Source organism: Balaenoptera physalus (assembly GCF_965194825.1).
Source record: "Balaenoptera physalus genome assembly, chromosome: 1".
In the NCBI taxonomy this organism is placed as follows: domain Eukaryota; kingdom Metazoa; phylum Chordata; class Mammalia; order Artiodactyla; family Balaenopteridae; genus Balaenoptera; species Balaenoptera physalus.
Genome location: NC_138882.1, coordinates 175,972,729 through 176,044,563, shown reverse-complemented (window position 1 = coordinate 176,044,563; position 71,835 = coordinate 175,972,729). Strand labels below are relative to the sequence as shown.

Sequence of the window (71,835 nt, the reverse complement as noted above, 5' to 3'; positions counted from 1 at the left end):
TAGCCTAGGCTTATACCCTGGGCTCTAGACATTTATCCAACTCCTACTCTCTATCTTCATTTGGATGTCTCTTAGGTATTTCAAACTAAGTGTGTCCAGAACTGAACTCCTGATCTTCCCCCACCTTCCAACCTGTTCCTCCCATTGTCCTGTATATTCCCTCCCTCTTATCACAAATAGGCAAATTATATTCTTATTTATTTCTGTCTCTCCCCCACCACCAACTTGAATGTAAGATACGTGAGAATCGGGGCTGTGTCCGTTTTCGTTATTACTATAGAACAGTGCCTGACACATAGTAGGCTCTCAGTACGTATTTGGTTCATGAACAAATTGAGGCATTTGGGGCTTAAAGTATAGTGGCTAAGAGTGTGGGCTCTGGGGCCATAGTCTCTGGGTTCAAATCCTGGTTCTGCCCTTTACCTTAAGCAAGTGGAACCCCCAGAGTTTCAGAGTCTCTAGAATGAATACCAGGAAACAGCCCAAGAAGAGTTTGCTGCTTTTGATCCTAATTGTCCATTCATTTACCAGATAGTCACTAAGGAACTCTGAGGTGGCAGCCCTGCGCTAGGCCCTGGGAGTACAGTAATGAGGAAGGCAAGTCCCTGGCCCCAAGAGCTCACAGTAAATGGCAATCAGCTCAGAGTACTGAGAGGGTACAGGGAGCAGCGGCTAACCTAGGCAGGGGAGGGACAGCAGGGAAGGCCTGCTAGGGGAAGGGGCAGCTGAGCTACGGAGACCTGAAGGAAGTCTGCAGGCTGAGAGGAAGGGAACAGGGTGCCAGGAAGAGGAAAGAGCACAGATAAGTGCCCAGAAGAGAGAGTGAGTCTAGCACAGTTGTGAACTGCAAGTGGCCTGCCCTGGCTGGAGCCCTCCGGCTTCAACTGGTGAGACTGCACCCAGGACTGCGGAGTGGGTGGAGGCTGGAGCACCAGGGCCCTTGAAAGCCCTTCAGGGTAGCGCTAGGACTTTAAGGATGATGACTAGGATAACAGGATCGCAGGCTCTTGAGCTGAGGATTTGATGGGTCACACAGTCACTCCTGAACCCCTTCCCTGCTTTTTTTTTTTAGGTAGACAAGTCACCATTTATTTTTCTGAGATGGTTTGCAAACACAATCTGTTCAAAAAACAAAGGACAGGTGTGCTACAGTTAAAAACCAATCTGAACTTTGCAGGTGGATTTTAAAAGGTGATCATTTAGTGTATAAACTGCTTACCATATTCTACTGAAGCTAAGATGCACTTAAAAAATTACCATCTTTGGAATGGGATGTCTTTTAATTGGTTGATATCAGAGTTTAACTGGTACCAGTTTTTCTTTCTTGGTATTACATGAAATAATGGTGCATTCTACAGTTGACAACATCTTAGATTTGATGATGTATTCTACTAGATTGATGGAATGGCTGATAGCAGGATTTTGTTAAATAGCTATGTCTTCTACTGAATTTTTTTTTACAAATTTTTTTTTTTTTAATTCTGTTAAAGTACACATAGGGACTTCCCTGGTGGTCCAGTGGTTAAGACTCCACGCTCCCAATGCAGGGGGAGTGGGTTCGATCCCTGGCCTGGAACTAAGATCCCTCAAGCCATGCGGCACAGCCAAAAATAAATAAATAAATAAATACACGTACATTGTTGTGCAGCCATCACCACCATCCATTCCCATAACTCTTGTAGATCTGAAACTCTATCCCTATTAAACAATAACTCCCCCTCTCCTCTCCCCCCAACCCCTGGCAACCATCATTCTACTTTCTGTCTCTATGATTTTGACTACTCAGTACCTCATATAAGCAAAATCATACAGTCTTTGTTTTTTTGTGGCTGGATAATTTCACTTAGCATAATGCCCTCAAGGTTCATCCATGTTGTAGCATATGTCAGAGTTTACTTCCTTTTTAAGGCTGAGTAATATTCTTTCACAACATTTTGTTTATCCATTAGTCCTTCAATGGACATTTGGGTTGTTTCCACCTTTTGGCTATTGTGAATAATGATGTTATGAACACTGGTGTACAAATATTCCTGCATTCTTTTTCCTTATAAAATAGCATTAGATCTCTCTTTTTTTAAAAATTTATTTTATTTACTTATTTTTGGCTGCATTGGGTCATTGTTGCTATGTGCTGGCTTTCTCTAGTTGTCGGGAGTGGGGGCTACTCTTCCTTGATGCGCTCTGCCTTCTAACTGCGGTGGCTTCTCTTGTTGCGGAGCACCGGCTCTAGGCGCACAGGCTTCAGTAGTCGTGGCTCGCGGGCTCTAGAGCAGAGGCTCAGTAGTTGTGGCGCACGGGCTTCGTTGCTCCGTGGCATGTGGGATCTTCCCGGACCAGGACTCGAAGCCGTGTCCCCTGCATTGGCAGGTGGATTCTTACCCACTGTGCCACCAGGGAAGCCCTATCCCCGCATTTTTAAAAACTAAAACAAACCCCAAAAAGTACAAAGAAGAAAATAACACATATTTCCCATCACCTGGAATAAACCATTGTTTACATTTTGACATTTGTTTCCAGTGTCTTCTTTATGAATACGCAGTTTAAAATTCCTTAATATAGGAACGCACTGTCATTTTTTTAAAGAAAAAAGTTAGAATTTACAAAGAAAGCTGAGGTTCCTGTTCACCTCCACTCACTATCCCAACTCCCTGCCCCTCTCCCCAGAGAAAGCCACTTTTCAGTCCTTTCATTAAAAAAAAAAATTCTTTTATTACATATGTTTGAAGATATAGAAAATCCACAGTTCTGTTTGATATGTTGCAAAAACCGTATTATGTTGTATGCATTATTCTACAACTGTTTTTACTTAATAGATTTTGAACTCTATGCACATCTCTGCATATATAGATCTAATTTATTCCTTCTAACAGCAATATAGTGACTCATTATGAATACGGGCCTTATTTTATTTATACTTTCCCTATTCATGGCCAGTGAGCTGTTTTCAAGGGTTTGTTATTAGATATGGACAGCCTTCTTGAATTTCTCCAGGGTAGAAACCAAGAAAGAGAATTGTCAGGGCACAGGGTATGAATATTTTCGGTTTTACTAGATAAGGACAAATCGAGAGAATCCGTTTCCCCACAACTTCACCAATCCTTGACATGGTCTGATATTATTCCTTCCCTACATTTTTTTAAATGAGACGAATGAGGCCTGGGGCTGTACTGCTTTCTCACAGTCACGGAACAGGTTAAGTTCAGGGCCAAGGCTAGACCCCTCCTCAACTGGTACCCGAGGCACAATTTTGCACCACGCCGTATTGCCCCTGTTAGCTCTCCCTGGAAAATCCAGGAAAGACCCCAGTGTAAGGGGGGTGGGCGGGGACGCCATGGCTAAAATTCTCCAGTATGGTGATTATACTGTGAGTAGAAATGATTGCAAATCCTCCCAGAAAATGGCTTCGCCCCGCAGATCTTTTCTCCCACCCGAGGCAGTTTCTACCTGCAGTTTTCAGAGCTGCACACAAGGATGGTGATTGGCTCTTCCTCGGCCGACACAGGGTGGGACCAGAAATGGCGTCTCCAGCAGCCTGTTTTTTCAGGGCAGCAGCTCCTCTGGGAGGAGGGGGCGGCCAAGCCTCGCTGGGCTTGTGGAGCCCACAGTGGCCGCCCTGAATCCGGGCAGACCCTCGCCAAGCCGGACCGCAGCATACAGCACCAAGCCCTGGCGACACCCCTCTGCCACTTGCAGCACCTCGGAGAGGGTGGGCTGCCTCTGGCGGGGCCTGCAGCCGGCGGCCGAGGGGCTGGAAGGGGGCGAGAGCCGCAGAGAACGGCACAGAGATTTCACCAGGACCTCCCAGCCGCGGCCACCGAAGCACAGGCAGCGGCCGTCTGCCGTTCACATTGAGGGAGCGATGGAAGGCTGGGCCGGCACTTCTCTCTCCCCAGCCTCCGATCAGGGTGTCAGCTCCGCGAGAGGGACCTCCAGGGAGGGCGACGACTAAACTCTGCTTGGGCTCCTCCGAGAGGCATCCGGTGAAGCTGGGTGAGGTCCCGGACCCCAGCCCCTCTTAAGAGCCCGTCCTGGCGTGGGGTGTTTCTCCCCAGGAGCTGGTGGCCAGATTTCCTTTTTCCTCCCCAAGGCAGGAAAGATCAGTGGGATAATTTGAGGGAAAGAACAAAGCTGGCACCGCCCAGGCCACTTAAAGAGCCTGGAAGGCTCCCTTCCCCTCACAGTCGGGATTACTTGGAGGGCTGGAATTTTTTAATTTTCCTTAACAAAATTTTCTTCTTAGCTACCACCTTTTGAGCCCTTGCTATGTGCCAAGCACTGTACTAGGTGTATTATCTCATTTCTTCCTCATGACACCTCTAAGACATTACAGGTTCAGAGAGGATGAATAATTTCCCAGGGTCACGCACACAGAGTGGCAAAACTGGGATTAGGAATTTCTCCCAGATCCTATTTTTTTAATTTATTTTATTTAAAAAAGTATTAAAAAGTAACTATTTGCTTACTTTTGGTAATCCTTTTGAAAAAATAACACTGCAAACATCACCATACTATTTTTACTCAGTGGGAGGAGTGAACAGGATACTGTATTGCTGGTGAGAGTGTAAATAGGTAACACTTTTCTGGAAAGCAGTTTGGCCATTTGAATCAAGAGCTTAAAAAACTGTCCACACCCTTTAGTGAGGAAATGGTCACCCTCTGCAGAGATAGCAATAGCTATCAATATGTAAAATGCATATTCCCTAGGACCCAGCAATTCCGCTTAAAGGAATCTATTCTACAGATGGATGCACTAACACATGGAGAACATGGTATATATGGAAGGACATTCATTACTGCACTGCTTGAATAGCAACAGATGGGAAACAACCTAAAAATGTACCAATGTACCAATTGATTAACCATTTCCATTTAAGGAAATTCTATGTAGTATTTCTAGAAAATAAGGCAGTTCTCTATTTTACATATGGAACAATCATCAAGAAATATTAAGTGAAAAGAGAAAAAAGTATGTATATGATGTGCTACAAGTTTTATATGGAAAGAGGAATATATATATATATATATATATATTTTATATATATATATATATATATATATATATATATATATATATATATATACACACACATATATTGTTGCCTTTAAGTGTTGCCTTTAAGAAGGAAAACCACAGCCGAGGGACCAATTAGGAGAAAGACATTTTTTTCATTGTGTAATCTTTAGTACCTTTGGAACTTTTACCATGTGTACATATTAGCAATTCAAAATTCAACTTAAAAAAATAGATTCACTAAAATTCCTACCTCTAGACCCAGTAATTCTCCTTTCGGGAATCTAGCTTAAGAAAATTATTAGATTTCAGACAAAGATTTATGCAAAAAGATATTCACTGAGGTGTGATCATAGTGAGAAAAATGTAGGCAACTTAAAAGTCCAACAACGGGGGACTTTCCTGGTGGCGCAGTGGTTAAGAATCCGCCTGCCAATGCAGGAGACACGGGTTTGAGACCTGGTCCGGGAAGATCCCACATGCCGCGGAGCAACCAAGCCCGAGCACCACAGCTACTGAGCCTGCGCTCTAGAGCCTGCGAGCCACAACTACTGAGCCTGTGTGCCACAACTACTGAGCCTGCATGCCTAGAGCCTGTGCTCCGCAACAAGAGAAGCCACCACAAAGAGAAGCCCACGCACTGCAACGAGGAGTAGTCCCCGCTCGCCGCAACTAGAGAAAGCCCGTGAGTAGCAACCAAGACCCAATGCAGCCAAAAATAAATAGATAAATAGATTTATTTTTTTAAAAAAGTCCAACAACAGAGAAAAGAAAATTATGGTATGTACATATAATACTGTCATAAAATCACAGAAAGGGTGTTTACAAAAATATTTTAGTGACATAGGAGAATGCTTATAGCATTACGTTTTAAAAAAAAGCCAGGTAGAAAATTATCTATGCAATATGCTCTGATCACTGTAACAATAGCAGGCATAGACAATAATTGCCAAAAAGTAGACAGTCATGACTGCTGGGTGGAGAGACTGTGAGTGACTTTGTTCCCCCCTATATAGCTCTGTATACTTACCCACTTTTTTGCAATGGGCATCTATGTCTTAGATAATCTTTAAAAAACAAAATTTAGGAATAAATCCCCACAGTATTTAGAGAAATGAAAGATATACAGACATATTAACCCAACAATTCTACTTCTAGAAATAAACCCTGCATAAATAGATGCACAAGTTTGCAAAGTTGTTATTATTAATAACAAAAGATCATAAACAACTCAAGCATCTATCGAAGGAGACCACTTCAATAAGTACAGAACATCCATAATGCAGAATATTCAGCAGTTATGGAGAATGGGGTAGGTAAACCAACATTAAAAAAAATCTGCAGAGTAACGTATTATTGTGGCAGGGAAAGCAACTTGGAGAACAATATGGATGTTATGACTGCATTTATGCTAAAGAAAGGAAAGCTGAAACTCTGTGTTTGGACATAAATATATGGAGGACATTAAATTGTTAACAATAACTGCCTCTGGCGAAGGGAATACACTAAAAGAACACTTTTTCTTTTGACTCTACATTTATCTGTGGTGTTTGCATCTTTTGTAAAATGTGTTCTCATATCATTCGTGTGATTTAAAAAATAATAATAACAGGGGGAAAAGTATAAGCATAGAGAAAGATCTGAAAAGATACACAACAAAATTATCAGTAGTTTCCAGCAGGGATGAGGGATTGGGAGGGACTTAAGGTGATGGGTCATTTTCTCAATTTACTTTATATACCTTGGCACTGGTATATAATTATGCCCACCCATGAACTACCTCCATAATTAAAACTGCAATATCAAAAGCCCTCCTGGTAGGCAGTAGCCTCTGCATTTCCCCAGCTCTCTGCTGTCCCTCCACACTAGGGCTCTATTCTCAGGTGACCACCCTGCTCACGTGCAATGCCCAGGAGCGCAAAGCCCCAGATGACACCAGGACACCAGCCTCGTTTCTCCTCTGAGGGAAACCGAGACGCTGAGACACGACCTCCTGGCAGCTCTGCAGGGAAAGTGGACTCGGGCGATCTGGATCCCAGGCCCCCTCTCTCCTACCTTCAATTTCCAGAAATAACCCGTAGGAGGGGAGAGCCAGGACTCTTTCCTCCTGGTTAGGGAGGACAGGGCTTGAAGCCACAAATTAATGATTTCAGTGTAGTGTCAAATGAGGGAACAATAAACCCCATCATTTACAGAGTTCCCTTTGGGCTCAGGTTCAAGCTCCTTTCCCAGACAATGGCTGGTCACAGCCCCTGCCAGGTTTTCCAGAGAGACAGCAACAGAGCATGGGGCCAAATTGGCCTCTGGTGGCGAACACTCTGGGATTCACCTCCAATGACTTATCCCCTCCAAAGAGGGAGCTTGGGGACCCTCCCGGGGCCCAGGAGCTCAGCGCTGGAAGATCTGTTTGCTCCAAAAGCTGAGCAGGAGGCAACTGTGGGGCAGCAGGAGGGCACTGGCCTGGAAGCAGAAAACCAGGGCTTCAGGAGCCAGCGCTGCCATGTCTCCTTTTGTGACCCTGGCAACTCACCAGATCCTGCGAGTCGGGATGTTGGGGGGCAGACAGGAACCTCTGTATCTGGGGGAGAAAGGGCGGTGCCGAGCCCCTCCCCCACCGTGGCTGTCTCAATCCTGGATGTTGGTGAAGCTGATGGTCCCTCTTCCCGCGCAGCTGCTGCCTGTCTGTCTCCATGGCAACCAGGCCAAAAGACTAATTTGCCAGGGTCCAGGCTCCGGAGCTTACCTTGGAGCTGGGTTTTAGTTTGTCTTTCTGGAAACCAGTCAATTGCCACTCCCAGGAGCCTCTGACAGCATCCTCTAGCCATTGCATGGGAGGCACCCTGAGCCAGCTAGAAAAAAACACACTACTTATCCTTTATAAACCTTATCCCCTTGGAGAGAGGAAAGACAGCCTTAAGCCCAATGGCCTTGTAATCACCGGTGATCTGTGTTTCAAAGACCCCATCCCTCTCCCTAGTTGCTCTGGGCTGCTAGTAGGGATTTGCAAAAAGAGATGGCTTAAGGGACAGGTCACTTGCACCCAGGTCCCCAATCTTACCCCTTTCCATTCCCTCAGGCTCTTCACTGCTCTTTGCTGGCCTGTGGCTGGGTCCAGGAGGCCTCCTGTCGCCTGTCTGGTTCTAACAAGCCTGAAACATAAAAAATCTTGATGATCACCTTTCTCAGAATGTCACGCAGGGTCAGGCAGGTATTCGGAGGTTTACAGACCTCTCCCTTGGACATAGTAAAATTTGCCTAACTTCCTAATTTGCCTGGCTTCCTCCAGGGCCATTTTTAATTGGACAGCTATCTTTTTCTATTTGTGCTCCGACACCCTGGCTATAAGCTTCCTAGAGGACAGGGATTATACGGCTGCCTCTTCCCAGGATCCAGCACACGGCCTCGTACACAGCAGGTGGGTTCCTGAACACCTCAATAGCACAGAAGTACCTTTACGTACTAACCAAAAAATCTGACTTGAGTCAAGGGACTTGTTCTAGGCCTAGCCCTGCAGTTAACTTGCTGCGCAGCTTTGAGCAAGTCTGTTGCCTTTTCTGGGCCTCACTCTCCCCATCGGTGAAGTAAGTTGGACTTGTGATCACTGAAGTTTCCTCTTTAGCTCCCACTCTCTCTGTCTCAGGGAGAAATCCACAAAGCTCTCATAGGGGAAATTGGATCAAAATCAAGATAAATTAAGGAAGAGAAAAAGTCATGAAATGGCAGCTACAGACTGTAATGTCACAACTGAAAAGGGCTCGGAGAGTAGACAATGCAGTCTGTGCAGACTAAATGCCATCCAGGAGGTGAGTTCTGGAAAGCTGAGTACCTGCCCCACTCACAGTACCCATGAGGAAGGTGTCCTGAGGAGTTCTTTCTGCATAAGGTTGTAGTGGATTATGATTAAAACCAATTCTGCTTGGACCAAGGATGGGATGACCTGATGTATGCTGGGCCCAATGGAAACCAACTCGTACCATGGTGGCTGGGCTCAAAACTCTGCCTGATGGGGCGTTACATCGGTCAGCAGCAAACCAACACAACTGGACCCTCTTTCTCTCAGGAACCACCAACAACAAACACGAGGTGCTCATGGAGAGGGTGGGACCCTGGAGCTCAGGTTGTAATCTGAATAGCACTTCACTGACTTGGAAGGTTAGGGATCCAGAGCACGTCCAGCTAATAGCTGAGATAGTTTCCTAAAAATCTCTCCTCTCCCTGTGGAATCTCATAACAAAGTTCCATCACTGAATTTTATTTACGTGGGCTTCTTCCTGCAGCCAATACACACAGACATACACACCTAAGAGAACTCCAAGGTGATCACCAGGCTCCATCCGAACAATGAGAAACAGCCACCACACTTCCCTCCAATACCCTGTGCTCCAGCTACACTAAACTATACTCCCCCATGCCATGGGCACATGGTTTCCTCTGCCCTTCCCCCTCCATCCCCACCCCTAGAACCCTCCTTCTCATTCTCCTTTTGTGGAACCTTCTCTGGCTCTAATTGTTGCTCACAGTACCACTCTCTAAATTTCATAGCACCTCTGGACACCTCAGTAAAATGTCTCCCCAATTGTAGACATCTTTTTAAAATCCCTCACGTCTATGTGCCAATTATTTGTTTAGATCTGTCTCTCCTCCCTTTGAATTCCTCATAGCCTGGGGATTTTCTTGGGTCCCCAGTACTTAACACAGTATCTGGCACAGGGGAAGTATTCAATAAACACTTTACCAGCATTGAGTGAATGAATGAAAGAAACAATCTGAGGGCCGCCAGCCCTCATTTTTGTGTGAAGATGTTCAGGATCATGCCTTGCATTTGTTAGCATGTTTTTAATGCTCTCAAAGCATTTCTGACATTGTTTGTTACTTTGATTCTCATCATACCCAAGAGGTAGGCAGGGAGAGGAATATGACTCCCTTTGGTAGACAAGGACTCCAAGATGCTGAGAGGTACAGTGACCTGCTCAAGGTCACAGGAGAGATGGCACAGAGTCATAGGAGAGTTCTGACCTCCTGACTCTGGAGCTGGGGCTCATTCCACTGCCACCACTGGCTTCCTCATGTCCCACATGAGAAAGGATGTCAGGAAAAGGAAGAGAGCTTGAGGCTAAGGATCCTTTGGTCCTTTGGGGGGAACCTTTCCTTCTTAGCAAAAGCCCAAATCCACAGCCCAAGGAAGAAGGCATCTGAAATTGTGGAAGCACTGGGACCAGAGCCAGCAGAGCTGGGCTCCAGTCTTGGGGTTTCCACTTTCTAGCTATTTGATCTTGGGTATGTCATTTACTTTCTCTGAGCCTCAGTTCCTAAGAAGTGGCATGTGTCTGCTTCACAGGGCGATTATAGAATCTGTGGCCATCCAGGGCGTAAAAGAATTTATTCTCTGTTAAAGTATCATACGCGTATGAGGGGAAAGATAAAAATGACATGGCAAATACAAGGCAAGGTGGACAAGGCCTCAAGTTCAGACCTGTGCCAGGACACGGCCTCGGAGCTCTATGTTTAAGCAGAAGTCACTGGCACAAGCTGCCCTCTGTTATATCATTCCTGCCTTTCCTGTCACTGCCCTATAGCTAGCTGGGGAAAGGGCAGGGTAAAGGGTTTCACTTCAATCTAAACCTGCAAAAAGGCATTTTCCTAAATTCCTTGACCTCATAAAAATGATCTACTTACTGGTAGGTAATAGATTGACCAGATTCTGGCCAGCAGCCTCTTCCCAGATTACCCTTTGGCCATTTTGCTACTTATTTTCCCCTCTAAGAGGTGGGTGGGAGGTCTGTAACATACCAGTCCCGACCCTGCTGGTCTTTATTGGGGTAGGGGTTGGTATGCACAGGGCCTTAGGGACAATTACTTTTATTAAGGCTCCAGAAGAGCCACACTCACCTCTTCGGTTATTCAAATATTATAAGGCCTTGCAGAGCATAAAGTGCAATGGCTGACTACTGTGACATTTTAAACCCTCTCCCTGGAAATAGCCAGTTGCTATCTGCTATTATTATTATTTTTTATGTTCCCATTATTAAGGTCATGAGTTCAGTCTTTGTTCCCACACAATTAACTTCACCTAGAGACAGGGAGATCTATTCCAAAGCTATAGACAGTGCCGCTCCTATTGCACTGTTTGGTAAATATTTACTTGCCTGTCCTATCCACAAAATAAACTCCTCAGAGGTGAGGAATCTGCTTTATTCAAGTATTTCCAGTAACTGGCACAGTGCCTAGCACACAGTAGACATTTAATAATTATAGCTACCGTTTATTGTATACTGTGCTAGGCACTTTCTTACGTATCATCTCATGTATTCCTTACAACAACTCTACAAGGTAGAAATATTATCATTCCCATTTTACAGATGTGGAAACTGAGGCTCAGAAAGGCAAAGTAACTTGTCTAGGACAACACAGCTAGGAAATAGCAGAATCAGGATTGCATAGAGGCTGACTAGCTTCAGAGTCTGTTTTCTTGCCATTTTTGTAGTTGGCTCAATGCCATCCACCTCCACTGCTGGAAACCCTTTCCTTCATAGTGCCACTTCTCCAGCTGAGAGGCAGAGGCTGCCTCTGATCCTCTCTCCTGTATTCCTGACTCTCTCTGGGGCCCTTACCCTTGGCTTTCCCAGTTACCTTCAGTTCTCTCAAAGCAGAATGGGCCACTTATCCTTTTTCCTTTCCTTATACCTGATGTCTGCAATGGTGGGGCAAGGATTTCTTGATACAAGTGCATGGAGGCTGACTGAAAAGGAAAAATTCACAATGATTAAAGTGATGAGGCAGTCAAGGGACACTTAGGATCCTGTCTGTCCTCAGGGAAGCCTCACATCCTAATCTGGACCAAGTCACTGACTCCCTCCCCAGTGGGGCTGATGTGATTGTCTGTTAAAATGATGAGAATAATGCTGACCCTTCTCATGGGAAGGAGGAGGAGAGGAAGTATGTGGGAGGAGTTAAAGCTCAGACGAGAGAAGATTAGAGATGAAAAAGTATGAGTTTCAGGCTGAATTTAGAGTATGACATCATTCTTTTTATAAGTCGTGTCTCTTTTAATTCATGTTTATGAAACTGCTTTTTGGAGTTCCTTGAATTCCTCATTTTGCTAATTTTCTATCTCCTATAACAAGAGTCAAAAAAAGGGGAGACTTGAGTCCAGCGGGTGCTTAGATTCAAGCCTTTGCAGGAGAAACTAGAGACTCAAAGGCTCACAAAGCCCTCTTACCCTCACCAAGGAATGAGATGGTGACAGCAGGAGGAACTGGTGACAGCTTGGAAGGTGGCTTTGGCTAGCTGCAGGTATAGGAGGATTTTCAGTGGGAGACAAACAGGTCTTGGGAGGGGGTCTCACTCTGAGCTAAGGAGGGGTCCTGCAACACCCGTGTATTCCCTCAGGCCCACGTGTGGGCCGCTAAAGCAGACACTGTCATCTGAGGGCTTGTGGGCTCAGCACAGATGAAAATGGTATTTCACAGAAGAGAGAAAAATGTATTCAACACCCAACCTAGTTATGATTTAGATGCAGCCGTGGGCAGAATAGCAATGAGCTCTTATTTTAAGCAAGTGGGAGAGAGATGAAAAGAGATCAAGTGTGTTGAATCAACCCAGGTTTTTGCAATCAGTGAACTATATTGGAGACCACACCCTTCTCAGAGAGAGAGAGAAGAGAGAAATATGAGGAGTCTTTCTTACAAATGAAGAGCTTCTCTTTTCAGAGAGGAGTGTTCATATTGCTGCAGAGTGACTTTCATCTAAATCATCCCTGGAGAAAATTTAGACCCCATCTTGGTGCAGGACTCAGGAAGGGAAGGAGACTCCAGCCCCACTCCTTGGTCCTTCAGACCCAAGTGAGACCCTCCAAAAATAAGAGAATCCTGGACTGAATGGACTTTCATTGTCATCTAGCAAAGGCTATGACAGTGGTTCCCATGTATAGTTTTGGTGCCAGATCCTTTATATATATTATTTCATTCCAACATCGTCATAAAGTAGGTACTTTTACTTGCATTGCTGTAATGGAGAAACTAAAGCTCAGGCTAAGTGTATAGCCCAAGGTCACACAATAAAAAGGACAAAGCCAAGATCTGAACTTAGGCCTGTCTGACCCCCCAAACCCACATTTTCTCTGCTACACCACAGAGATCTTTGCTCAACTGCCACTTCTCAGTGAGGCCTTCTCTGACCACCCAGAGTAAACATGCACTGCCTCCTTCCTGGGGCTCTCTATGCCCTGTCCCTATTTTCTTTCTTTCTTTCAAGGTGGTTTTTTTTTTTTTGATGTGGACCTTTTTTTTTTTTTGTAAGTCTTTATTGAATCTGTTACAATATTGCTTCTGTTTTATGTTTTCTTGGTTTTTTTGCCCACAAGGCATGTGGGATCTTAGCTCCCCGACCAGGATGGAACCCACACCCCCTGCATTGGGAGGCGAAGTCTTAACCACTGGACCACCAGGGAAGTCCCCCTATTTTCTTTCTCTTCTCAGCACTTAAAAGCATCTGGCCTACTGTATCTTTCTTGTTTATTTGCTTATTGTCTGTTTCCTTCCCATACAACCTACACTCTATGAAGGCAAAGATTTTTATCCATATCCCTAGCGCCTAGGAACAGTGTCTGGAAAATGAGTGAATTATTCAGTGAATAAGTGAATGTTGAATAACCTCTTGCCTGACTTTCTATTGGAAAGTGGGCAGAAATGCATTCCACTTTTGATAAAAAGCAACCCAATGGTCCTTTAGAAAACCTTAAGGTTCTAGACTCCGACAGAATAAACAGACAGCGGGCCTGCTTTTTGGAAGAAAAGGCATTTGTAGGAGAAATTGGCATCCAAGCTGTCAAAGTGGGTGAGATGCAGATATGAGGTGCTAGTTCACAAGTTAATTTGAGTGCACACAGGGATCTGTGTATAAGAAAATAAAACAGGTAACTAGAGATGCTGGGCGGACAATGGAGCTCAGTCTCTGGGAAGAATCAACAAAGTCATTCCACAGCTTTGTTTGGCATGGATCGTGCGTACGCTTGTTGCCAATAACTTTTTTTTTCATTTAGGAGGATAAGGGGGGGTGGTGTGCACATAAGACTTCCCTGCAGCACAGACCCTGACTGTACCAGAGAAGAGATTTATGAAGTCACTTTTCTTTTTTTTTTTTTTGGCCATGCCACGAGGCTTGCAGGATCTTAGTTCCCCAACCAGGAATCCAGCCCAGGCCCCAGCGGTGAAAGCGCCGAGTCCTAACCACCGGACTGTCAGGGAATTCCCACGAAGTCACTTTAAAGCAGTAGTTCTTTAACTTGCCCAAACTGATAACTTGGGGAAGTTCCTTAACCTCAGGGGGGATTAAATGAGATAATGTATGTAAAACCCTCAGTACCAGGCCTGGAACCTGGGGACCACATGACATTCACTATTAAATTAATATCCTTTTCTGAAAATCCGATAAACACAACAAACTCTCTCTCCAGAAAAATGCACGTTTGACCATACACTCAAAATTTTGCATACAATTTCAGAGGGGATGGGAGCCTTCCAGAGGGCCACTGAGCCAGGGGTTAAGGACAAGTGCCTTAAAGAAACAGATGGTTTCCCAGGCCAACAAGATTTGACTATAACTCGCTAGAATATATTCACACAACTAAAGAGACAATGTAGTGTATAGAACAGGGCTTAGTAAACCTTGGGAGCACAGAAGTGGAGAGTTACAGAGGCAAACATAGGATGTCCCCACTCGAGCACTACATACTAAGTGAAGGGTGCCCTGGCCCAGCAACCCATTTGTGTGTCTCTGGTGGCAGTGGTTTAGCCCTACTATGGAGACGTGTGTAGCAGGCCTTGGCCTGATATCTTGAACATTTGGGTCATGTCACCTAATTCCCCTGGCTCTGACTGCACCCATATCACCAATCAATCTTCTGATTATAACATGGCTCTGCCAGTGGAGGGTCTACGGGGAGAGAAAGGAGAGTCTAGTCCCCTCCACTTACATTTCTCATTGTAAATTAGTGCACTGGCATTCAGGGTTTGTAGAACAGTCTGTGAGTATGGCTAATCCCTCCTCCTCTGCTGACATACAGATCAGTTTTCCATGCCCATGAAGCTTCTTGGGTGATAGTCAATAAACCTCAATGTGCTGTGATTGAGAGCTCTTATTTCTACTCAGTTTTCTTTTGAGTAATTTCTCTCTTAGGAATCTACCCTAAGGAAATAATTAGGAGTTGAGATGTACACATGTACATACAAAAGATGTCGACCATAGTGGATTTTCAAAAACGTTTTATTTTGAGTTAATTTTTAGATTAACATGCAGTTTTACGAAATAATATTGAGAGATTCCATATACCCTTCCCCAGTTTAACCCAGTGGTAACTGTCTTAGTCTGTTTGGGCTGCTAGAACAAAAATACCATAGACTTGGTGGTTTAAAAAACAAACCCTTACTTCTCAGAGTTCTGGAGACTGGGAAGTCCAAGATCAAGGCACCAGCAGATTACATGTCTAATGAGAGCCCCTTTCCTGGCTCATAGATGGTTGTCTTCTCACTGTGTCCTCACATAGTAGAAGGGGAGGAGGAACTCTCCGGTGTCCTTTTTATAAGGGCACTAATCCCATTCATGAGGGCTCTACCCTCCTGAATATCCTCCTAATCATCTCCAAAAGGGCCCACCTCCAAACACCATCACAATGGGGATTAGGTTCAACATATGAATTCTGAGGAGACAAAAACATTCAGTCTAAGGCAATAATATCTTGTATAATCATAATCAAGGAATTACCATTCAAACAATAGACAGATTTCACTATTTTGTGTGCATTCATTTGTGTTTATTTAGTTCTATGCAATTTTATCACATGTAGATTTGTGGGATCACCACCATAGTCAAGACATAGAATAGTTCCATCACAAGAAATAACGTTAATTTTTACAGTAAAAAAGTAAAAACAACTTCAGCACCCAGCATTAGGAGATTGCTTACATAAATTATAGTACAGTTATAGAGTAAAATATTATTCAGTCATTTAAAATGGTGAATACATAAATATTATAAAAGGTAAAGATTGTTTAATATGGGAAAATGCTTATAAGACACAAAGTTTTATGTATAATATATATATTTTAAAGTAAGTGTTGGGACTTCCCTGGTGGTCTAGTGCAGGGGTCCACAACCCCCAGGCCTCGGACTGGTACAGGTCCGAGGCCTGTTAAGAACCGCGCCACACAGCAGGAGGTGAGTGGCAGTCGAGCTAGCGAAGCTTCATCTGCCGCTCCCCACTGCTCCCCATCACTCCCCATAGCTCGCATTACTGCCTGAACCACCCCACCCCACCACCCATCCATGGAAAAATTGTCTTCCACAGAACTGGTCCCTGGTGCCAAAAAGGTTGGGGACTGCTGGTCTAGTGAGTAAGAGTCTGCACTCCCAATGCAGGGGGCCCAGTTTCGATCCCTGGTCAGGGAACTAGATCCCACATGCGTGCTGCAATTAAGAAGTCCACATGCCACAGCTAAGAAGTCCACATGCCACAACTAAAAGATCTTGCGTGCCTCAATTAAAGATCCAGAATGCCACAACTAAGACCCAGTGCAGCCAAAATAAATACATAAAATAAATTAAATAAATATTTTTTAAATATAAATTTATTTTTTATTTTATATATTTATTTTTGGTTGCGTTGGGTATTCATTGCTGCACGCGGGCATTCTCTAGTTGCAGCGAGCAGGGGCTACTCTTCGTTGCGGTGTGTGTGCTTCTCATTGCAGTGGCTCCTCTTGTTGTGGAGCACGGGCTCTAGGTGCACGGGCTTCAGTAGTTGTGGCATGCGGGCTCAGTAGTTGTGGCTTGCGGGCTCTAGAGCTCAGGCTCAGTAGTTGCGGCACACAGGCTTAGTCGCTCCGCGGCATGTGGGATCTTCCCTGACCAGGGCACGAACCCGTGTCCCCTGCATTGGCAGGCAGATTCTTAACCACTGTGCCACCAGGGAAGCCAATAAATAGTTTTTAAAAAGAAAGTGGAATCAAACAGTATTTGTCGGGGCTTCCCTGGTGGCGCAGTGGTTGAGAGTCTGCCTGCCAATGCAGGGGACACGGGTTCGAGCCCTGGTCTGGGAAGATCCCACATGCCGCGGAGTGACTAGGCCCGTGAGCCACAACTACTGAGCCTGCGCGTCTGGAGCTTGTGCTCCGCAACAAGAGAGGCCGCTACAGTGAGAGGCCCGCGCACCGCGATGAAGAGTGGCCCCCACTTGCCACAACTAGAGAAAGCCCTTGCACAGAAACGAAGACCCAACACAGCCAAAAATAAATATAAAAATAAATAAATGTATTTTTTTAAAAAAAGAGAGCATCATTTAAAAAATAAAAAATAATGTAAATGTTGAGGAATACTTGAAGGAAATATGCTAAAAGTTTCTAAAACTATCTTTTGACGGTAGAGTATGTTGTGCTTTTCCTCTGTTTTATTTTTGTGTATTTTTCAAAATTTTCTATAATAAGCATCTATTATGGACTGAGTGTTTGTATCTTCCCCTCAAATGTTGAAGCCCTAACTCCCAATGTGATAGTATTTGGAAGTGGTGCCTTTGGGAGGATAATCAGGTATAGATGGGATCATGAGTGTGGAGTCCTCACGATAGAATTAATGATTTTTTTAAAAATTTTATTTATTTATTTATTTATGGCTGTGTTGGATCTTCGTTTCTGTGCGAGGGCTTTCTCCAGTTGCGGCAAGTGGGGGCCACTCTTCATCGCGGTGCGTGGGCCTCTCACTATCGCGGCCTCTCTTGTTGGGGAGCACAGGCTCCAGACGCGTAGGCTCAGTAGTTGTGGCTCACGGGCCTAGTCGCTCCGCGGCATGTGGGATCTTCCCAGACCAGGGCTCGAACCCGTGTCCCCTGCATTGGCAGGCAGACTCCCAACCAGCGCGCCACCAGGGAAGCCAAGAATTAATGATTTTATAGGAAGAGGAAGAGAGGGAGAGAGATCGCTCTCTCTCTCTGCCATGTGAGGACACAGAGAGAAGGCAGCTGTCTGCAGGCCAGGAAGGGGCCCTCACCCAGAACCAAATCAGCTGGCACCTTCATCTTGGACTTCCAGCCTCCACACTGTGAGAAATAAATGTCTGTTGTTTAAGCCTCTCACCCTATAGTACTTTGTTATGGCGGCCTGAACTGACTAAGACAGCATCTTTTAATCAAGAATGGGGGTGCTGGGCAGGGGGAGGTGTGGGAAAATACATGGGGGGGGAAACAAAGGGAAATCAAAACAGAAAACATAACTAAATAAAAATAGCGACTCAAGGCTGAAACCCTAAAGTGAAGAGGGACTGCTCTCTGGGCAGGCAATTGTTCTGTTTACACCTGGGCTCCAGCCTCGGGATCCAGGGGCTGTGGCCTCTTTTCCCAGCCACCCAAAGCAGTTTAGAGGAAGTCTTACAGGCTCTGCAGCTCCCAAGCTTAAACTGGGTGCAGCAGGAAAGTGAGGGCATCCTCTGGACTTCAGCTTTATTTATCAAAGACAAGGAGGCTAGAGAGACTGAGTGGCAGGGGCTGGGGACGGGGGCTGGGAGTGGAAGCAGCCAGCTAGCTCACCCTTGCCTGTTCCACACTCACCTTCCAGATCTGCAACCCAGGAGGGAGAGGAAGGGGGTGTGGGGAGTGAGACAAAGGATGGGTGGAGCATCTGCTCAGGCCAACTGCTCAGGCAGTGACCTATGGGAGACAAATGAGGGCAGAATCTGGGCCTGGAATCTGTCCTGCCCCGGCCTAAGCCCAATCTGCCAGGAGACCGTGCCCTATCTGATAAGAGTATTGGCCTGAGAGTCAGCCATCTGAGTTTCAGTCCAACTGTGCTTCAAAGCAGGGCAGTGTGGCTAAGCCAATTTGATATGGGGGACATTTTGACATGGGAGACATTTTGATAGAATTGAGTCAAAATATAAAATTACCATTTAAATACTATCAAGTCTCTTATAAAAGACATATCCAACCCTTACTTTCCATCTGATGCTCACCCTACCCCTGACTTTCATTCCATCATTAACCTTGACTCCATTCCTGACTTCTACCATGTCTCTGAGCCCCTCTCCATCCTTGATTTCCAGAGGTGAGAGCTGGCATTGCCTGGGGCTCAGAGTGGAATTGAGGATGTCTGCTTAGCATGTGCCACTTGATAGTAAAAAATATATACAAATTTAATGATTTGGTTTTTACGGTAAATTTCCTCAGATGAATAGTGCTACTTCAGTGCATCCATGGTTGAATGGCTGCTTTAAAATCTGCTAAAGGTATTGGAAGTACTTTCTTTTTTTTTTTTTTTTAATTATTTTATTTCATTTTCATTTTTGGCTGCATTGGGTCTTCGTTGCTGTGTGCGGGCTTTCTCTAGTTGTTGTGAGCGGGGGCTACTCTTCGTTGTGGTGCGCAGGCTGCTCATTGCAGTGGCTTCTCTTGTTGTGGAGCACGGGCTCTAGGCACGCGGGCTTCAGTAGTTGTGGCACGTGGGCTCAGTAGTTGTGGCACACGGGCTTAGTTGCTCCGCGGCATGTGGGATCTTCCGGGACCAGGGTTTGAACCCGTGTCCCCTGCATTGGCAGGCGGATTCTTAACCACTGCGCCACCAGGGAAGTCCTGGATGTACTTTCTAAACAAAGTGAGAGATCTTAGGGAGGATTCCCAAGTGAAAAAGTCAGAGGTCCCAGAAGAGAAAGAAACAACTCCATCTGGGAATGAAACACCCTAGAATCCCTATGAGGATATGGGTGGTCCGTCTGCCTGGAATTCTGCCCTTTGGGAGGCTGCCTGCCCTTTTGCCATCCCATGGTTCTGTGAACAGTCAGTCACAGTGCCACGCCTGCCCCAGGCATCAGAGGTGGACCACGGCTCAGGCCTGGCCAATTTCAGTACCTAACTCCAGTCTACAGTGACTGGTCCAAGAGGAGGGTACAGAATCCAAGCAGAGTCAGCCTCCTTCCATGGGGTCTAACAATATGATCCCTGGAGAGAACAGCTTCAGGATCTTCCTCCAGGAACATGGACTGTAAGGATGAAGGGAATCTGGGGCTGCTGGCAGCCATGTTGCCACCATGCACTCAGCAACCCCACTTCAAACTTCCTAAGCCGATAAATTCTTTTTGCTTAAACTGGATCAAGTCTGTTTTCTGTCAGTTGCAACGAACAGACCCCTAACACATTATTCCACTCTTTATTTTGGCACTTATGGAGACCCCAAGACTGCCTAAAGAGAAGCCTGTTTATTGACAGGCCCTGCCCACTTGTCAGAGCCCACGGTCAGACCTCCCACTCAGGAAAGAGATCCTCTGTGAAAGGAAAACTTACATGCTTCAGAGGAAACCTAAACCAGCTATCTGTTTATACCAATCAACCAAGTCCTTTATTCATAAATGTCTTTCGATCGAAAAGAGATGCATAACTAGGCACATATTGGTGAAGTTTCTGACCTTTGAGGATAAAGGTCAGCCTCCAAAGTTTCTGGAAATAAAGGACCAAGACTTAGATTGGCATCAGATCTCTTACCCACAATACTGTATGCTGGAAGACAAAAAAGTGAGGTCTTCAAAGTTCTGAGGGAAACAATGAATTTGAACCTAGAATTCTTTCCACAGCCAAATTAGCATACACAAGATTGAGGTCCTACAAGTCTCCCTCTCATGCTTCATTTCAAAAAAGTATGCATACTCTAGCAAAATGGAAAAGGAATCCCAGCACGAAATGGACCTGAATGGGAGACAAGAAAGAGAGAAACTAACCTTAGAGACTTATGAAGGTGGCATTCCATAAACTGAAGAAGAATAAGAAGAGCCTCCATATTATTAAACTCAGGTGGTGCATTTAAAGGTGTTCCTTGTATTTTTATTTTAGCTTTTCTCTGTTTGAATTTTTTCATAATTTAAAGTTGGAAAAAATAGAAGCACAAGGATTAGAAAGAAAAAAAATAACACATATCTATTATGTCAACAGTAAAAAAGAGGCAGTTGAATGCTAAGATGAATGAAAACATTGGCTATTTAATGTTTTGTTAATAACATAGGTATTTCCTAATTTACTAGGTTCTACCATCTAGATATTTAAACATATATGCATTAAAAAACATGATTTTGGGGTTGCACAACAACCTGAATGTACTTAATATCACAAAACTGTACACTTAAAAATGGTTAAAATGGTAAATTTTATGTTATATATATTTTACCACAACAAAACATTTAATGAAGTGTGATTTTTAAAAATTCAGTATTTTCATTATCTTTAAAAACTCTAGCTGGAGCTTTCTGGGAAATAATAACTTTTGTTATGAAGAAACATTTATATGCTGCAAGAACCATTTTTGTATCTGTTTCCTTGTACACGGGTATGTGTGAGCAAGGATTTCTTTAGACATATGCCACTTGCTGATTGGAGGATATGAGCATCTTCAACTCTATATTTCCAAGGTGGCTGTCCCACCAGAAGGGTATGAGTGGTCCAATGCTCTACATTTTTGCCAGCACTCATGTTTTCAGACTTGCACATTTTGGGTGTGAAATCTGAGTCTGCTTTTGTGGAGCAGGGGTAAGCGGTATGTGATTTGTCAGCCTGGCTTAAAGGGTCAGGACAGCACCCAGCACCTGGTCCAGCAGTGACACAAGCAGGTATGATGTTGGTTGCATTGCACTGGCCAGGGACATTTGTCCCTTGTGAAGTGCTTTGTGTTAAGGGGGAACCAGGGTGCACCACGAGGACCTGGGTAGGAGATACATACCAAGAAAAGTAAAACTAACAAACCTGAGGAATAGATCCACAGCTGGCAGCAGACAGGAGAGAGAAGATGCTGGGGCAGCTGGTATGAGGCTTACAGGGTAGGATTCTTAGAGGAGGAGAGTTAGCAGCAATGCTGGAAAGAGTAGAGGAAAAGAACTCGGTGAAGAGAAGGGGGTGAGGGGGCATTTAAGAGACTATAGCCTGGGGACTTCCCTGGTGGCACAGTGGTTACGAATCCGCCTGCCAAGCAGGCGACACGGGTTTGATCCCTGGTCTGGGAAGATCCCACATGCCACGGAGCAACTAAGCCCGTGTGCCACAACTACTGAAGCCCGTGCACCGTAGAGCCCACGTGCCGCAACTACCGAGCCTTCGTGCTGCAATTACTGAAGCCCACGTGCCTAGAGCCTTGCTCCGCAACAATGAGAAGTCCGCACACTGCAACGAAGAGTAGCCCCCGCTTGCCGCAACTAGAGCAACGAAGACCCAACGCAGCCTAAAGTAAATAAAATTAAAAAAAAAAAGAGAGAGAGAGCGAGAGAGACTATAGCCTGTTCCAAAGCTCAAAGGCAGGAGAAAATTCTTAGGCACTGAGGGAGAGAAGAGGGGTGTGTTTGGCAGAAAATAATTCAAAACTAGAGATTAATCAGAAAATAAATTGATTCATGCCTCAGTATCTTCATTCATAATATCAGAATATCGATGTTACCTATCTCAAAAAATTGTTGGGAAAGTTTCATGAGATAATATCTCTAAGGCACTTGGCATAACGCCTGGAACAAGGAAATTCAGTAAGTACTAGCTCTTGTTAAAGCAAGATCTCATTAAACCAAGTCGTCCAGGACCACATAGCTGATAAGTGGGTGTCTAGGATTTGAATAGTTTCTCTGATTCCAAAGCCCAAGCTCTAAGTCCTAATACCTAATACCTACCATTTGCTGAGCACAGTGCCCCATTCTCTACATTCCTTACCTCATTTAACCCTTGTAGCATCCTCAAGCTGGGTATTGCCATTTTACAGAAAAGGAACTTGAGCATCATTTAACTCACTTGCCCAAGTTCACACGGTTGGGACTCACACCCCGCCTGCCTGGCTCCAGTGCCCTCTCCCCAACACCACACTGGAAGTCAGGAGGCTCGGGTCCCAGTCCCAGATCTGCTACTGATCAACCTGTATCACTGAGCCTCAGTTTCTTCACTTTTTAAAATAACAGGGGCTGGGATAGAGAATGGTCTCTCTGGTCCCTTTAAACTCTACTGTTCTGAGAAGGTGGGTTTGATGAAGTCAGACAGCAGTCCAGGTAGGAGGGAGGGGTATGTCTGAATCAGACAGGATCCCCGTCCCCGTCTGACGACACAACATCAACCAACAGAGGTCCAGAGGCGCCGAGAGATGAGTCCGGGTCTCCAAAGCATTAGTCGTCGTCTGCTCCCACTCCCCAGGGGACAAGCAGAGATGCTGCTCCAATTATACTGGGATGATGAGGGACCTCTAGGATGATGAAAGGGTAGGAGAGGAGGTGTCAGAGGATACAATGGGAGATCTGACTCATTCAGCCTGGAGAAGAGAAGGCAAGAAGGGCCAGTCTTCAATGGGGGCTGGGTGGCAGGGTAGAAAGAACAAATGGTTAAGACTCAGGGTGTCTGGGCTGGTCCCTAATCCTAGCTCTGCCACTAACAAGCAGTATGACCTTTGTTTGACAAGTTACTTTACCTCTCCAATCTTCAGATTCCACACCTAATAAGTTAGGGAAATAACTTTTAAAAAAACACCCCACCAATTTCTACAAAGACATGTATAATATTATAGCTAAAAACAACTAGAAATGGCTCAAATACCCTGGCAACGGAGAGAACTGCTAAGCAGACTCGGGGAGGGGGAGGGGAGGCGGGGAAGAGTTGATGCAACAGAATGTTAAAATGCCATTTGGAATGCTGAATAATAACAAACATTTATTAAACACTAACTACATACCAGGGACTAGGCAGAGGTCTTGACACACATGATCTCACTTAACATCCTCAAGTATCTTTTGACGTAGGCGTTATCACCATCTTTCAGATGCGTTAACTGAAGCCTGGAGAGGTTAAATCACCCAACAAGTTGATAAGTGATGTCCTCAGGACTCAAATCCAGAGGTCCATCTGACTCGGAGGGCCGTGCCCCTAACCTTTACACTCTACTGCCTCAGACTGTTGGATGTGAGGACCACGCAGAAATGCATATATGACACAGTGTTAAGTGGGGAGGAAAAAAAACCCTCTAGAGTGCTTATGTTTATCTAAGAACATTGGCATCAACATTAGGTTTGGAAATTTATAAATAACAGGCAATTTAGGATGCTGAGAACTTACTCGGGGCTGCTAAAGTTTAGATATTTCTGCTTACTTGTTGGTAGAGATGATGAAACGTATAAATACCTGAGTGAGGGGGTGAGTACTGGTGATAGGGCCTTTCTAGTTCTAATATTTCTTTTCCTAGGTGAGCAGAGGTTGCACTGCTTCTCAACCTTGGCTGCATATTGGAATCAAGTGAGAAACTTTGAAAACTGCTGGTGTCCAGGTCCACTCCCAGAGATTCTTACTTAATTGATACAGGTGCAGCTTTGGCATTGGAAGTTTTAAAATTTCCTCATGTGATTCCAATATGCAGAAACATTTGAAAACCACTGGTCTACCTGATAAAGGCCTAACTCCTTCACTTGGCATAGAAGGCATTCTCTGATTTCTTCAGTAATAGCCCCTATATCCCTATTTCTCACCTGTTTTCTCCAAGCCAGTTACAATGTCCTGACCATGATCTGCTCTAATGTTTACATTTATGTGCCTTTACATGTTATTTCCTCTGCCTGGAAGGCCTTTCTTCTCCCTCATCTATCTGGAAAACTCCATTCATCTTCAACAACAAGGCAGCCAGCCTCCAAGATGGCCCCCAATAATCCCCACCTCATTGTATTCATGCCCTTGTGTGGTCCCCTCCCACACTGAATAGGCCTGACCTGTGTGGATATGATGGCGTATGACTTCCAAAGATAGGTCATAAAAGACATTGCAGCTTCCACCTTACCCTCTCTTGGATCACTTGCTTTGGGAGACGCCAGCTGCCATGTCTTCGGCAGCCCTATGGAGAGCTCCACGTGGTAAGGAACTGAGGCCTCCTGCCAACAGCCGTGTGAGTGAGACGGCTTGGAAGTGGATCCTCCAATCCTAGTCAAGCCTTCAGATGACAGAAATCCCAGCTGACATCTTGACTGCAACCTCATGAGAGATCTTAAGCCAGAAGCACTCAGCTAAGCCATTCCAGAATTCCTGAGCCATAAAGTGTGAGATAATGTTTGCTGTTCTAAGCTGCTAAATTTGGGGGTGATTTATTATACAGCAATAGATAACTAATACAAATGACAAGTTCAAGTATATGATACTCTGTGAAGACTTTTTAGCCTCTCCTCTGCTGAAGTTGAATCGAACACCGTGTGCCACTTCTGAGCTTGATACACTCCCTATTATAGCACTCATCACATGGGGCCCTCCTGTGACTTGCCTTTCTTGCCCTCTAGATTCAGTTCCAGGAGGATAGGGCCAGCCATGACGCAGGCTTCAGTAAGCACTTATAGAATGAGTGAACACATATGAGAACGGCCATTTGAGTTTGGTCCCGGCTCCTTCCCTACAAAAACTCCAAAGTATGGTGGCTGGAAATCATGGATGTCATGGTGAATGGGTCCTGAGGATTTTCTTAATAATTCGACAAAACCCTGTTACCCATGGATGTATATAAAGCACTAGACTGGAAGTCAAAAGATCTGGATTTTAAAGTCTGGCAACTACCTGATGAATTTTTCTGAGATTTGGTTTCCTCTTGGACCAAAAGATGTAAGGGCTCTTCCAATTCTAAAATTTAATGATTCTATATTTCCAGCTAGCAATTACTCCTGATCCATAAAGGAAGGTAAAATAGGCTAATAGTGTTAAAGCATAGCGAGGGTTTTCAAAACCCTTGCGTATCAGGAATACCCCTGGAGTTTTTCTCACACACACACACACCGCTAGTCCCCACATTATTCTTTCTGAATGAGCTTCTCTGAGTCTCTGGAGACATGGCCAGGGCATCTGTATTTTTATATAGTTCCAAAGTGATTCTGATGTGCATCTAGGGCTGAAAATCATGAATCTACAATATGTGGGTTAGAGACTTGAAAATGTTTTTCTGCCAGCTGGTTGGCCCCATTGTTTATAGAGTACAGTACTAATAGATATGTTCCCTGAACTGTTAACTTTATATGAGTAGATGGATGGATGGATGAATGGAACCAGGCTACCTCTACTGCTAGAAAAGCAACTCAAGTTATACTGTTAGGACTCAGTCAGGTCTTCAACAGGAATGACTCTTTGCATGACCCAACTGCTTAGGACATTTACTGGAGATCAAACTGTGGGGTATTTTAGCTTCCACAGGGTAAAGAACTGCTTTCTTTTTGTTAGATAGGAATGAACAGGAATTAAGAGCACTGCCTTTGGAACCCAAAAGTTTCGGTTCCTGGCTCCAGCACTTACATACATGCCCAGTGACTATGGCTGGACTAGCAAATCTTTGTGAACCTCACTCTCCTGATCTGTTGTATGGGCAACATGCACTTCCTTCCAGGAATGTTGTTAGGGTTAAATGCCACAAGGTAGGTAAAACACTTAGCACAGTATCTGGCACAGAACAAGTGCTCATTAAGTAGTAGCACGCTATGGCAAAAACAAAATATGGCCCTTTTATTATTAACAGCAACATATACTTGTCTAGTGCTTTGTAAATTACAAAGTGCTCTTACATTTTATATTGAAACCCTCTCCCCCCAAAAAATCCCGAGGTGGGCAAGGCAGACCCTAGTGACCCCATTTTACAGAAGAAGAAAGAAAGGCTCAGAAGGGTTCACTGGCTCTAGATCAAATGGCAAAAGAAAGTGTCAGTGTCTGAATTCAGACCTGGGTGTGATTCCATGAAAATGAATAATTATACATGCACACTTGGCAGGCTGAGCATCTAGGGACCATCTGGTTTAGCAGGCTGAGGACTGTATTTCTGAGCAGCTTCTTTTTTTAGACGAAAGCAAGATGGGAAAAATAAGCTGGCAAACTACTTTCCCTCATTCAACACTGGTGGGATTTGTGCTCAGTTTTGCCTGCTTTTTAACTCTCAAATGCTACATGTCCATGGATCTCAGTTTACTCCACCTGCCCTTGGCCGCTCTGTCACTGGCTCTGCCCTGGGCCCCACAGCTGGGATCTGGGAAAACCAAAAAAAAAAAGGAATCAGGAGCAGCTGGAGACATCTGAGGGCTGGACGAACACCAGCTGCTCCCAAGTCTGGCTGGGGAACAAGAAGCCTGCTGATGGGGGCATGTGGGGAGGGGACAGCCATCTCTGCTCCCCATGTCAGTCAACAAGAGGATGCTTTTCCCATCCAACAGATGGGTCCTGCTCCTGGAATAATGTAATAAAGTGAAATACTAAATATGGCACAGAATCTATGTCTCTTGGGGAGCAGGAGGCCAAGAGATCAAATGTTAGCTGAATCTAATCAAGAAGGCTCTCGTAGACGAGGTGGAACTCGAAATGGGCCTAAACGAATCGCGGTGTTTAGATGTACAGAAAGGAGGTTGGGAGGCCCTGCAAGCACAAAAACATCACGAGAAAGGGCATGCATGTTTGTTTGGGGGATGGGTGGGCATATTAAGGGGAAAAAGAAGAATGCGTGGTAAAGAAGCAGAGGACAGGAGAGGTAAGGCAAGAACAGACAGCAAGGGGCACAGATGCAATTCTACAGAGGAAAGGGAATCTTGTAGATTCTTGACAACTCGGTGACAGAGACTCGACCCCACCCCACATCCCAGCTGGCAGATAGGGAAGCTGAAATCATGAGAGGAAAGCATACACACAGGTCACAGAGTGAGGGACAGTGAGAGAGTCAAGACAAGAACCTGGGGCTCCAGACAATTAGTTTGGTCATCTTTCTGTTAGACCATACTTCCAGGCTGGTATTTTGTTATAAAAGTGGTATGTCAGGCAGATCTGGTGGCAGAATGCAAGGAAAAAGAGAGGTTCGAGTACAGGAGGCTGTAAAAATTATTCCAGGGTGAGTTGATGGAGGGACTAAACTCAAGTGAAATGGAAAGGATGGGCTGGGCGTGAGCACCATGGCGAGGGAAGAAACAAGAGGACTTCACAGGAATCGGATATGGCAGCGAGGGAGAGAGCTGTGCAGAGGTCATTCACAGGCCATTCTCAGGCCTGGGAGTTTCTCCTGAGGAGGTCACGGGGCACTTTAACCCCCTGACCTCAGACTCAAAGGCAGCAGACAAAAATTCATAAACTAGCCTCTACAACAAACTCCCTATCCCCAGGTCCTCGTCCCTTTGGCCAACTTCTACACAGACCTTCTCTGAGTCTCCCACTCAACATTTCAGGACCTTCAGTTTACATCTGGTGCTTAGATGTGTGTGTTTGGATGACTGGGTGTGAAATTAAAACCCAAACCAGAACCTAGGAGTGTAGCCTCGCCCTGGTGGTGAAGAGAACTTGCACAGGTAGAACTGTGGTGTGGATTTTGATTTTTGATGTGAGGAGCAGGGAGATCAGAGTGAAAAGAATGGAAAAACTGTCTCTCTCCATCTAGCTCCACCTTCCCACGACAGTAGTAGCTGAGGGGCAGTTAGCAGGCTTCATGTGAGGAAGCTCACTGAAACTGGAGAAGCTGGAATAAGAATTAGACCAAGACCATTTGGGGCCATTCAGCACAAGGGCAGATTATACCTAACCTTATGGGTATGTAAGGAGGACCAAATAAAACAATACTAGTGATGGCTAATGTTTATTAAGCCCATAATACAGACACTGTGCTAAGCGCTTAACATGCATTATTTCATTCAATTATTACAACAACCCTAAGAGGTAAATACTATCAGAATTCCCATTTTACAAATGAGGAAGTTGAAGCTCATAAAAGTTAACAAATTAGCATAGAGTCACAGGGCTAATAGCGTTGGAGTTGTCTGATTTCTGACCATGTTCTTCGTCCCTGAACTGTTTTCCTCATCTGGCAAATCAGCAGAGCACCTGGCCCACAGTCCTCGGCAAAGCTCAGTTCTCTCCCCCAAACCCACCTCTCAGTAGCACTAAGGATATTGCTGAATCTCAATACAAGTCATACAGAAAGTGCTGGAGAGTTTGACCTTCTTGATTCAATCTCATGAAATTACATTCCTCAGAACTTGACAGTTTATTTTTTCTGTAAATTTATTTATTTCTATTTATTTTTGGCTGCGTTGGGTCTTCGTTGCTGCACGCAGGCTTTCTCTAGTTGCGGCGAGTGGGGGCTACTCTTCGTTGCGGTGCGCGGGCTTCTCATTGCAGTGGCTTCTCTTGTTGCGGAGCACGGGCTCTAGGCGCGCGGGCTTCAGTAGTTGTGGCACGCAGCCTCGGTAGCTGTGGCTCGCCGGCTCTAGAGCGCAGGCTCAGTAATTGTGGCGCACGGGCTTAGTTGCTCCGCGGCATGCAGGATCTTCCCGGACCAGGGCTCAAACCCGGCTCCCTTGCATTGGCAGGCAGATTCTTAACCACTGCGCCACCATGGAAGTCCAGAACCTGACAGTTTAAAGAGATGGAGAAGGTGCAAAACCAAGTGTATCTATTATGCCGTATGGCCCAGTGATTAAGAGCTTGGATTTTGATGCCTAAATTCCAGTTTTGCCAAATTCTTTCTGGTGAGAGCTTGATCAAATCACTTCTCTATGGCTCTGTTTCCTCATACATAAAATGAGGCTAATACCACCTGACCTCATGGGCTTACTGTGAACAGCAAATGAGATGATGCATGTAAAGCTCTGAGCACGGTCTGGGACACACAGTAAGGGCCCAATAAATGTTGGCTATTACGATGATGATAATACCATTTTCCATGCAGCTATGGCCAGGGACATTTCGCCTCTGCATCTGGCTGTGATGAGACAGAAGTGAGCTTCCTACTGACTTCCTAGGTCCCAAGTACAGAGTATGGGCCTCTCCTGTCCCTCTGTCACTTTGCAGGCCCAGAGGTAAGTGGTGCCCCAGAAGAAAAAGGGGGCAGACGAAGGTCCCCACAAGGCCAAGACATAGAGTTGGAATCCATCAATGACATTCCAAGAGCCCAGTAGTCTTCTTGAAGAAGGGCAAGCAGGGGAGCTGTATCAGGACACATGCTGGCAAGTGGCTTGGGGACTGCTGAGAGCATAACAAGAACCCAATCAGTCTTAGCCTGACACGTCCAGGAAGTGGGAGGGATGAGGAATTTCATTCCATCCTGTATTTACTTACCATCCTTCCTAACGGACACACCATTCTGTGCACAGAAACTTCACAATATACCTATACCACTAGGATGCCTCCACAGGTACGGTCCTATAGCGGGATGGGGAACAAGAAGATGCAAAAGAAACCCAAGACATCTTCTTTGCTTTTGGAAAGGATTCACTAGAATGCAATTTATCAGCACATGTCAATTAATATGCAGGATTACCTTGCTTATTTAAAAGGCCATTTAACTGGTGCCAGTTGATTCCCCGGGAGCTAACAAAAAACCGGGACAAAAGACCAAAGGCTGAGCAGTCAAAGGAAGGATTACAAAGTCTAAGCACTAAAGGTAGTGCATTCTAGTTGCAGGAACGTCCCTAAAGCCCTCTCTCAGTGACTGTTTAGTTTTACTTGAGACAGTTGTAAATAACATGGGTGATCAGAAGTTATAAATTTGAAGTGAACAGGGAGAGCTGCTGGGGGGGTGGCACAGTCAAGGTAGTGAAGAGTAATGGCTGGCAGGCTGACCACAAGGAAGACAACACAAACTATGAAAAGCAATGAAAAGAACTAAGAGGCCAGCAGCTGGGAGCCATGTAGTGTAGGTGCAAACAGCTCTCCACATCTTCACAGACCAGAGGGCGCCACTGCGCTGGCATTAGACCTGGTCACAGGTGTTTTTGTTCTCTGGGGATGGTATGGAATGTTAGGTACGGCCAGATGACTAGCTTTGGTCAATGAAATGTGAATGGAAATAATGAGGGTCACTTCTGGGCAGGAGTTTTAAGGGCTAAGTGGGTGCTTCACCATGTTCTCTTCTTGCTCCACCATGGCCAATGGCAACATTTCCAGATAATGGCAGCTCTGCCAGCCTGGTTCCCCAAGTGAGGATAAAAATGATGCAGAGGAGAGTCTCGAGCTGACCCACAGAGGACAAGAAGCATAGGCAAGAAATAAACATTTATTGTTTTTGGGGATTGTTTGTCACTACTGTAAAATTGAATCTATCCTGATTGAAACATTCTAAAAAGTTAAGTGAGGTCAGATCACATTAAGAAGTGTGTGCATTAACTTTTTGGTAAATTACCCTTCAATATTATAGTCAATATAATATTGTGTGACTTAAAGGATAATTTTCAGTGAGGAAAATTCACCTACTCCAATGACATCAGATAAATGAGTCATTACCAGAACATGAACTGAATAGAGGAGATGGATCCAGTTTCCGAACAACTTCTTTCTCTCGGAAGGGTCCAGGTCTTTACAAAATATACCTGCATTATTTATGGGTCTAAGGCAGAAGTTGGGTCTCATGCTCTAATGCTGTCAGAACTGACTTCTCAGCGTCTGCAGAACCAGCCCCAGGCACAAGGGATGGCTTCTACTGGTTCTGTGAGTGCTGAGGGGCTCTGGTCCCTGTCTAGGGGTTAAAAGGCCCTACAATATATCTGTATGTGTTCTCATAGAAGGAAATCCATAATGTGTGCTTGAGTAAAAAGAGCGAGCCAACAACTTCAGAATGTACAGTCTTATTAAGTATACATGGAACATTTACAAAATTGACCTCACACTGAGGCAACAAGCAAGTCTCAGGATGAAAACCACATGGGTCATTTTCTCTGACCAAAAGCAATTAAGCTAGAAAACAACAGCCATAGGGTAACTAGAAAAATCTCACATGTTTGGAAAGTAGGAAACATACTTTTAAATAATCCATGGGTTATACATCTTTTCACTTAATCCTCCTAACTATTCATAATGCAGATCCTCATTTTAGAAATGCAGGAACTGAGACTAAAAAGAGAACATAATTTGCTCAAATTTACCCAGCTAGCAGTGGTGGAGCCTGGACTCAAAACCACGCTATAGAACTCTAGAGCCAGGGCTTTAACGATATTCTCCTTATGCTATGTCTCACTGGAATCCACAGATCCTCCCCAGGTAGGTCCACAGCCTCAATGGATCTGGTGTTTCACCTCTGAGAAAGAATAGATGTTGAGAGATGGGAGAAAGTGTCAGCTTGCTTTGGTGACACTGACCTTGGCCCTGTTGCGTAGAGACGCATTTCCCTCTTGCTCTTGCTTCCTCTGGGGTCCCCTACTTGGACCGAGGTGAGAGGTCTAGAGTAGTGGAGAGGGGTGTTTCAGGTTGATGTTCCCAGACAGCTTTGAACTAGATCACTAGGAAGACTTCCTTTCCTTTTAAAGTTTTTTTCCACATGGGTACAAGTGGTAAGCAATCAAAGAAAGACAGAAGGAAAAGTTACTTCCAGATGGCTCCCCATCTTGCTGTAATGCAGTTTAAATACAGAAAATATTCTAGGCAAACATATCATTAGGCAAACATGAGTATTAATATCATTCATATTATAAATGGAACAGAATGGAAATTCAACCTATATCTTGACTTAAATTTGAGACTAGGGCCTCAGAGCCAGAAGACAACTACAGCACCCTGATTCTGAGCAAGCTGGAGGCTCACGATATCTGAGGTAAGAGGCAAGACCGAAGTGTTCCTAAGACTTCTCTCTAGGGGTGGCTTCATGAATTCGAACCGACCAAACTCCCTCCCTTTTGTGGTGAGGGCCTGATCAAATGGCTTCTTAACACTGTTATTCTCCCTTCTCCACCCCAACCTACTTGTGTTGTTTCCTGTCAAGCTACATTTTCAGCAAAACTCTAAGACATCCAGAGCTTCTGAGGTACCCGCTGTCCCTCAGCCTCTCTCCTTATGCTATCAGGACAATGCTGTCTGCCCCTCCCACTGGCTCACAAGTATAACTTCATCCTGACTAAATGCCTGGGACTATGTTTCATGTAGCGAGAAGGCTTGAAAATAAACACAAAATCTGATGGTGGTCCATATCCTAGAAAGCTACCTAAAGTGTTTAGAACTCCCCAAGCAGCCCTGGGGAGGGAGAAGGTGGAGGGGGAAGAAGAGATAGCACCAGGTTGGGCTAGAGGTCCGGACAGTGGGAATTTTCCCTCCATCCTTTGGCTCCATTTCTCCCACTGCAGAAGCCACACTGGCCCAAGATGAGGGAGTCAGCTGGCTGGGTTAATAGCGTTCACAGTGCTCAGCTTGGGGCTTGGGTCCTCCCTCGCCCCATCCCACTGCTTGTTCCCCACACCATCAGGGCTCAGTCCCCAGAAAGTCAGTTTGCCAATCAGTGAGTGACCCAAGTCCCAACGTGAGTTTACAATCAACAAGTCCAAGATCCAAGTATCCGGTTATCCAATCAGCAGTGTGATTACATCCTCTCAGTCTGTGCAGAAGGGTCATGATGACCACTTCCTGATAGGAGGACGTGGGTGTCCCTGGGCAGGCCCCAAATGGGAACTCAGCTCAGTGACCTTTCACAAATGACCCGCTTTGCCTACAGGCTGGACAGATGGTGTGGGGCCCCTGGGGTTAGTGATGGTCCAATGCCTTCAATGAGGTTGTTCCATTGGTCATAGTCCTCTTTCAGGTCTGAATGAGAAAAAAAACCAGGTTAGGTAAACGGTAGTAAGGTTACATCAAAGAGTAGCTACCATGGATTTAGTGGGTCATACTAGAGAGAGGAGCACCTGGGATACTAAAAGGACTGGTTACAGTGATTGTGATGGTGGAAGAAATAATGATAACTACTATTCATACATGTGCTTCATAAATGCCTTGCTTAACCCATAACAACTCAGTAACAATAATAATAACAGAAGGTAGCATTTATTGAAGGATAACTCATTCCAGGAACTTTGCTAAACATGCATTGTTTCATTTAATTTTCATAATATCCCTATGTGTTAAGTACCATATTGGCCCTATTTCATAGTTGAGGAAACTGAGCCTCAGTGAAGCTACCTGATTTGTCCAAAGCCTTTACAGCTGGTGAATGGTAGAGACAGAATTCAAACCCCAGTCAGAAAGGGTGAGAAAGTGGAAAGCCCACTTCCAAGCCCATGGATATTGCTGACCAAGAACAGATCCTTCACACGCCAACCAGTGAATGTGGAAGCAGGGCCACGTCAGTGAAGGGCAGAAGGCATAGGACAGCAACATCATGAAGCAGCATAACACCGGGTACAATTCAAGAGAGGGTCCTGGGACCACGGGCAGATGGATCTAATGACTTGGCGAGAAGAGTCAGAAAGGGTCCAAGGCCGCAGGCTGAGGGAGTAGGACACAGCTGAGCAGGCAAATGGTGTTTTTGTTCAAAACAAACAAAAAAGCTGGGACAGAAGGCAGCGACCACTCTCCTTCATCTTCAGATCCCCAGGGCCCTGCCAAGAACCTGGCATGGAACAGGTCCTCAACAAACAGAGCGACATATTCATTAATTCAAAATTTACTGAGCACACCACTATGTGCCACAGTTTGTTCTTGATGCCAAAAATACAGCCACAGACAAATAGAAACCCTCATCCTACCAGAGTTCACAATCTAGGAGGCAGAGATAACAACAAACAAAACAAACTACATAGGATATGAAAAGGTGAGCTGCGCTGTGGCAAAAATGAGAGCCAGACAGAAGCAGTGCTGGTGGCCGGGCGATGGGGGTGACAGGAGGAAGGGACAGTACAATGGTTTTTTGGTTTGTTTTTTGTTTTTTTAATAAATTTGTTTATTTATTTATTTATTTTTGGCTGCGTTGGGTCTTTGTTGCTGTGCACGGGCTTTCTCTAGTTGCGGCGAGCGGGGGCTACTCTTCGTTGCGGTGCGTGGGCTTCTAATTGCAGTGGCTTCTCTTGTTGCAGAGCATGGGCTCTAGGCGTGTGGGCTTCAGTAGTTGCGGCACGCGGGCTCAGTAGTTGTGGCTCGCGGGCTCTAGAGCGCAGGCTCAGTAGTTGTGGCGCACGGGCTTAGTTGCTCCGCGGCATGTGGGATCTTCCCGGACCAGGGCTCGAACCCGTGTCCTCTGCATTGGCAGGCGGATTCTTAACCACTGCGCCACCAGGGAAGTCCCAGTACAATATTTTAAAGATGGTTGTCAACATGAGTCTCACTAGGAAGGTGAGATTTGAGCAAAAATGTGGAGGTGGGAGTGAGCCATGAGACTACACGGGAAGAACACTTGAGGCAGCAGGAACAACAGTGCAAAGGTGTGAAGCAGGAGTGTGCATGGGGTGTGGAGGCTTGTGCAGCGACAGTGAAGTAGGTCCGGGGAGCAGCCGCAGCAGGGACTCTGGGTGTTGGCTTTGTCTCTCAGAGAAATGGGAGCCACTGGAGGATCCTGAACAGCGGAGTGACAAGATCTGGCTTCCTTTCTGAAACGATCACTCTGGCTGCTTGATTGAGAAAGGACTGTGTAGGGTGGCGGTAGGGAGATCAGTTAGGAAACTTAGAGTAATTTAAGTGAGAGAAGAGTTGGACAGGATGGTAGTTGTGGGGGTGGTGACCAGTGATTACTTTCTTTTTTTTTAATAAATTTATTTATTCATTTATTTATTTTTGGCTGCGTTGGGTCTTTGTTGCTGTGCGTGGGCTTTCTCTAGTTGCGGCGAGCGGGGGCTACTCTTCGTTGCGGTGTGCGGGCTTCGCATTGTGGTGGCTTCTTTTGTTGTGGAGCACGGGCTCTAGGCATGCAGGCTTCAGTAGTTGTGGCACGCAGGCTCAGTAGTTGTGGCGCATGGGCTTAGTTGCTCCGCGGCATGTGGGATCTTCCCGGACCAGGGCTCAAACCCATGTCCCCTGCATTGGCAGGCGGATTCTTAACCACTGCGCCACCAGGGAAGCCCCAAGTGATTACTTTCCATTTGTATTTTGAAGGTAGAGCCAATAGGATTCTCTGAGGGATTAGATGGGAGGTGTAAGAGAAAAGAATGGGGACTTTGGTTTGAGTAACTAGAAGGATGGAGTTACTATTAACTGATGAGGGAAAGACTGCAGTTGAAAGCCGTTCTTGTGTGTGATGTCCCTAAGACGTCCAAGTAGAGATGTTGAGTAGTGGGTTATATAAATCTGATGTTCATGGGCGAGATCAAACTGGAGACATAAACTGGAGAGTTGTCAGCACAGACATGGCATTTAAAGCCATGAGACTAGATGACATGAGGGGATACAGGTAGAGAAGCGGTCCAAGCACTGAGTCCTGGAAGCAGCAAAGCAGATGGAGGAGAAGCAGACACTGAGAGGGGAGGAGATCCGCAGGGGGACGTCTTGGAAGTAAAGACAGGGCTTCACAGAGGAGGGCGTCACCAGCTCTGTCAGCAGCTGCTGAGAGTCCCAGTGAGATGAGGAATGAGAAGTGACCGCTGGATTTAGTGCCGTGAAGGTCACCGGTGACCTTGACAAGGGCAGTTTTCATGGAGGACTGGGATGCAAAAGGCTGACTGGAGTAGGTTCAAGAGAGAATGGGAAGAGAAGAATCAGAGAAAGTGAAGACATTCTTGTGAGGAGTTCGCTATCATGAGGAACAGGGAAACAGGGTGGTAATTGGGGGCAAAGTGTGGGTCAAGACAGATTCTTTTCAAGAGAAATTTCAGCATGAAATAAACCAGCAGAGGGGGAAAAATTGATGATCTAAGGTAAAGAGGAAAAAATTGCTGGCACAATCATCCTGAGCAGACCAAAGAGGGTGACATCCACCGTGCAGGTGGAGGGGTTGGCCCAGTTAGACAACTTGAGTAGGAACCAGACGGAAAGCTGAGTATGTGCAAGAAGGTAGGTAGATGCAGTGTTGGGATTTTGAGGAGGTACTGACTGCTTCCATTTTCTTAGTGAAGTGGGAGACAAAGTTAAGCAGCTGAGAGACAGGATGGGGGGGAAGGTGTTAGAGCTTTGAAGAGAAAGAAGAAGGTGTGAAATGGTCTTCCAGGAGAGTGGGAGGGAGAATGAGTAGCTGGAGACAGGAGCTGCATGTAGTTCATATGAAAGAAACACCAATCTTCTTAACAGAAGGTAACACAATCCTGTGTCAGCGGAACATGTGCTCTCAGAGGTATTTTTTAGGATCACGGGTATTTTTTAGGAGTGGTGAGAAGTTCACCTGAGCCACCTACAACCTATTGTAGTTTCCCACGTGACAATGTACTGTGGGAAATGGCCACCAGAAAGCTTTTCTCTTTGCAAAACTAATTACCCCAAGCTGAGAGCCTTTGCCTTTTTTCACTGTCTTTTCTCTTAATCACTTGGATACTGCAAGAGCCTCCTAGCTGGGCTCTTTGCTGGGCAGGCTCTCAACCTGCCCCATTTCACCCATCCTCCATGATGCAGCCAGACTACAAACACAAGTCTAATCATGACAATCCCTTGCTTAGAACCCACCAAGGACACTCACAGCCCAATTCAAACTTATGGGACTTCCCTGGTGGTGCAGTGGTTAAGAATCCGCCTGCCAATGTAGGGGACATGGGTTCGATCCCTGGTCTGGGAAGATCCCACATGCTGTGGAGCAACTAAGCCTGTGCACCACAACTACTGAGCCTGCACTCTAGAGCTCACGAGCCACAACTACTGAAGCCCGTGCACCTAGATCCCGTGCTCCACAACAAGAAAAGCCACCGCAATGAGAAGCACGTGCACTGTAACGAAGAGTAGCTCCCGCTTGCCACAACTAGAGGAAGCCCGCACGCAGCAACGAAGACCCAACGCAGCCAAAAATAAATAAAAAATAAATTTAGGGTGGGAGGGAGGGAGATGCAAGAGGGAAGAGATATGGGAACATATTGTATATGTATAACTGATTCACTTTGTTATAAAGCAGAAGCTAACACACCATTGTAAGGCAATTATACTTCAATAAAGATGTTTAAAAAAAATAAATTTAAAAAATTTTTTTAAAAATTCAAACTTATTTCAGCAAATACATGGGCTTCTAGATCTGGTTTCTGCCCACTTCTCTACCTTTATCTTCCAACAATTCACTATCCTGAACTCCAGATACACTAAACACAGCTTCTCAAAACTGACCAAGCCCACACCAGTCTTTGTGCCTCTGTCTAGAAGACCCTTGGCCCCTCCCTGCCTAGCGAGCGTTACTCATCTCTAACATTAAAGACAAGCATCATTTTGTCTAGGGAGCCTCCTTTCCTAGCTGTCCTTTCCATTCCGTCAGAGTTAGGGCCTGTCCTCTGTGTCTCCCGAAGACTCAGTGCATCCCTGGGTCAGCAGAGCCACTGCCAGAACAGTGCAGCAATGAAGCACCTGCGCTTTCGAATCAGACAGCCGAGGGGGCATTCTGGTTTTGCCACTTACTAACCAGATAACCTTGGATGAATTACTCAAATTTTCTAAGCTTTAGTATCCTCGTCTGTAAAATGGAGTTAATAATAAAAGCACCCATTGGAAAGGGCCATCTGCAGGATTATACATGCTAATGTAACTAAAGTACTTAGCAGAAGGCCTGGCATAAAGCACGTCCTCAACAATCTTCCTACAATCTAAGACTCTCCTAATCTTCTGCTGGTCTCCAATAGTGAGTATCTTAGCTCAACGGACATTGCTACTCAAGGGAGAGCAATCATGCCATGGTGGGCTCCCCTGTCATCTTTAGCTCTTCCCTAATGATATGATGCCTAAGAGGAAACAGGGAAAGTGGGCTGAGGACCGTGTAATCAGGCCCCATTAAAGTCTTGAGACATGGACCCATTCCTCTCCTACCAAGTGATAAGAATGATGCTCTAAGGTCTCTATTAACCCTAAAGGCTCTAAACCCATGCTGGCACAATGGCTCATGATGAGCAAGATGAAGTGAACAGGCATAAATATTAAAATGTAAATTTAGGTTCAAAAAGTCAATACATTCAAAATAGGACAGATACATTTTAAAAGCAAACTCAATCCAAATCAGATTTGTTTAGCACTTGGTGGAAAGGTTAATACACTCAGGCCATCCAACTAGAAGTCTAGTGTCCAGAGCTCAGAGGTGACAGTCCTGCTGTACCAGGCACTGGCCAGACCCCATCAGGCATGTCGTGTTCAAGTCAGGGCAGCACATGTTAAAAGGCACACCAACAAACAGCACATCCAAAGGGGGAAATAAATGGCCCCAAGGGAAACTGCACAGGGAACAGGTGGAGGTACCAGGCACATTTAGCTTAATGAACAGAAAACTCAGAGAGGACACCATAGGTGACTTCAAATATCTAAAGAGCTGCCATGTACAGCGGTCTGAGGCTTCTCGGGGTAGCTCTTGAGGGGATACCCAGGGCAAGTGGGGAGGAGTTACAAAGAATCAGATCTTGGTCTTAGGTTAGAGTTAGGTCAAACCTAACTTCCCTTCTGAAGGAAGCTGCCTTACACCCAGCACCTGCTGAGGGATCAGCCCTGCACAGATAATGGTAGCCTACTCCGTTCTGACTGGATCAGAAAGGGACATCTGATCAAGAGAGCTCCGGGCCCGGGTTGGGCAGTGGCCTACAACGTGTTTCGGCAGGTAAAGATGAGCTGGTACAACCAAGTTGTTTCTCTTGGCAATCTGGTCTAAGAAATCCCAGAAGTATGGCGCTGAGCAGAGGGAGCTGAAGATGAAAGGATGCCACGGGGAGAGAGAACAAGCCGCAAGCGGTTCAAGCCAACCGAAGTGATGAGGAAGCAGAAACAGTGAATACGCAGATGCTCTCAGCAAGAGTAAAAGTACAGACGGGAAAGAGGAAAAATGCAGACCGGAGCAAAGAGAAACAGAGATGTCATGAGAGGAAGAGACAGAGAGACTGAGCCCAAGAGAGAGACAGAGAGAAGTCAGTCCTACAAGCTACCTCGGTTCCCGTAACTTTTCCCTTCCCTGCCTGGCCAGGTGTACTCTCATAAACAAACTCTCCTTTCTTCTCGAGGTAAATTAGTGGATCTCTAGTCCTTGTAACCAAAAAAAGCCTAACTAGAATATCAATTCTTAAAACTATTGAAGTTTCCAGTGACGGAGAGGGCTGACCCTCAGAGCAGCGCACTCTCCATGCTGCGTGACCACACAGCAGGGAAGATAATGAGAGGATGTCTTCTCTGGGTGGGAGGCTGGACCAGATACCTCTACAGGTCTTGCCATTTGCTGGCCTGTGATTTATGACATGAGTCGTCATCCTTCTATGCTTTTTCTTTTTTTAAATAGCATTTCCACAATTTAGCCCACCTATCATCATAACCTCCTCCACAGCACAGATAAGGTGAGTGCTAATGAGTTAGAACAGAGGTAGCGGAGTAGAGAGACGTGAATGTTCCATTTACAGTGAGGAAACCAAGGCTCAGAAAAGTTAAATGACTAGGCCAAGGTCATTCAGGTGGTAAGAGACAGAATCAGGATCTCCAAACTTTCAGCTAAGTGTTCTTTCTAGAATTCTATGTAACTCTCTTCTTCACTCACGTTTTGGCATAAATCTCCCTGATCCGAGACATGTCAGTATACACCACTGTGCAGGGAAATCTAAGAGACCCCCCCCAGCTGCCCCACGAGCCCCAGTTCTCTCCTTACCGAGGTGCTTCTGCAGGAAGGCCAGCATGGCCCGCACCACAGTCTCCTGACCTTTATAGGGGTCCAAGCTCCCATGGGCTTGAGTGGAGAAGAATTTACCAATCCAGTTACCAGCCACAAAAGCAAAGTCAGTTTGACTCCGATGAACAGAACCACTAAAAGAAAAGAAAAACAAGTATCTGGTAGGGCTCTGGAGGCTAGGGCACATAAATATTTAAGCACCTACAATGTGCAAGGTGCTTTACATGCATTATCTCACTTAATTTTCACAACTATCTTGTAAGGGAAGTATTTTCCTCTTTGACAGACCAGAGGAGAGAAATGATCTGCCCAAGTTCACACAGCTAGTAAGGGATGGAGCTAGGATTTGAAAGGAGGTATACCTGCCTTCAAAGCTGCTTCAACTCCTAGACCATAAGGCCGGACTATGCAGGGAAAAGGTGGAGTCAGCTGGAGAGCGGGTGGGGCATTGAGGCGAGGTCTGCAGCACCTGCCATTCCCACGTTATTATAAACTATCACAGACTTGCCATTCCCACGTTATTATAAACTATCACCCCATGGTTTTTACCCAGTGACTTCTGAACATTCACAAAACTTATCAGCTCCATCTTTAGCTCAGAACTGTACACAAAGTAAACAGGAAAAAGAAATAACTTGCCATTAAGTAATCAGAAAAGTTAGGGCAAGTGCTTGTAAAAGAGTGTTTCTGGATCAGAATTTAAGTCCTTTGACATCAAATGCACTTAATTTGAAGGTGAAATTCTCACTAGGTTCATTTCTAGCTAAATTACTCATAACTAAATTTACTAGTCAATTCAATGAGGGAAGGAAAATCTAAATGTTAAACTCTATTTGATATCATGCAGAAAAACTGACTTTAAAATGGATTATCTAAGGCACATATGAAAGTATAAAGAAAAATATAATGGATACTTGAGTATCCAGCACTCAGTTTAAGAAATAATATATTGTCATGAGTTAAATCCAGGGACTTCCCTGGTGGCGCAGTGGTTAAGAATCCGCCTGCCAATGCAGGGGACATGGGTTCGATCCCTGGTCTGGGAAGATCCCACATGCCGTGGAGCAACTAAGCCCATGAGCCACAACTACTGACCCTGCGCTCCAGAGCCTGTGAGCCATAACTACTGAGCTCACGTGCCACAACTACTTAAGTCCGCATGCCTAGAGCCTGTGCTCCACAGCAAGAGAAGCCACTGCAATGTGAGGCACGTGAACTGCAACGAAGAATAGTCCCCACTCTCCACAACTAGAGAAAGTCTGCGTGCAGCAACAAAGACCCAACGCAGCCAAAAATAAATAAATAAAATAAATTTATTTTTTTTAAAAAAAGAGCTAAATCCGCAGTTTTTGTGTACCCCTACCCAAATGCTCTCCCTCCCCTCCAGAGGTCACGGGTATCCTGGATCTGAATGGCTTAGGGAAACTGTCAAGCAGTCCTCTTCTGCCATGAAATCAAAATGAAAGGAGAGGGGCTGGCCCCAAGGAAAACAGCCTGGGCCAAGATGGGCAAGGGAAGAAGCCATGGCCTACTGAGCAGACCCTAGCAGTCCGGGCTTTGGATCTGGCATTTCAACCACCTGAATGAGTCCATAGGTCCATGACATGTAGTTACTTGTCATTTCGCTGAAATAGGACCTGCAATCCTTGAATCATGTGGGCTATCTGGCTCAAGTACAGGGCAGGACCAAGTCAGAGACTTGTCAGTGAGACTTTAGCCCTGCACCTGTAGCTCTAAGCCACTTCCTATGTAAAGTTCATTTCTTTTTTTTTTTATAAATTTATTTATTTTATTTTATTTTATTTATTTTTGGCTGCGTTGGGTCTTCGTTGCCGCACGTGGGCTTTTCTCTGGTTGTGACGAGCAGGGGCTACTCTTTGTTTCAGTGCGCAGGCTTCTCATTGTGGTGGCTTCTTTTGTTGTGGAGCACGGGCTCTAGGCGTGTGGGCTTCAGTAGTTGTGGCACACGGGCTCAGTAGTTGTGGCCCACAGGCTCGAGGTGCGGTGCATGGGCTTAGTCGCTCTGCGGCATGTGGGATCTTCCAGGGCTTGAACCCGTGTCCCCTGCATTGGCAGGCAGATTCTTAACCACTGCGCCACCAGGGAAGCCCTAAAGTTCATTTCTTAAAGTCACTCAAAATCTTCTCTCTGTGAAGAATGTCTCCTAAAATCAAACCATCTGACAGTGTTGATGATGGAAGTGAAGAGAATGTGGTTTCTCTCAGGCAGAGAATAGATGGCTCATGGAAGATACCTGAATTTAGGTATTCAGGAAGGTCTCTAAAAATCCATCTTGTGAGTGTCAAAGGTCTACTATATCCAGACTCTTCAAAAGACTCAGTAAAATTCCCAAATGAGATTAGAGATTCCTGGAGTCCACCCAGACCCACACCTCTTCCTCTCTAACACATAATCCCATAATACCCTGTCATAAAGTCATATAAACTAGTGAATAAATCACTGTAGGTGGAGCTAAGTGGAGAAGAAGGACAGATATGAAATTCCAAAGGAATTAAGATTTTGAAATTCAGGAGGTATTCATGTATTCTATCAATGGGTAGAACTTCTGGATAATTTAGAGGAAATTACGGGAGCCACAGCTGAGTAGAAAATGGAGAGGACACTGGGGATCATGACCTTGGAGTTTACTCACAGGACAGTTATGATCCTGGATTGGTCATGCTGGGCACAAATCTTCTTCATCAAGTTGACGCTCTCCATTGTCTGGAATTTCTCAGCATTGATGAAAAATATAGGGCCTCGGGCCGTGGGGTAAAAGTCACGTTCCAGAGGAAACATCCAAGCATCCAGAGCCACAGCACACCTGGAACAGGACCAGACATGTGGAGCTGCCATGTAGAAACTCAAGCAAGAACAGTTAGGGTAGTTCTCCCTTCAGCGGGGTAAAAGCTCAGAAAGCGAGGAAGGGGAACCAGGGCCCATACCCTTCAGTTAGGATCTTGGTTAGAGATCACTTTTACCTGTCGCCAAAAATCCTTCTAGATTTTTAAACTCTCTGAAAACAAGGATCAGACCTCCTCCTTCTCTTGGATCTACTCTCAGGCAGCTGACTTGAGTCACACAGAATGGCACTTCATTCATTTACTCATTCGTTCATTCACCTCATCAAGTACCTACTATGTGCTTAGCCTTGTGCTGTGGATCTAGAGATAAATGACACAGTTGTTGCTCTCCTGGAGCTCCCAGAATAGCAGTGGAGATAGAACACACAAGGTAGCAAAATACAGTTTAGTGCCCTGATTGCACAAGCTGCTAAGTAAGCCCAGAGCATACGTGGCAGGAACGTCAGGGAAAGCCTCCTTGGTGCCACAACTCAAAGTCATGGCCAGTTTGTCCAGCAGTAATCTCTGTCACCAAGGGCAACACTAAGGCCCTAAGATTAGCATCCTACTCTCCCCCACCCCCAATGCTCCTCCAGTCTCCTCCATCTCAATAAAGAACAATCATCTTCCACTCAAATGATGGACACACAGATGAAAAACCTTGATTCCTCTCTTTCCTTCACCTCAAACATCACTAAGTCCTGAAAATTCTAAAACCTATCCTGACTCCCTTCACTTCTCTCCACCCCACTACCTCCATCCTAAAGCAAATCCCTCATTTCTCACCTTGACTCTGAAATAGCCTCCAGTCTTATCCTGCTACAACCCACTCTTCACATAGTGGTTTTTAAATGTAAATAAGATTTTTCTATACTTAAAATCTTTCAATGGTTTCCTGTCATACTTAGAATAAAATCTAACTTCCTTACGCTGGCCAAAAGGCCCCATGACCGGGCCCCTGTTTATCTCCCTGATCACACCTTGAATCGCTTCCCCCTCGCTCACTATGGTCCTCCCACACTGAAACAGCAAGTTTCTTTCCACCTCAGGGCCTTTAGCTGTTCCCTCTGCCTAGAATGATCTTCTCCTAGACCTTTATGTGGATGGCTTCTTTGCCTTTGAGTCTATCTTATGTCACTTTCTCCAGGAAGCGTCCACATACTCCAGCTTATTAGCCTATTTTACTTTCTTCGGTGCACTTGGGTGCCAGGGATTTGATTACTTGTTTACTAGTCTCCTCCCACAGCAACATAATTCCATGAAATCAGAGACCTTGCTTTCTTCTTCACCACTGAATCCCCACCTCCCAAAACAGTACCCAGCACAAAATACATGCTGAATGAATGTATGGTGTGTGGAGCTAACAGCAGCATCACTGGGAAACTCACCGAAATTGGGTCTCCTTGGCCAAAGCCAGAATAGCTGTGGCCCCTCCAAATGAATGTCCCATTACAGCCACACGGCTCATGTCAATGCTGCCCTGAAAAAGCCAGGTCAGAAACACAGGGGTGCATTTTTAGGAACTCTTCAGGGGCAAGAGGAAGAAACAGTGAGACAATGATGCAGAAACACAATACAGTGGGCGAGACCTCCAAAACCACGGTATTAAGCGCCTCTTGCCCACTGGAGAGCAACGGGTCAGGCCATCCCTGGACTGAACAGCCTTCTGTAGGCAGGAATTCTGAAAACCACATTTTTCGTCTTTATTTTAATAATCTTGCCACCTATAATATCTGGGCGAGGTAGATATTCAAATATCTATGAATAAATGAATAAACAGAAATTATATGACCTATCAGTACAAGAGCATGTTAAGAATAAGAACTCTCAGGACTTCCCTGGCAGTTCAGTGATCAGGACTCAGCGCTTTCACTGTGGTGGCCCGGGTTTGATTCCTGGTCAGGAAACTAAAATCCCGCAAGCCGCATGGCGCGGCCAAAAAAAAAAAAAAAGAATAAGAACTCACTTCATTTAGATCCTTGCCTTATAACCAATCCAACCAGAGGGATGGATGACACATGCGCCAAGTCAAGGACAGAATGGGGGCGCTCCTACTGCCCCTCCACTTTGCTCTGAAGCAGGGACTGCTTGTACCAAAACCAACTCAGGTTCTACCTCCTCCGACATCTGTCCTGACTTTTATCTAGCAAAGTGAGCCTGCTCGCTCTAACGTGCTCTGCAAGCATCTATTTCTGGTTGTCCCTAGAAGCCTTCAGGACATGGCTATATAAAAAACCACTGCAGCTGCCTGCTAAGGGGCTCAAAAAATCGCTCCAGGATTTGCTGCCCAGCCTCTGCCCTGAACCCATGCTTTCCTTTGCTCTTCCCAACTTCTATCCCAAGTTTTTGTATCTAAATTCTCCCCTCTTTGCTCAGTACCTTTGGATTGGTCAAGTCCTCTTCAGCTTTTTTAATAAGTTAATATATTTACATAACTCTAAAATCAGGAGTATATAGAGAAGTCTCCCACCTACCCTATTCCCTTTCCACACAGTTGCCCACTCCCTACCCAGACAGGTAAGTTGCTTGGGTCTTTGCAGAGCTTACTTATGCCTACACAGGTAAACATGAATATATACTTTCCCCCCTTTTACACAAGTGGTATTGTATCTTACTTTTTTTTTTTTTTTAATTTATTTATTTATTTTGGCTGTGTTGGGTCTTCGTTTCTTCATCGTGGTGCGCGGGCCTCTCACTATCGCGGCCTCTCCTATTGTGGAGCACAGGCTCCAGACGCGCAGGCTCAGTAGTTGTGGCTCACGGGCTTAGTTGTTCCATGGCATGTGGGATCTTCCCAGACCAGGGCTCGAACCCGTGTCCCCTGCATTGGCAGGCAGATTCTCAACCACTGCGCCACCAGGGAAGCCCTGTATCTTACTTTTTTTACATAATAATATTAGTACATAAAGGGCTTCCTTATTCTTTTTTACAGCTACATTTGATTTCACCATAGTACAGACAGCTAGTGATCACCAAAACTGTTCTTCTTCCTGGACACACAGCTAGACTCTATTTCCCAGCAGTTAGATGTGGCCTTGTGACTTGATGTGAGTGATAGTGGTCTTGTGATAGAATATGAAAGTGATTATCTCCATTTACAGGCATGGTCTATAAAAACTCTTCCATACAAACCTCCATGCTCTTTCCCATTCCTGGCTTAACGTACATGGTGAAGTTGGGTTTCACAGGTGGAAGAGGGTAGAGCGATTAGAAGAAGGGAGCCTGGATCCCTGAGTCAGCCCTTGCATAGAAGCACCCATTTTGGACTTCAGGTGGGAGAGAAATAAATTTCTCTTTGTTAAGCCACTGAGATTTGGGGCTTACATGTTATAGCAATTAGTATTATCCAAAATAATACATCCATTGTTCCATAATCTATTAAACCAGCTGTGGTCACTTATGGGTGAACATTTAGGATACTATCAATCTTTTGTTATTACAAACAACACTGGGATGAATAACCTTGTACATACGTCATGTTACATGTGTGCAGGGATGTATAAAATAAATTCCCAGAATTGGAAATTGCTGGGTCAAACACTATGTGTATTCGTGCTGTTGAGAGCTATTGCCAAACTGCCCTGCATGGGGCAATCTGTACTCACTCTGGCAATGGAGCAGAGCCTACTTCCCCACAGCTTTGCCAACAGGGTGAGTAATCAATTTTTGGATCTTGCTCAATTTGATAGAGGAAAATTCACTTAGCTTTTTTCATCCTGTATTTCTCCAAAAGGCTGCCTCTTAACTAATCCAACTACACATAGCCCGCCATCCCCCACTGCCTGTCTCAGGCACACAGGCCCACAGGCCTGAACTGCAGTGCCTGGCCCTGCTTATCCAGTGGGGACTGATGACATACACCATATAGCGGGCAAAGCTCTCTAGATTTCAGGTCCTGCCTTACCTATTGGCCATTCAGGCTGATGTTTCTTCCTGGAAGACTTTTCCAGAGCCTTTAAAAGATATTTTCTAAAGAGGCTTTGGGGCACACCGCATAGGCAAAAAGCCCCAGTTTAAAGTTTGACTCTACCACTTGCTTAGCTGTGTAACCCTGGGCAGATACATAGCCTCTTAGATCCTTGGTTTCTTTCTATGTAAAGAGATAACAATGCATATGTTTGTGAAAAGAGCTCTTATCATAGGAAGTCCTCATAAAGGAGTAATTATTATATATTTATATATATATATGTATATACCATCCTCACTCATACAATGGAATATTACATGGCTATTAAAAATCATGCCATAGAAAAATATTAACTGGAATAAGAAGACATTCATACTGTTTTGCTAAATGAAGAAAAAGGCCACAAAACAGCTTGTATTAAAGAGTAACATTATTGTTTTTAAAAAAATGTATCTTAAAAGAACTGGAAGGACAAACATCAAAATGTCCAAAAAATTCCGTTTCTTTTTCCTTCATGCTTTTGTGTGATTTCTTGGTCCTCTAAATAAAGCCTGAGCTACTTTTGAAATTACAGAGGAAAGGACTGGATAGGGGAGGAAAATGTGCCTTCACAGGCACCAAATTCCATGGGGGTACAGTTTCTCTCCTCCTGGGGGGTTCTTGGGATTCCTTTAAAGGCAGGAACGAGCCTGCAGTAGACAACACACATTGTATGCGGCTCCATAGCCCTTCCTTTGTGGAACAAACCATCACTCCCTCACCCATGCGGCCCCGTGGGGCTGTCAGTCCTGGTGCTCAGGTTCCCCTGACCCGGAAGTGGGTGTATAACGTAGGCAGGCCAACCAGAATACCCTATCCCTCTAGCACAGTGACTGGCCCGGAATGGGCATGTGACCCAAGCAGGCCATGGCCTTTCCAGATTGCTGAAAGCTACCAGAGTTTCTTTTCCTTTTAGGTCTGGAGCTGAGTTGAGATGCAGGCTTGGAATATGCCAGCAACCACCTTTCTTGCCTAATGGAGAGAGTCTAGTGAGAATGAAGCCCATATACACAGAGTGGAGCTGAGCCGGGAGAAGGGAGAGAGTGCCAGAGCTTTGATGACAATGTTTGAGACCCTGGATCTAGCCAATCTGCTTTTGGTCTTCCTACTTAGTTGGGCCAATAAATTCTCTTTTGGTTTAAGCTAGTGAGTTAGGCTTCTGTTATTTGCATCAAGAAAGTCTTGATGAATAAAATGTGCTCCAGGTCATACCAACCGTTGCCATACCTTCAAGGTCATCAGATCCAACCCGCCAGGCACGGTGTTGAGGACAGTCTGCCCAGCAGCGGCCTCTTGCAGGACAGTTAACACCCTCAGGCACTCGCTTACCCTCTGATGCACCTGCAACAGACAGTCCCAGTGGGAGCTGGAATACCGCACAACCATCCAGCGGGGATCTCGCTCCCCTACAGAGCCGAGGAAGAACGCAGAGATGATGTGCCCATGCACATCTCAGCCAGCACTGCGGTCCCCACACCCTGAGAAAGGCTTAGCTCCCTCAGAGCCACTCACGTAAGCTCCACCAAAGAACACAACGAAGTCAGCCCTGCTGTTCAGACTCTACCTACCTACCCGTGGTACACAGGGGTATAATATGGGTACACAGTGTGCCATATGAAAGCACTTTGACAACAAAAGGACACAAAAGTGCTCCTATCATCAACCCAGTACTGGATTCCACTTGCCCACTTATAGCACATGTCTATTGTTTTGGTCTGCATAGCACTCACCTGGCCCCACTTCTCCTGTTAACCCTGACTTTTGAGGATTGCCCCTCCCCCAAAAAATTTAGCAATGTATTTCGGATGGGAACTTCGTATTTTGGTACTTCTCCCCAGCCTCGGAGCCTCTATCCAGGATTTTTCAACTTGCAACTTGGGGTAGAAGTGGGGGACAACCCCAAAACAGCCCTATTCTCTCAGAGGGTGAGGGCAAACATATGCAACCTCATAAGGTAAGCCAGTTAGCAGATGAGACCAACCAGCAGAGGGACAGAGATAAGAGTGAAAAACAAGTCCCAATGGCATTTGAGTCTGGTTCTCGCAGTCTTGCCCTTCCCTTGTCTGCTTATATAAGCCAACCAATTCTCCTTTTTGCCTAACAAGCTTAAGTTGGGTTTCTGTCACTTGCAACTGTAAGAGTCTTGATTAATACCTCATTTCTCTGATGTGACAAGCTCAGAACCACTATGACCAAGATATCAAGAGAGGTTAGTTCAAAGTCTTCTTAGTGAGTGTTTTATAGTGAGGACAGGCTTAGTACCTCTCCCTCCCCACTGGCATAAGCCTACCTGGCAATTCCGAACGTGGAATTCCTTCTCCCCTTCCTCAATTTGACGGTGGGGGATCCATTCCTCCTCCAGTGACTCGCCGTTGGGCTGGTTCTCCTCTGGGGCCTTCTTGCAGAAACAGGTTGCCGCAGCTGACCCATCCCTGCAATACATGTGCCATCAGAGAGAAACCAGAAGACACTTGGACTTATTCCTCCCCTTTACCAAATCCTCCTTTTCAGCCAAGACATTCTAGATTATCCTTTAGCTAATAGGGAAAAAGATCGGGGGCACACATAGGAGAGTAGAAAAAAATGTGGATTTTGGAGACTGACCTGGGTTTGAACCCCAATTCAGCTATGTCACTTTCAGCAAGTTATTCAACATCTTTGAACCTTGGTTTCCTCACCTTTAAAATGAATATAATCCCTACCTTACATAGTGTTGTGAGAACTAGAAATAACATATCTATAGGGAACTAGCCTATACCCTAGCCCACTGCAGGCACCCAACCCATGATGGTTCATTGTGAATGTCATCCCTCACCTGTGCTCTGGTACAGCAACCACAAAGCCATGGGAGGCCAGCTCCATGCAGAAGGCTGAATACAGTGTCCTAAAGATCCAGGAAGGAACCGAGAGAAGTGATCAAAAGAATGGCCTACCCTTAGCCCCTAGTCCAACCATGCTCTGCTAGTAGCCATCTCAAAAGATGGAATGGAGGAAGTTTCATTTGCAGCAGCCCTTCCCTAGGAGCTTTTTCCAGCCAGCATACCCCTGCTCTCACCAAGGCTCCAGTGTCCTCCTCCAGGGAGCATGTGCAAGTCAATCCACCGTGTTTTTCAACCCCATACACTGACGCATCTCCTCCACCTCCAACCCCAAGAGTTTGGCTACTTCAAACAATTGCATTCTTATTGTCTATATATTGTATGTCTCCCAAATTAGTTGGTAAGCTCCTTGAGAACAGGGACGCTGGCTATTTCTTTAATATGCAAATATGCATCTGTGATTTAGCATGTGGGTTTTTTGGTCTGTCCTCCAATTTTCCAGAAAAAATATGGCAGACACTGCTAATTGCCTACTCCAAACACCTATTTTTCCCTTCCTCCTTAATAACAGAATCTAATTTTCAGCTGAAGACACTGTCATGCAAAAAAATATGACATTATCCAGCCTCTCTGCAGCCAGGTTTGTCTGTGTGATTAAGTTCTAGCCCAGCAATAGAAATATAATGCTATCCTCCTAAGTAATTTAAAACTTTCTTGTAGATATATCTTAAAAAGTAAAAAGAAACAGGTAGAATTAATTTTAATAATATATTTTATTTAACCCAATATAGCCAAAACATCATTTGAACATATAATCAAAATTTTTAAATTAATGAAATATTTTATTACATTCTCTTTTTCTTTTCATATGAGGTCTTTGAAATCCAATGTGTGTTTTATAATTATAGCACATCTCAGTTTGGACCAGCCATATTTCAAATGTTCAATATGCACATGTGGTTAGAAGCTACCAATAATGGACAGAGCAGCTCTAGTCAATGGGATGTAAGCAGTTGTGTTATATAGAACTTTCAGGAGAGTTCTCCCTTCCTATTGCATAGACTGCGGATGTAATGGTTAGACCTAAAGCAGCCTGGGTCATGAGATACCCTTAGAGATAGAAGCTACATGTCTAGTTTTCTGACAGCTTTGTAGAACTATCATATCAGCTCTGTCTACCTCTAACTTTCTTTTTATCTGAGCAAAAAATACATTTTCTGTTATTTAGGTCACTATTGTTTGGGGTTTTTCTGTGAAATACAACTTACTCAGATCCTAATTGATGCGGAAAGTCAGTGCCTTAAGTTTCTTTTCACCTTCTCTCACTTCTCTCAGGGAGGCAAAGAACTGGACTTGAGAGCCAGAGATTTCTGATCCCTTCCCAGTTTAAACTGTAACTTTGGACAAGTCTGCCTTTCAGAGCCTGTTTGCTCATCTGTAAAATATGCATCCCCCTCCCCACGTACATCACAGGACTGTGTGGGAACCAGAGGAGACAGAGGCACATTACAAATGGCTAGGTAATGTTTAAATATATATACTCCTCCCTGGGATGGGAAGCCAGAGGTCTGTGACTCATGGGAAGGATTTCAGGTCCTGAATTAACCACGGATGCAACAAGAGGAAACCATGTCCCTTTACCTCCCTGCCCCTTTTCTTGGAATTTCACTATGGTTAATGAAGAGTATTTATAACTGATTCACCCCAGTCTATTGAGATCTGAAGCCTCAATACAGACTCTTAGTCCAAAAAGACCACTCTAAAGTCATGTGTTCACCTGCTCTCTCTATAAAATACCTATCAGCTTAGGAAATAATATTTCTTAGCTTCTCTTCCCCACTAGACTACAATCTGAAAGCAGGGTCTCTATTTTATTCACTACTGCATACCCAACCCCAGCATAGCACATGGCAGGTACTAAATTTACTGAATAAGAAATCAACATTGAAAACCATCTTGGACTTCACTGGTGGTGCAGTGGTTAAGAATCCACCAGCCAATGCAGGGGGTACGGGTTCGAGCCCTGGTCTGGGAAGATCCCACATGCCACGGAGCAACTAAGTCCGTGCGCCACAACTACTGAGCCTGTGCTCTAGAGCCTGCAAGCCACAACTGCTGAGCCCATGTGCCACAACTACTGAAGCCCGTGCACCTACAGCCCGTGCTCCGCAACAAGAGAAGCCACCGCAATGAGAAGCCTGCTCGCCGCAACTAGAGAAAGCCCGCGTGCAGCCATGAAGACCCAACGCAGCCAAAAATAAAAATAAATTAATTTTTTAAAAAAAAGAAAACCATCTTGCTGCCTTTCTAGCCTCATCTCCACATCTGCTCTCCACTTCCTGCCATGCGCTACAGTTATGTGAATCCATATTCAGTCTCCTCTACTGGATGCAAATTCCTTGATTTGTTTATCTCTATATGTCCCACCTTCTTTTCATGCCAAGGAGCTGGCACAGAGCAGGTGCTCAACAGATATCTGCTGAACATATGGAACCTAGCAAAACATAAATATTCATTGGGAAACTACTATTTTCCAGGTAATGCCCTAGGCACTGGGAAAGATAGAAGACAGACATGGTCTCTGCCTTTGTGGAGCTTACAGTCTAGTTAAAAAGACAGACATTAAAGAATAATCACATAAGTAATTAATTCATTACAATTATGTTAAGTACTGAGAGGTACAGATTGTCTTATGAAAGCACACCACCGGAAAACTTAACCGAATATAATATAGGGGTCAGGATGGGTGTCCCTAAGAAAGTGACACCCAAACTAAGACCCTGAAGGTAATTTGGAATTAGCCAGGCAAAAGACGAAAAGGAGGAAGAGGAAGAGAGAAAGGAGAACAGCAAGTATTCCAGGCAAAGGAAACAGCCACAAAGCACAGCACAAATGAAATCCCTGAGGCAGAAACTAACATAGTGCCTTTAGGGTTGTTTGTCTGGAGAGCCGGAGTAGGGCAAGTAGCAAGCAACAAGGCTGGAAACTTTGTCCTGGACCTGCATTCAGGTAAGCCAATGACAAGAGCTGAATTAAGTTCAAAGTGCTATTAAAAAGATCTAGATAGGGAAGTTACATTCATTCATTCATTCAACAAATATTTATTGCACATCTACAATATGCCAGGCACTGTTCTAGGGGCTGGAATGACAAGATCATATTTGGTTTTAAAATAGATCTGCCTGGCTACAGTGTAGACAATGGTTTGGGTGGAGGTGGGAGGTGTGAAAAGGCAAAAATAGATGCCTTTGTGTAACACTTTGGGACATAAACTAGACTTATACGTTGATGAATGAACATACAGAGAGAATATTCACAAGCTTAAATAAGAACGCATGTACTACAGTTATTAAGCTATGTATATAACACACCAAGGTGTAAAAATCAGAATTCATGGGGAGAATTCTGAATGGATACTGACTTGTAAAACTTGGACCAGTGTTTCCCGAAATCTGGTGAAAGAGATCTTACAGCTCATCACCCCACGATCCTCCACGTAGAGAGACAGAGAGGAAAGCTGGCAGGCGTGTGCACCTATTAGGTGCCTGTCTGAGTCCTCATAACCCACACCGTGGGAGCGGCATTCCATTTGACAGATGAGGAAATCTAGGTTCAGAGAGTTCTACCACAGTCCCGAGCTCACAGAGTGCAGTGGTATGGCTGAGATTTACAGCTGAGGCTGGGGGCTCCACGGGAGCAGGAGCGAGTCTGTCCTCATCACTACGCCAGTGCCCCAGGCCGAGGTGCCCTCAATGTAGGTTGAATAAATGACTCTCTGACCATAAAGCTCAAGCTCCTTCTAGTACTTCTGGGCTGCTATAGAGGAAGAAAGCTAAAAGCAAGTATTTATATAAATGCTGGAACATGAGAAGCCAAGGATATAAAAGGCTCCACCCACCGGGTGAAAGGGGCCTGGGGGAAGGCCTTCTAGAGAAGGTGGACCCAGTGCCTTGGGATGAAGCACATGGTAGATAAGAAAACTGGCAAATGGAAATATGTGTTTCCCTGACCTTTGAGAATAAGCTAAGACTCAGCAGCTGCAACCAGGCAAGGAATATGACAAGGTCTGGGGCAGAGCAGCTCTTACCTGAAGGCTCCCAGGCCATGGGAGAAGATGATCAAGGGGTATCCAGAGTCCTTTGTCTTAAAGGGGCCATTCCAGCTAACAGGCAGGCGACAAGATCCTAGCAGAGACAAGGGCTATAGCATCTCCGGCTGAATGCGAAGGGCAGCCTGGGCACAGGGGTGATGAGGACATGTGGCCCTCCTCGCAGAAGAACCACCTTTTGCCCGAGCAGCCCAGGACAATCAATCACCTATTCTTTCCCCTTTTCTCCCCTAGGGAGCATAAACACAACAGAAAATGGGCAGATAAACCCAAAGGGGAAGTACTGAACAACTTACAGGGTAAGTCCCTGAGATGCCAAGGCAACGGGTAGAGTTCCTAACAGTGGGGCCTTTGGGGAAAGGGGATGATTCAATGTCATCTGACCCAGAAGAGGGAGGAGCTAGAGAGGCAACTGCAGGAGACAGTATGCTCCTTGGCAGTTAAGAATGTTTCTTTGATCTACACTATAGTTGGCACAGAGTGGAATTAATACGTGCTGGGTAAATGAGTAATAGCCACCATCCATGGAACACATTCTCTATCCCAAGCACTGCACTAGAGTACATGTTTTACATACGTCCCACACTATAACCCGGCAAAAGTATCAGATATTCAGACACATTTTAAGTAACTTGCCCAAGCCCCACAGTTAGTAAATGATAAAGTCTGGATTCGAATCCAAGACAGTCTAACTCTATAACCAAAGCTCTTATGTACATAATTCTCTCCAACTCTCCATACCACACTGGCTAATGGATGCCCCACTACAAAAGGGCTGGGCAAAGCAAACTGTAATGTACTGTGTCTGCCTTGGGATCTCCTAGGAACATAATCAAGCAGCTGGGAGAGAATCTTACCCACAGCCAGGTTGAACAGCAAACCCCCCCAGCGCTTATTAAACTTCAGGTAATCAGCCAGGCCAGTGAAGTACTCATAGCGGGGAATCCACAGGGGCTTCTCTGTGGTCTCCTCTGCCTCTTGGCAGGGGTAGAAGAGTCGAAAGAAGCTCCCCTGTAAGGAAGAAAAGAGAGCAGCTGCTCAGAGCAAGAAGCCCAAGCATGGCTAGATTTCCCAACAGACACATTCAGCAGGTGTTTGGGGCACCAGCAAAGCACCAAAACAGGGAAACTCTACCTTCAATTCATATAGCTGAATTTTGTATTCAGAAAATCCAGAAAGAAGCAATTTTATGTTTAGCATACATGCAAGGCTTATGTCATTTCAAACAGCCAACTGTATTTTGAATTACATCTGAGGGGTACTACAATATTCCCAATGCTTGAGATATCAAAAGGTTTAAATCTGGCCCTGAGCCCAGGCCTGGAGGAGTCCCAGGAGCGAGGCATTAGCCCTCATGCTGAATGGGGCGGCACTGGTGGGTCACCCAGGACAATCCTCCAGGCTGGCCCCTGGGAAGCAACAGCAGCACACTCATTTTACACGGGAGTAGGTGAGAGGTTACCAGGAAGTATGTGCCTCTCACAAGGGAGGGGGGAGTTCAAGGGTCAGCAGAGAATAACCTAGGAACTGATGGAGGGAAAGTCCCGAACCAAAGTACGAGAGGGAAATAGACAAAGGCAGGAGAGGAAAAGAAGAAGACTGTCTTCCTACCTGGGTCAGAAAGTCAAAGGTCAGTGGCACACGGTCCACTGCTCTTCCTCTCATACGCTCAGATTAAGATGAGATCCAAAACCTTTCCAGGATCAGGCATCTGCTCTCAAGACATCTGAGAGCTACCTTTGAAGCTAGAGACCCCATTTCCTCTGAGCCAGAAAAAGAACCCATAATCTCTTGTCTATTGAGATGCTTCTAATTGGAAAGAGGAAGAAAAAGGTCAGGGAAAAGAGACCTAGGGGCTCTACAACCAAATCCAGACCAGCTCTAACTCAGTTTCCCCCCACCTGGAATTGCAGCATCAGACTCACTATCGATAAGTCCTGTGCAGACAGAAGCAGCGGAGGCATGCTGGAGACACTTACCTGGAGACTCTGACCCTCCATCACATCCCCACAGCCTACAAGGTGGGATCCCGTGACAGGCGGAAAGCCCACGGACTGGTTGACCCCCATTTCATCACCAGTTGAACTGAACAACGACTTGGGCCGTGGCTGAACTTGACGGCTAGAGGGTGGAACAAAGAACAGCCTCTTGCTGGTTTCCTCTCAGCTTCCTGTTGCTTATTCGTGTCATCTGCCACCCCTATCCACCCCTCCTTATCACCCCTCCTTCCCGCCGGTGACTCAGTCAATCTTCCACATCATCCACTTTGCTACACTGCCTTTACTAAGGTTTAGGGGCTGCTTTTTCTGTTGTTGGTGGTGGAGAGGTAAGGAGATGGTCATGAAAAGGAAAGAGAGCCTCCATACTCCTCAAAACCCACTAACAAGTGTTTATTCAGCACCGATTATGTGCCCAGCACAGCAGTAACTGCTGCACAGACTATAACACAGACCTCATGAAGCTAAGAATAACAATAACTACTACCATCAATTATTTACTCTGTGTCAGCACTGAACTAAGCTTTTTACATACGTTGTGTCATTTCATTCTCTCAATAACTGTCTGAGGGTTAGACCCTGTTTTACAGATGAGGAAACTAAGGCATGAAGAGGTTGAATAACCTTCCCAAGTCACACTGCTTCTAGGTGGCAAACTCGGGTCTGTCTAATCCAGACCTGAGCTCCTAACCCTCACTGATCCTGCTCATGGGGAGACTCAGTTACACATATACAAAATCACTGCCCGAAACTATTAACTATAAAGGCACTTATGCTGGGCCTTGAAATATGAGGAAGATTTTAGAGGTAGGGGAGAAGAAGGAAAGCATTTCTAGAAAGGACATAATGTAAGAGCAGAAAGGGGCAGAGATACGGAAGAGTATAATGTGGGCAGGAGATCAAACAGGAGCCTTCAACATGGCAGGTGTGCATGCTCTGACTAGAAAACATTCCTGTAACGTGGCTGCTTCTTAAATTGGGGTTAATGCCACTGCTCTCCGTCCCTCTTCAATCATATCATCACAGCAACATCACGCTTTACTCTGTGCCAGGAACTACACCAAGTGCTTTACATACATATATTATTTAATTAAATCCTTACAACAATCCTCTGGGATATGTATTGTTATCTCATCTTACAGATAAGGAAACTGATGCTTAATAAAGTTAGGTAATTTACCCAAGAACATAAAGCTAGCAGAGCCAGAATTTGATCATAGGCAGTGTGGCTGTGACAGTGGAGAATGTGAGCAAACTTCTTGATATCCACTCTATCCTGCCCTCCTACACAGAAGCCTTGTGACTTGGGTGGGGCTGATACCTCACTAACTTCTAGAGTTGGGCCAATCATCCCTTGGTATCCCCGTCAGTATCCGGATGACGAGTGGGCTCATGACATAAGTTGGTCCAACCAGAGTAAAGCCCAGGACTTTGGTTTGATGGTTGAGGGTGGAAAAGTTCTTTCTTGTTTTGAGCTAGAGTGATGTGCGGATATGAAGCCTTGAACTGTTGCAGCCACTCTGCTACCTTTTGGATGAAGCTACTTGTGGAGGATGGCAGAGCTGAGAGAATCATAGAGAAATACAGTCATATTTGTGAAGATTTTAAGAATCTCTGGATTAGATTGTACCTGAAACCTGACCCAGTCCTAGACCTTCTAGTTACAAGAGCCAATAAATCCCCTTTTTTATTTAAACCAACTGGGTTTAGATTCTATTGCTTGAACCAAAAGCACCTAAACAGAAACACTGAGTCCTGAGCCACATTTTCAGTCATTACATTATTCTGCTTTCTTTAAGATGCTCTGGGATGGATCAGAAAGTTCAGGTCAAAGCATGCCTGGGCAAGAAGAGAACTTAGAGATCATTTCTCCTCACAATTATCCTCTGCACCACCACCCCCCTCAGCCCAGTATATAAATGAGCTTTACTGATGAAAAAATCAAGGTTAACAGGTTATGAGAGCTGCTCAAGAGGTTAAGTGAGCTGCTCAAGGTCACCAGAACTATTATTACACACAGATCTCCTCATTTCCAACTTCCAATTGTCTGATCTAATGGAAAACCCCAGACAACCAATAATACTAATGCCATTCTATTTAACTTTGGAAGATAATAAGTGATATTCTTTCTACTACAGACTTCTTCATTTTGTTTCTCTGAAGCAAATTTAAAAATAAACCTAATTCATTTTAAAAAGAAGCTAAGCCCCTGATGCAGTCAGTGGACTATTCAGCCAAAAGGAAGCTGAACGTATGCTGCTTAGTCTCAGACCCTGACCTTTTCCCCTTGAGGGCAAATGTACAGAGGACCCACGGCGGGTGGGGAGGGGGCACAGGACATGGCACCCACATGACAATGAAGCAGCGGCAAGTTCTCACTGCCATAAAAGTGGGTCAGACAAAATACTGTGGGAGTTCCAAGAAGAAAGAGAGCTCCTTTAGCTTGGAAGTGGAGGGCAGGGGAAGATGGGAAGACTGACTTTCGAGTAGAAGAATGTGTGAGCAAAGGCACAGAGGTGAGAAAGCACACTTGAGAAACCTCGAGAAGTTCGTGATGGATGCAAGGTGAGAAAGGAGGATGTGACCAGATTTGGAGGGTAGCAGTCCCTCAAGTGCTAGGCTAAGGCGTTGGAATCTACTCTGGAAATGAGGTCGTGCACATGGGAGATATAAAGTCTGAAAGACCCAAATTTGAGGCCCAGCTCCTTCGCTGCCTAGCTTTCTTACCTTGGGCAAGTTACCTGATCTCTCTAAGCCTGATTCCCCATCTGTACAATGGGAATGCTACCCATCCTCATAAGGTTGCTATGCAGATAAAATGAAATAATGCATTTAAAGCACCTAGTGTAGTACCTGGCTCTTAGGAAGTATCCAGGAAATATTTGTTGATTGTGTGAAAAGTAGAAACAATAGGATCTGGCAACTAAGTGGATCTGGGGAGTTATGGGAGAGGGAAGAGCCAAAGACGAGTCAGGTTTCAAGACTCGGTGACCAGAATGATAGTAACTTCTTATAGGAAGAGATGTTGGTCTTAACCCGAACAGAGAACACTACGTGAGATAGGAATCGGGATGAGGGCACTTGAGAACAACCAAACAGAAGGGGAGCAGAACTCTCTGGCAGTCCTGGAAAGTTTCTGGGAAGGTCATCAACTAAATTAAATTTGGAAATAAATAAAAACTAAAGAAGCTAATTGACCAGAGTGAGGCTAACATGAAAATGAATCTGCATTCCCTGGGCTCATACTGACTGATGCACAAGTAGAATGGGAAGATGGGAAAATCCAATCTGACTTGCACATTTTGCCTAAGAAACATCCACACCGAGCATCCAGAGTCATTTCTAATAAATGCCATGGAATTCTCCAAGGAAATCAGCCCAGGTGTCTCTACCTTCTTTGGCTCACCTTATCTAAACAATTCGCGGTGGTGCCTGCCTAAAGGCCTCTCTATCCATCCAAACCTGTCCCAACCATCAAAGCCCAGTGAAATCTCTGGTCCTCTGTGAAGCTTTCCAAGTCCTTCCAACCTTCCCTCCTCTCAACTCTGAGTACTGTCTGCCTCCCTCACCTGATAACCAATCACAGGCTGCCTCAGGACAGCTCTTTAATTAGTATGTATTCTAGCAGTTTTCAATCAGTAACTTGCCTCCAATAAGTGGTCCAAGTAGAACCTAGATCAGAAGTTCCTGAATCTCTTATCACAATCAACTGGAAAACTTTTCAAAAATATAGGTTTTAGGGCCCCCATTGCCAGAGGTCAATTAGTTTATAAAGCTTCCCAAGCTTTCTGATCCCCAAGGTTCAAGAACCTCTGGTCCAGATGGTACCCAGGATTTTTCTTTTATTCAGACGTGTGCATGCAGCAAATATTTACTGAGTGTATATGGTATTCCAGTCCACCATTTTCATATTAATGAAATGATAATGACTGTGATACCACTTGGTTTAATCCCCATGGCCACCTAGAAGCATGTTTCTGCCAGTTACTAGGCTTAATGCAGTGCCCTGCACATAACTGGTCTCAATAGTCAGTTTATCCAATGAATGCTATTTAATTTTTTACACATGTATGCCTTATCTCTTCAGATATGCTACAGAGGTAGGCTGTGTTTTACATTTCTTTGGAGTCCAAACCATCTATCCTCATGCTTTCTCCACATAGTAGGGACCCCAAAAATGCTTCCTTTATTTGGCTTTGATTTAAACCCTCTCAATTCCTTAATCTCTGTCTTTTTGATCTAAAAATTAGGCTATATGGTATAGTGGGGGAAAAAAGGCTTTGGTGACAGTCTGAACTCCACTTCCATCACTTAATTGGCTGTGTGACCTTGAGCAAGGTCCTTCAATTCTAAGCCTCTGATAACTTCTCCACATGATAGAAATAATAAATCACTCATGAAGTTGCTGATGAGGATTAAATGAATGTATGTAAAGCACCTGACATATAGAAGGCACTAAAACCATAACAAACTACATGACCTCTCTCAGCCTAAGTTCCCTATAAGTAAAATGAGGACATTTCATAAGTGAAAATTAATAAGAAAAGTGACATTGCCTAGGGCCTGGTACATTTTAAGTGCTCATAAAATGCTAGGAATTAATTAACAATGCTATGGCTCTCTTTCCTCATACCCAGGTAAGCTTTTTTTTTTTTTTTCTGGGATTTTTGTGGTTTTCTGGATTAAACCCTTTGACAAAATGGTTTCTTTCCTCCTGGCCTTTTCGAGTCTGAGACACCGCTCCCAAAACCAGCGTCTACTAAACAGGCCCAGAAGCGCCCAGAGGGAACGGATAGGGCTTACACTGCAGCTGTCCATCTCCTGCTGGGGCCCCGTTTGCAGTGTTCAGGGACCACCCTTCTGCCAGCTGTGCGGACTTTTCATCACTGGCTATTTCAGGACAGAGTCCGAGACAAGCACTTCTCTGGGGTTTCCTTCCAGACAAAGCTCTTTGGAGTCTTAAAGCTCATTAGTCTGTGGTCTCTGGGGAAGTGAGGAACTAACATCCTGCTCTCAGAGAATGGAGACACCAAGTGCTCAAGGGGCAGGTTTGAGCAACAAGGGGACAGAGCTATAAAAGGAGCCAAGAGTTTTTCAGAGCATTAATAATTATAGTAAAAATAATCTCTCGCTTGTGGAGGCTTTACAGTTTATAAAGCACTTTCACACGTATTAGCTTATTGGCTCCACAACACTGCCTAGAGCTAAGACGGAGAGAGCAACTGTCATCTCCATTTCGTATTATGGGTTGGCCAAAAAGTTCGTTCAGGTTTTCCGTACCATCTTTCGTAAAAATCCGAACGAACTTTTTGGCCAACTCAACAATAGCTGAAGAGAGTGAGTCCCAGAGAGGCTGTATGATCTGCCCAGGGTCACAGAGCGAGAGAGCTGCAGAGCTGGAATAAAACACAGGTCTGCTGACTTCCAGTCCTGGGCACTTCCGTGGATTGTGAAGAAGGAATGGTGACCCTTCTTTCACTAGTATGAAAACCAGGAAACTGAGGGTAAGAGTGAAGCACATAAAAAGTGTGTGGAGCACAAAGAAGGCCACGTTTCAGAGAGGTGATGCCGTGGGCTCGGGGTGGGGCTGTGGGCTCCGAACGAGAGAGCTCACCGTGGGATTCCAGGGGCGCCGGGAGTGAAAGCGCAAGATGATAGTGGGAGAATAAAGGGTGAGGGCGGATATTGGAGGTGTCTCAGTAGGAAACAGAAAAGATAAAAGATTAATGTGGATTAGTCTGGGATTGAGACAAGAAGTCCCCTCAAACCGGGCTAGAATGCGAGCAAGTCTGCAGACCCCTCAGTCCAGAATAGAAGCTTTCTCCAATCAAACTTACCCAGTCAAGTTGACCTCTCAGAAGCAACCCAAATGGTCAACTCGACGGAAACGGGAAACTGCCCAGGAGCCAGTGGCCCTTTGGTAGTTGTAGTTTCCAGAACTCGAAATTAGCGCTTAAAAGCATTTCCCGCCTCTCTGTCCGGAACTATAACTTCCGAGGTGCACCGCGCAAGATGGCACATTACGACCCGCCCCCCAGGACTACAATTCCCAGAGTTCTACACGGCCCCTCGTCTTGGTGTGAAACCGCCCAAGGCCCGGAATGCGGTGCGATTCCTCCCCCTGGTGGTCGAGGAGCCGCCACCACGATTACAAAGCCCGAGCGGAGGGTTACGGCTTATAGTCCCGGTTAGTAACCCTCCGCCTCACCGTTCCTCAAATAATTCCTGGGCGTGCCTGGAGATAGCCTGGGCTTCGCTTTATTCTCAGGGACGTGAGGAGGAGGTCTGAGCTTGTTTTGTGTTCTCCACCTTGTGCTTCCAGTGAGAGTATAAGACTGATCATTCAAATTAAGGGCGCATTTCCCACCAACTTTACCTGTTGACACTTGTGGTATTCCATTGTCCTTCTTCAGAAACTCATGGCCAAGAACTGAGAGGAACCTGAGAGATTCCTCCCCGCCCCTCCGGCCCCAGCCCTTCCATCCATCCTCACTTTGCTGACACTATGCTGATTCTTAGGGACACACTGGTGAACAAGTTACTGTCGCTAGCCTCGAAAGAATTCACAATCCAGCGGAGGATTCCGACAAATGAAGAATTACACGGTGATACGAGCTCTAATGGGGAAGACGCAAGGGGTTATAGGAGCCTTCTTGAAAGGCAGCACCTGCCCAGGCTTGGGAGAAATGGGACGGTGTCTTCAAGGCTTCTTGGAGATCTTAGAGAAATGTTAAAATTGAGAACTGAAGGAATAGGACTTAGCCAGGAGTACGGGGAGTATGAAGAATGTTCTACACTCAGGCTGGAGCACAGAGTGTGAGGGATGGGATAGAGAGGCACACCTGAGGAGGGAGGCAGGACCACATCCTCAGGAGTCTTGTAAACTTCCATGAGAAAATTGGATCATCCAGGCATCTCAGAAACTTTCAAAGGCTTCCTACTACCTGCTGAATGAGGTCCCAACTTCTCAGCTTGGCATTCAAGGTCCTCCCCAAACTGCACCCCCCACCCATCACCACCACGTACTCGGAAATGTTGCTCCTGGTGTTCTCTGACAGGAATCGCCTTTCTTCAGCCCTTCCCCGCCCCCAGCTACGGTCACCTCCTCGCCAGTCTCAAGATGTAGCAGGTTCTCAGGTTCTCATTGTTACCTCCGCACGTTTATTCATGCTCTTCTCTCCACTCTTCCCTGCCTGATGGCCTATCTAATCCTGTTCTTCCTTTAAAATTCCTCTAGATCCTCCCTCTCCATGAAGCTTCCCTGATTCCCCTCCAGTCCCAAAGGACCTCTGCCCCCTCTCAGTTGCTGGGATATTTGTGTGCACCTTTCGTTTGGGGGCTTATGTCACACCACTCTGTCCCATCTCCTAAGTGAGAGGTTTTAACTCTGCAATCAATTGTGAGTTCTTTGAGGTCAGATGCTGAGTCCTACAGCTGATCGCTCCACCCACCAACTCACATACCCTCAAATCACCAGTGTCCAGATTCCATGCTTCAGGCTTCTTTAGAGTCTCCTCTCCTCTTGACACACTGTCACCACCACCATCCTTCCAGGGACCAAGATAAAGTCATCAGGAGAGAGTGATGGCAGCACCGTGTGTGGTAATCAAGCCCCGGATTTAATTAAAGCTGTGGTTGGTGGTGGTGATGGCAGAACAAAAAAAGCTTAGTGCAGATCAGAGATGGTTCTCTCTGGCTAATTAATCAGTGTTCTGCAGCTGGCCCAGAATACCCAGGACTAACTAGAGTCCCTGGTCCTGAGAGGGACAGCTGGAGTTTGCTTCTCTGTCTCCTACTCCCAGACTAGGCCATACTGGGGACGTTTGCTGGCCAGCTAAGTTTTAAACTTCCCAGGGACAGGGATGTCACAGCCTCCTTTACCTCCTTTGTCACTGTTAGGAAGATCTACCTTGGGCCCAGACTCCTGTTGCAAAATAAAATACTTGAGTTCAATTGCATTTCATTCCAATCTAGTCTTTTTGGGGATAAACAACCCAAACGCTCTAAGTTTTCAGCAAGTGGTTGATTTTACAGGTTTTCATTATAGATCCCATCCTCCAACAGTTCAAGGATCTCTTCTGGTTGGCTACCATCCCACTCCAGCCTTTACCTTGTTGCTAAGTTACTTTAAGTTGGCATATGAGTGACCAGCTTTGGATTTCCTCTTCTCCCCACTACATGCTGAAGTTGGTGGACAACACTTTTTAAAATCAAACTATAATATGCATACAACAAAGTGTGTGAAGTGCACTAATACTAACTGTCCAGCTCAACCTTTTTAAAAAAAAAAAACATTTGATATAGCCATCACCTAGTCTGAAATGTAGAACATTTCCAGTGCTCCCAAAAGTTTGTCTCATGTCTCTTCTCTGTCTTCAATCACTCACCCCCCAGAGGGAGCCACTGTTTTTTGTTTCCTATCATCTCATTGGGACCCAGTTGGAGTCTGGGTGAATCCTCTTTTAACATCCTGTTAGCAGGTAGAGTGTATATGCTTAATAAAGATCAAGAACAATAACTGTCCTACTCTATTATTGTTACTATAATAACAATAATAAGCACTAGAAATCAAGCAGTGAATAGAGAGAGTAATTCCCTACTCACATGGTGCTTTCATTCTATTGAGGGGAGACAGATAATAAGCAAGCATATAACCAAGATAATTGCCTACCATTAAGTGCTCTAAAGGAAATAAGATGCTTTGATGGAGAATAAAAGGAGTGAGCTACTCTCAGTAGGATGGCCGGGGAAGCATTCTCTGAGGAGCTGGCGTCTGAGCTGAGCCCAACCATACCTACCATTTCTTGATTATCTACTATGTATTAGACATGTCATTAGGAACTTTCAAATCCTTTACCTCATTTAGTCCTCCTGGGAAGTATGTCATATTCTTTCTGTTTTTCAGACAAGAAAACAGAGACTCAAAGAGGTAGTAGCAGACAATGTGGATACCAGCCTCATAGCCCCTCAACCGTTCTCTGAGCCCCCGGTGTGGTGGTTTCCAGCAGCTGAGAGCCCCTGCACTCAAAGTCCCACTTGTGTCTGCTTCCTTGCCCGAGGGCTGTCTTAGGCATCTATGAACCAGGAAGGGAGAGGCACGTGCTACCCACCCCAAGGGCAACCTTCGGCCATCATGGAAGTTGATGACTCCCCATCCTTAGATAGGATGATTCTGAGGTGCATTTCACACTGTCTCTTGAGTTTCCATGGGGAGCTGAACCCAGCTGCTCACAGCAGCAAGCTACACATTAATACTCCCCATATTATTTCTCCCCTCCCTGCGTCACTTTCTCCATGCTCTAACTTCTGCTTCTTGAAATCACCTCCTAAATAAACTACGAGCACCCAAGTTTCAGGGTCTGCTTTTGGGGGAACTCAAGCCACCCCCTTGCTCCAAGCACACAAAAGTGCTTGGGGACATAACATTCTCAAATTGTGCCACGCCCTGTCACCCTCTATGCCTTTGCAAGTGCTGTCTCCTCTGCCGAAACATGTGTTGAATCCGTTGTGGTCCATCCAATGTCCATGACACTCCATCCCTGCCACCCTCCACCTGATGAACTCCAGCTGCTAGTGTCCAGCACTGGCAAGAATCATGTTTGTGCCAAGTGCTTGGCAAACCCTATCTCGTTCAGTTGACACAGAGATTCTGAGACATCGGTAGTACCATTCTTGATTTGCAGGTCAGGAAACAGATTCACAGAGGCCAGGAGACTTACCCAAGTTTTATAGTTAAAAACTGGCAAAGCCAGGACAAAGGGAATTCCCTGGCAGTCCAGTGGTTAGGACTCCGCGCTTCCACTGCAGGGGGCACAGGTTCGATCCCTGGCTGGGGAGCTAGGATCCCGCAAGCCACACAGCACGGCTGAAAAATAAATAAATAAAAATTTAAAATCTAGGACCAAAATGCAGATCTACCTATTCTACTGCCTTAACCCTTGGCTGGAGAGAAAGGATAGGAATCGGGGTCTCTAGAATTGTTCCAGCATTTCCCCTCTCAGAGAGGGGCCTAAATGCACAGCTGAGGGATGCCCCCCCGACCCCGAGGTAGTCACCAGAGCCTCAGCTGGGAGGAGCAGAGACTATGGAGCCCAGAGGAAGGAGGCCAGGTTGAGGGGACTTCCTACAAACAAAGAGGCTGGACATCCTGCCCACCCGCCCCTGGGAGGGGAAAACTGGTAAAGGCATTACTCTTTCTACTTTCTGGCTCCTTCCATGGATTTGGGAGTTTACTTGGCCTTGGCAATGGCCTGCTTCTCAGAATCTCTCATCAAAAATGATTCTCGGAGGCTAGGCCAGTTCAGGGACACCAAGAGGCCAAGGGAGGCCTGAATTCCCACTCTCTATCTTCTCTTCCAGGCCCTCAGTCTTGTTATCAACAAGCCCATCAAATGCCTGGTAAAGGCCCACCAGCCTGCAGAACACAAGCTGGCTAGGTGGGTACCAAGTTCTCAAGGCAGGTTGGGGAAAATGGGGGTGGGGTGGAACCCTTATCAACAATGCCATGGCAGTCCCTGCTTAAAATCCTCCTCGGACTGCTGTCAGGCTCCACAATGAAAGCTGCAGTCCTTCCAGAAGCGCAGAAGACCTTCAAGGTCTGGATCAACTTCCTTCAGCCTGGCAGATTCACTCCTCCTTCTCATCCAAAGTGACAAGCTCGTCCCTAGACAGGCATGTACTCAGCCATCTGCATGCATTTGTTTGTGCTTTTTCCATTTTGCTTGTGCTACGTCTTTCTGGTCTGCTCTCTGTCCAATCTTTCAAACCCAGCAGAGATGTCACTTTCTCTGGGAAATCCTTCCTGGCTGAATCCCCCTGTGCTTCCCTAACATTCACTGGCATCCCCGTAACAGCACACATAACAATGCAGTGAAGCGACCTGTGTGCTTGTCTCCTCTGAACAGGACTTTGGCTCCTTGAGGGCATGGATGCCATCTTATTCATCTCTGTGGGCCTAGCACAGCACCTGCCACAGTGGGTGTTGGTTAAAAGAATGAGCGAATAAGAGGCACCCAGAGCAGAGGCTGCAAACATGAATGCCTTCAGGGTCCAAGCAAGTCAGGTAAATTGGTGTAAGACAGTAGGGAGCGGGAGGGACTGTGGCAAACTGGACAGTGATTGGCTCACCTAAAGGAATTCAAATTTGATTAAAGAACACAGGTGGGTAAAACCTGGCCTCTATTCAAAACAATAGTAATAATCATAGTTATTGTAAACTTACTCTGCACCAGGAGATAAGGTGCAGTGGTTCAGAGTGTAGGCTCTGGAAATGGGCTGCTGGATTTGAATCCCAGCTCTCCTGCCTGTTAGCTGTGAGACTTTGGTCATGTCCCTGAACTCTCTGAGCCTCAGCTTCCTCACTTGCAAAATGGAAATAATAATAATACCTACCTTATAGAGTGGTTGTGAGGATTCAAAGAGTGAATACATGAAAAGGACGTAAAATGGTGCCTGGCACATGGAAAACACCCAAGGAGTGCTAGCTATCACTATCCTCGATGGTGAGTGCTCAGAGAAGGTCTCCCCGAGGAGGTGACATGTAAACTGAGCCCTGCATGTCGATAAGGAGCTACCCATGATGAGCTCTGAGAGAAGAACGTTCCAGGCAGAGGGGACAGCCAGGTGAAAGGTCCTAAGGTGGAAATGGCTTTGCTGAGTCTGGAGCACAGTGGCCGGGGAGTGGGGCAGGAGACAATGTCTTGAGGGCAGGCAGGGCCCAGATCATGGAGGCCCTTCTAAGCTGTGGAAAGAAGCCTGGATTTTGTTCTTGTGTGATGGAAGCCACTGGGGGAGTTTGTTTCAAAATATAGGTTTTATTATTATTTAGGTACAGTGAGGCCAACAGACCAGGAGACAACTGCCATTGGAAAGACAGTTCATTATACTCACAGAACCCAAGAGGAGGAGACATACCATGCCACTGGGGCGGGGCGGGGGGGGGGCACATGGGGAAGCACCAGGGTTGGTCAGGAGGCAGAGGGAGGGAGGGGAAAACACAGGCAAGGGTCTTGATTGTGGTTTCCATGGGAGGAGTGGGTGAGGCCGCAAGCAGTCTTAGAATTGGCTGGATGAATGATTTCAGTGGGCTCTGGGCATGAGGCTGTCTCCAGTTGCCTGGTACCTGACCCTGGGATGCATAGGTCAGGGGAGTAGTGGCCCTGAGTGTGAGAGCCCAGTAGAGGAGGTGATGGGGTATAGGCTCTGGATTGGGTAGTTTGCATTTGAAAGGCAAGCTCAAGGGTGAGTTGTTTACTATCTATAGGAATTGGCTACCCTGGGAGGGGCACTCCCTCCAGGGTCAGCAAGGCCCTGGTGCCAAACATCAAAACACAGAAACTAAAAAGACATGGCTAATACAGAGTTACAGCCAAGGGGAGACGGGGTTTACATTTTCACAAATCCTCTGGCTGCTGTGAGGAGACAGTGTTTTAGTGAGACAAGAGGAAAGCAAAGACCAGAGGCCAATGCAATGACCCAGGTGCAAAATGATGGTGGCCTGGACTTTGGAGGGTGCAGGGGAAGTGGGAGCCCGCTAACATCAGGGTCTGTATGGAGGCGGGGCTGCAGGACCTGATACACATCCAATGAGGATGCCTTTGGGTTACAAGAGACAATCGAAGCCCATCCTGCTTTTATTTCTGGGGTTCACGCCTGTGTTTCCTTCCCCAGTTATGAACTGTACTATCTCACTCTTTTGATGTTAATGGCATAGTAAAGGGATTCTAGGAAATACTTCTGGATTAGGGATTGAAATAAAGTGTCCAACATAGTGCCTGGCACATAGTAGGTCCTCAACAAATTGATAGCCTTTTCTTCCTTGAGGGAAAGTAGAAAGCCCAGCAGATCTGATGTCAAACACACTGCAGTTTGGTCCCAGCTCTATCACTCACTAGCTGGGTGGCCCTAGACAAGTGATTTCACCTCTGCATCCCCCTTCCCTAGTCTGGAAGCAGAGATAAGAGCCCCTCGCTCTTCTGGTGCTTGTAAGAATTAAATGAGGCGATGTATGTCAGGGGCTCCATCAATTACAGCAATAATTATCACGTATTATGGAATGTCAGTCTAAGCCAGGCTCCCAAGGTGGGGCCCAGACTCCAGAAAAATGGGACTGAGGCCCCTTCAAGTCCTCCTCGGGGCCCACCTCTGGGCCTGACCCCTGCCCCCAGCTCCCACCCCTCTGCTGAGCATCTCCTCAAAGAGCCAACTGAAAGCTGTTTACCCTGCCAAGCAGCATCCCTGGGGAGGAAGGAGAGGACGAATAAATCTTCCTGCCTTGGCTTTGGAAAGCAGGCTGTCAATTACCTGGGTTTCCAAGCAGCCTGCCTGCTAGGTAAACATTTGCCAAGCTGGCCCCAATGATTAACCACTTGGCACCCAGGGCTGAGGTGGATGTGTCCAGGTATGGGCAGCTCTAGGAGGCTCCAGAAACTAGGGGAGACTGGGCATGGCTTCTGGAGCCTTCAGAGAGGGTCTAATTCAGGTGAAAGATTCAGGAGGATGGCACAGAATGACTTCAGAACTAGGGTTAGAAATCGACTTTACTTGGCCTGTCCAAATCTGCTGTCCCCTAGCCCCTCCCCTGGACCCTTGCCCCAGGAATACAGGCCCCAAAGGAACAGCCAGAGCTGAGAGCTCAGCCTGTGGTTTCCAGCAGGTGTCCTGTTTGGGAGGGGCTGGACCAGAGGTGCCTGCTCACCTCAGTCTCCTCTGGCTTTCTCCGGATAACAGAAACCCACCCTGAGGAAGCAGAGGCCTGCCTCCCAGGGGAGGGGAGCCCAGACCCTGGGCCACGTCTAGGTGTGGCTGGTTAGAAGACAGCCTAGGGCTGACTATAATTATTCACATGTGTGCATACCTGTAGAGTTTGCCAAGCACTTTCCCATGTGTTGTCTCATTCAAGGAGCCCCACAATAAAGCTGTGAAGCAGGAATTACATGCCTCTCCAACCTGTGATGCACTGGTTCAAATCCAGGTTCTGTTATTCACTGGCTGTGAAGGCTTGGAGCAATCACTCCACCTCTCTGAACCTCATTAACCTCACCTGTGAAACGGGGTGAACAGCTGCCCTGGCAGTTTTGCTGTGAGGCTTAAATGAAATCATGGATATAAAGAGCTCAACAGGGACTTCCCTGTGGCACAGTGGTTAAGAATCCACCTGCCAACGCAGGGGACACGGGTTCGATCCCTAGTCCGGGAAGATCCCACATGCCACAGAGCAACTAAGCCCATGCACCACAACGACTGAGCCCACGCACCACAGCTACTGAAGCCCGCGCACCTAGAGCCACGCTCTGCAACAAGAGAAGCCACCGCAATGAGAAGCCTGTGCACCGCAATGAAGAGTAGCCCCCGCTCGCTGCACCTAGAGAAAGCCCCCGCGCAGCAACAAAGACCCAACGCAGCCAAAAATAAATAAATAAAGAGCTCAGCAGTGTCTGGCACGTGGTCAGCAAATCTGTAAGCCCCTCCCTCGAATTCCTCATTTTACAGAAGAGGAAAATGAGGCTCAGTGAGCTGTCAACTCTTAGTCTTCTAAATATTAAAAAAAAAAAAAATTATTCTACAAATGCGTAGTGAGCACCTGTCAAAGTTGTATTTCACTCATTCATGAGGAAACTCTCAGGATGACAAAGCTGGTTCAGAGGACTCATTGATAATAGTCAGCAAAGCACAGAGAAGGCTGAAATAAGACTGCTAGTCAGATTCCCAACTGGCAAGTGCCCTATAGTGCTATAATCTTCCGGGTGATCTCTACTGGTCAGAAATCATTTGTATCACTACTGGACAAAAATCCTTTGTATCTTATCTGTTTTCTACAAGTTAGCATCTTAGTTCTCAGGCTTATAAAATACCTGCATCCTAATACATAGGGAGTCATATGACCCTCGGGGGCTTGCTAGAAGATGCCCCAATGGACAGATGAAGGTCAAGCAGTCTCCGCATTGCCTCACTTCCAAGTTCATATACTTTTCCTTAACGAAGTCAAGTCTTGACAGGATGGGAAAGGGAAGGATTGACCTGCAACCTATATCAGGATTACTTCTGAGTAAGAATTCCAGACCTTTTTGCTCTGGAAAGCCTTGTCCTGCTACCATGTTAGGCTGAGAGTGAGAAATTGAAGGCCCAAAAAAAAGGATGTGACTCGTCCAAGGTCACAAGCTGTGCCTGGGGGAGAAGCAGAGGCCAGACCTGCTTTCCCCAACTCCCCTCCCCGGGTCCCCTGGGCTGCTCCTCTGGCCTTCCCCCAGGTGGGGTCCAGGTGTGAGCTGTCGCTGTGGGCAGACAACTGCATCCTGCATCTCTCCGCTCTTCATCCTGGTGGTGCCTAGAGGGGCAGACTCACTTTAGCTGGAGCTGGACCGATATTGCAGGGCCCTGTGGGGATTCACCACAGTTTGGGGTTATCTGTGTTCCAGCAAGTGAGAGCTGAAACCCCAGAGTCTCCCGCAGCCTCCAGCCCCCGCTCTTGCTAATTCCGTAGTGAGACACCCAGATGGCTCAGAGAGGGAGGAAAAAACAGCAGCAGATAAGACGCAGCAGATGGGTTTCCACAGTGATTGCCTCCTGGAGCTCCGAGTGTCTTCTTTCTTCCAGAACAGAGATGGGGATGCAGCAGGAAGAACACATACACAGGAAGGAAAACCCAAGT

At 45.8% G+C, this 71,835-nt stretch overlaps 1 protein-coding gene across 6 annotated transcripts; it reads right to left on the bottom strand.

The window, feature by feature from the left end:
• Positions 1-21,786: 21,786 nt before the first annotated feature.
• Positions 21,787-62,248, bottom strand: PAFAH2 (platelet activating factor acetylhydrolase 2). 6 transcript variants are annotated; one of them, XM_082423219.1, is made up of 11 exons: positions 62,024-62,245; positions 56,169-56,310; positions 55,047-55,200; positions 54,169-54,265; positions 50,078-50,146; positions 49,553-49,694; positions 48,490-48,603; positions 44,705-44,796; positions 43,127-43,297; positions 40,453-40,607; positions 21,787-21,885 (listed from the first exon to the last, which is right to left on the bottom strand). In XM_082423219.1, the coding sequence occupies exons 2-11, from the start codon at positions 56,256-56,258 to the stop codon at positions 21,860-21,862; spliced, it is 1,110 nt and encodes a 369-aa protein (XP_082279345.1). In that variant the 5' UTR covers positions 56,259-56,310; positions 62,024-62,245; the 3' UTR covers positions 21,787-21,859. The 6 variants fall into 6 exon arrangements, with proteins under 6 accessions (XP_082279345.1, XP_082279344.1, XP_082279342.1 ...); XM_082423218.1 differs by lacking the exon at positions 21,787-21,885 and adding an exon at positions 21,895-29,384 and having other exon boundaries at positions 62,024-62,246; XM_082423216.1 differs by lacking the exon at positions 21,787-21,885 and adding an exon at positions 31,582-33,539 and having other exon boundaries at positions 62,024-62,173.
• Positions 62,249-71,835: the final 9,587 nt, after the last annotated feature.

What these genes read in the sequence shown, in the direction of transcription:
- PAFAH2 (XM_082423216.1), bottom strand. Translation starts at nt 56,258, where the DNA reads ATGGGGGTCAACCAGTCCGTGGGCTTTCCGCCTGTCACGGGATCCCAC. An exon ending in TGGAGGGTCAGAGTCTCCAG is followed by an intron (nt 55,201 to 56,168) that starts GTAAGTGTCTCC and finishes TCTTCCTTACAG; the next exon opens with GGGAGCTTCTTTCGACTCTT. An exon ending in TGGATCTGATGACCTTGAAG is followed by an intron (nt 44,797 to 48,489) that starts GTATGGCAACGG and finishes TGGCTTTTTCAG; the next exon opens with GGCAGCATTGACATGAGCCG.